At 47.2% G+C, this 72,089-nt stretch overlaps 1 protein-coding gene across 1 annotated transcript; it reads right to left on the bottom strand.

Moving 5' to 3' along the window:
* Positions 1-36,740: 36,740 nt before the first annotated feature.
* On the bottom strand, positions 36,741-50,501 carry LOC138480456 (vomeronasal type-2 receptor 26-like). Its single transcript, XM_069612240.1, has 2 exons — positions 50,426-50,501; positions 36,741-37,633 (listed from the first exon to the last, which is right to left on the bottom strand). Exons 1-2 carry the CDS (start codon positions 50,499-50,501, stop codon positions 36,741-36,743), a joined length of 969 nt encoding a protein of 322 aa, XP_069468341.1.
* Between the last annotated feature and the right edge of the window lie 21,588 nt (positions 50,502-72,089).

The raw sequence follows: 72,089 nt of genomic DNA, 5'->3' as shown, positions 1-72,089 counted from the left end.
GTTCTGCCTGGATGGATGGATGGTTCTGCCTGGATGGGACCAGCTGTCTCTGGATCTGGTTTTGAGTCTGAATCCCCTGTGTTTCCCTGTCTCCCCCTTTTATAGCCAGAATGACATAATCAGTTTACAATCTGGGGAGGAAGAACTCTGGCATTCTTCCTATCCAGCCTACTGATCCTCTCTACTCTGTGGGGCTGATTGGTTCAGGGGAAATGACATCATCTATGTGTGTGCATTTATTACCTTTCTCTCTCTCACAAAGTTAATTTTTATCCAAATGAGTTATGAAGTGCAACTTCAAATTTATACTAGACACCATCATAAGAAACATATATGCAGATTCCATATGTCACATTGAATTGGACAGTCCGACCGCTGACTCTGTGCGAGGACGCATCGCCCTTTGGCACAATTTCACCATTTTTATGAAAAGCATAATATTTAAAATTCTGCAAAAGGTTACACATATGCCCACTAACATTTTACTTTTTTTACCAGGTTTCATGTCTGTGCCATTTATAATTCACCCCAAAATGCGATTTTACTGCCATTCCAGTCCACCAAGTGCCAGAAACATGTGCTTGGTCTCTTTGAGTTTGTCCACAAATCCCATGAAATACGGCCATAATATAAAATGACTGCTTATTCAGAGTATTGGGAGAAATGTCTTAATGTAAAAAGTTCTTTAAAGTCAATGGGCTGGATTAGTCACATGTGTGGGCGTTCCCACACATCCACCCAGCCAAATTGTCTCCTCCTGGGTCAGTCTGCACAAAGGACTTTCATGACGCCCTTTGAAGCTCTGCAGTTTGTCCTGGAATGGGTGCAGGAGGAAATCGCACCTCTCGGTCATGCACCAGCCCTACTGGGTTTCTTTGTTCGTTACTGCAGGGATGCCGGCCAGTCTAGTAGGGCAGTGAATGTTCACACTCTTAGCCTTTTGATGTGCACTTGTGGGCTTGTTCCCTTATGGATGCAACTTTTTCCCTGGGAGGCGGGGCATCCTTAAAGACAGTGCCTGGGCCAAACCAGTTGTGCTTGTTTCTGAGTTTTTTTTTTCAAAGGAAACCAAGTCTTGGGGATAAATATAGTGCACATTTATATGGCAAAACCCCACCCACAGATTCAATCCCATTTCTGTGCAGGCACAGGCTGTCATTTGACAATGTCACTTTTAAACGGCATTCTCCTGATTTCCAAAAGCACAGTTTTACACGAGTGTTCATTTTCTTTCATTTCACGTTTGCAAATGTGGTTTCTGCAAGCTACAGCTTCATTTCAAGTAATCTTCTGGGACTTTGGTATATACGGTTGATTTATGGACACAAAAGAATGCAACACAGGATTTCCTTGATATTCGACACGGGAAAAATACACACCATTTAATTTCTATTATTTGCTGCAATTTGAGCGTGATGCGTCACAGTAAAAGGAAACAGAAGCCGTGTTGAAAGGAAAACAGAATTCTGTGTTCTTCAAGTACTTTATCAGCACAGCAATGCCGTTCTTTAAATGTTTTGCCTCACTTCTTGTCAATTAGAAGAAATAAAGCATGTAAGGGTGTGCTTCCATGCACACTTTGTGGTGTTTTAAAATGAAATCAAGAACAAATGGCAAAGCCGTCTTGAATGCTGGTCATTTTCACATGATTTAAACAGAGGTTAAACAATGCAGAACAATTCCTTTGGTGGTATTCTTGTGGAAAGTGCTCCCCACACATATGCGCCATGGAAAGAAAAGCACAGCCTTTTTTTGGCATTATTTCAATGCGGTTTTTGTTTGAAGGGGATTTCTGCAAGGGCCTTAAATGTACCCCACATATTCCTCCCTGCTCTCCTGTGACTTTTTGCTGAGGAAGAGTAGGGCAGAGTGGGGTTCATTTGACAGAATCCTCCTTCATCAGGGAGCGGCACTCCAGGATTCCCTCCCGTCTTTGGGTTGGAGGGTATGGAGCGGCACCCTTTTTCCTTCCTTCCCTTCCATGTCCCCGGGGCGGTCCTCACCAGGCTAGGAGGTAATAGAGTTAATTATCTGATAGAAGATAGATAAAAAACTAGTTTTAGTACATTTTATGGATGTTATTCCTGGCAAATTTACAACAATGGAACAATGATTACAGTTTTACAGTTTTCTGTGATCTCTTCCCATTTTGACAATAACATCAATCAACTTACTCAACAGACAAGGACAGCAACTTGACTTTTAAAACATCTTTTTTTTCTTTTTATGATAACATCAAGTAAAGTACTCCCTGTTTTATAGATATACCTATGCACCTAATACTTCCCTATGCTTTTTCTTTTCATTTCCATTCATTCGTCTGATGATTCCTCTGTTTGATTTTCCTTTGGCTCATCAATCAGCTATAAAGTGCGTCTGAGGTGACAACTTTTAAACTGATTGATGTGGACCCATTTCTCTTCTGACAGCTCTCCTATAGAAATGCGGAACTTGTAGGTGACAGGTGAAATTTTGTCTACAATTTCAAAGGGACCACGCCAGGAGTGGAGGAATGTCCTCTCCTTAGTCTGTTTCCTCTGAAAATTGTACAAGAAGACCCTGTCTCTTATTTGATATTCTCTTCTTTTAGTTGTTTTCAAATCGTAGTGGATTTTCATCACCTCCACTGATTTCTCCAGATTCCACTGAGCATACGTAAAAGCATGCTGAAGGTGTTTTCTCAGGTTCTCAACATATTCATGTGTTGTGGAGGCGTTAACCCTTTAAGTCCCATGGGTATTTCTCCCCAGTGCCAGGGCCTTTTTTGGTGATTTTGGTATGTGGCCATTCAATGGCTTGTAACTTTTTGTTACATGAGATATCTCGGCCAAATTTGGCTCCTTTTTTTCCCACATGTAGGCGGTCGTAACGCCACCCAGGAATCCCAGGTTGCTGTAGGGGGGTGAGAGAAAATAAGGAAAAAGTGTGAACATTTTGGGTTTTTTCAAAAAATGCCAATAAAATGATGTACAAAGAAGCCTGTGGTTTTTTCCTTGTAAGAGGTAGGAACAAATGGTTTGCTGTGCTGAGTTTCCCAATGTGTTGGCTTTCAGGAACAGGTTGAGTGGAAATTTAAAAAAAATATTTTGATGTGGTTATCAACCGTTTTGTGAGAGGTAGGCGATTTTTGCCATTTTTGCCAATTGGACATGCATGGATGGAATGGAAGAAAAGCTCAGGAAAGCCAAATTGGAGGACAGAAAGGCATATATTTCTGAAAAGTAGACAAAATTCCAAGTTTAGGAAGGGGTGATTTGCATAGGTCAGGCAACAACCAGGTAGGGGAAACTGCCATCGAATGGGGGAAAAGCGGGAAAATGACTGAAAAAAAAGGTATGTGTTGGACATGGTTGGCTTGGTACGGCAATGGCTTCTATGAATTTTGAGAAAAGCAATGCTCCGCTACATTCCCCCGACTCTTGCAGTTAGGAGAGCATACCATTTTTGTAGTGTTTTTACAAAACAAGCAATACCACAAGCCAAACACTGAGCCATGGTACACAGGAGTTTTATGCTCATGGCCTGACCAGACGCACTTAGCATGTGTAAATTGGGAAAACCAATGTGGTGAGGAACGGCAGCCATACATTTTTTGAAAGAGCACAGGCAGACCTTTTCAAGGGTAGGTGACTTGTGCAGGTTACAAAAGTGTTTGGTGGCTAAAGCAGCGACTAAATGTAGGTCACATTTGGGAAAAGAAAGGGTTGTGAGACAAAGGGCACCAGCAAATGGGTCAAAACGTTATGAAAACCACACGACACAACACATGGCCTACCATCCCGCGTTCCCAAAGGTGTCCCGATGAAAATGGTACCCCACATGTGTGGGTGCACCTACCTGGCCTCCAAGGGGAAAGCCTAAAACACAAGTAACCCCAAGTCTGTTTTCAGAGCAAAATCTCAGACATTCTGCTGACCGGCACAACGTACAGATATGGGCCTCGGTTGTCCAAGCCACCGAGGAAAACAGGGAACCCCATGCATTTCCGAAAAGAGGACACCCGTGGGAATCCTCAGAGGTACGATTTGTGCACATCGCCCCAGAATTTTTTACCCAGACAGCCCCACAAAGTCCGAAATGTCGGGAAAAAAAACACTTTTTCTGCACATTTCGCTCGACGCACCCATCAAAACACGCCCCCAACAACACATGGCCTACTTTCACGCGTTCCCACAGGTGTCCCGATGAAAACGGTACCTCACATGTGTGGGTGCACCTACCTGGCCGCCAAGGGGAAAGCCTAAAACACAAGTAACCCCAAGTCTGTTTTCACACCGGAAATGTCACACTCTCACATCATACAGATATGGGCCTTGGGTGTCCAAGCAACCAAGGAAAACAGGGTACCCCATGCATTTACGAAAAGAAGACACCCGTGGAAATCCGCAGAGGTATGATATGCCCAAATCGCCCAGAATGTATTACCCAGACACCCCCGCAAATCTGAAATGTGGGAAAAAATATGCATTTTCCGCACATTTCGCTCGGCTCACCCATCGAAACACGCCCCCAACAACACATGGCCTACCGTCCCGCATTCCAACAGGTGTCCTGATGAAAACAGTACCTCACATGTGTGGGTGCACCTACCTGGTCGCCAAGGGGAAAGCCGAAAACACAAGTAACCCCAAGTCTGTTTTCACACCGGAAATGTCACACTCTCACAATATACAGATATGGGCCTTGGGTGTCCAAGCCACCAAGGAAAACAGGGAACCCCATGCATTTCCGAAAAGAGGACACCCGTGGGAATCCGCAGAGGTATGATATGCCCAAATCGCCCCAGAATTTATTACCCAGACACGCCCGCAAAGTCCGAAATGTGGGAAAAAATATGCATTTTCCGCACATTTCGCTCCACTCACCCATCGAAACACGCCCCCACCAACACATGGCCTACTGTCCCGCGTTCCCTCAGGTGTCCCGATGAAAATGGTACCTCACATGTGTGGGTGCACCTACCTGGCCGCCAAGGGGAAAGCCTAAAACACAAGTAACCCCAAGTCTGTTTTCACACCGGAAATGTCACACTCTCACATCATACAGATATGGGCTTCAGGTGTCCAAGCCACCAAGGAAAACAGGGAACCCCATGCATTTCCGAAAAGAAGACACCCGTGGTAATCCGCAGAGGTATGATATGCCCAAATTGCCCCAGAATTTATTACCCAGACACCCCCGCAAAGTACAAAATGTGGGAAAAAATACGCATTTTCCGCACATTTCGCTCCACTCACCCATCGAAACACGCCCCCAACAACACATGGCCTACCGTCCCGCGTTCCCACAGGTGTCCCGATGAAAACGGTACCTCACATGTGTGGGTGCACCTACCTGGCCGCCTAGGGGAAAGCCGAAAACACAAGTAACCCCAAGTCTGTTTTCAGAGCGGAATCTCAGACATTCTGGCGACTGGCACAACATACAGATATGGGCCTCGGGTGTCCAAGCCACCAAGGAAAACAGGGAACCCCATGCATTTCCGAAAAGATGACACCCGTGGGAATCCGCAGAGGTATGATATGCCCAAATCGCCCCAGAATTTATTACCCAGACACCCCCGCAAAGTCCGAAATGTGGGAAAAAATACGCATTTTCCGCACATTTTGCTCGGCTCACCCATCGAAACACGCCCCCAACAACACATGGCCTACTGTCCCGCGTTCCCACAGGTGTTCCGATGAAAACGGTACCTCACATGTGTGGGTGCACCTACCTGGCCGCCAAGGGGAAAGCCGAAAACACAAGTAACCCCAAGTCTGTTTTCTGACCGGAATTTGAGACTCTCTGCCGCACAACATACAGATATGGGCCTCGGGTGTCCAAGCCACCAGGGAAAACAGGGAACCCCATGCATTTCCAAAAAGAGGACACCCGTGGGAATCCGCAGAGGTATGATATGCCCAAATCGCCCAAGAATTTATTACCCAGACACCCCTGCAAAGTCCGAAATGTGGGGAAAAAAATGCATTTTCCGCACATTTCGCTCGGCTCACCCATCGAAACACGCCCCCAACAACACATGGCCTACTGTCCCGCGTTCCCACAGGTGTCCCGATGAAAACGGTACCTCACATGTGTGGGTGCACCTACCTGGCTGGCAAGGGGCAAGCCGAATACGCAAGCAACCCCAAGTCTGTTTGCAGAGGGGAATCTCAGCCATTCTGCCTACCGGCACAACATACAGATATGGGCCTCGGGTGTCCAAGCCTCCGAGGAAAACAGGGAACCCCATGCATTTCCGAAAAGAGGACACCCGTGGGAATCCGCAGAGGTATGATTTGCGCACATCGCCCCAGAATTTATTAACCAGACACCCCCGCAAAGTCCGAAATGTGGGGAAAAAAACGCATTTTCCAGACATTTCGCTTGGCGCACCCATCGAAACACGCCCCCAACAACACATGGCCTACTGTCCCGCGTTCCCACAGGTGTCCCGATGAAAACGGTACCTCACATGCATGGGTGCACCTACCTGGCTGGCAAGGGGCAAGCCGAAAACGCAAGCAACCCCAGTCTGTTTACAGAGTGGAATCTCAGCCATTCTGCCGACCAGCACAACATACAGATATGGGCCTCGGGTGTCCAAGCCACCAGGGGAAACAGGGAACCCCATGCATTTCTGAAAAGAGGACACCCGTGGGAATCCGCAGAGGTATGATTTGCACACATCGCCCCAGAATTTATTACCCAGACAGCCCTGCAAAGTCCGAAATGTGGGGAAAAAAACGCTTTTTCCGCACATTTCGCTCAACGCACCCATCGAAACACGCTCCCAACAACACATGGCCTACCGTCACACGTTCCCACAGGTGTCCCGATGAAAACGGTACCTCACATGTGTGGGTGCATCTACCTGGCCGCCAAGGGGAAAGCCTAAAACACAAGTAACCCCAAGTCTGTTTTCAGAGGGAAATCTCAGACATTCTGCCAACCGGCACAATATACAGATATGGGCCTCGGGTGTCCAAGCCACCGAGGAAAACAGGGAACCCCATGCATTTCCGAAAAGAGGACACCCGTGGGAATCCGCAGAGATATGATTTGCGCACATCGCCCCAGAATTTATTACCCAGACACCCCCGCAAAGTCCGAAATGTGGGGAAAAAAACATCTTTTCCGCACATTTCGCTCAACGCACCCATCGAAACACGTCCCCAACAACACATGGCCTACCGTCACGCGTTCCCACAGTTGTCCCGATGAAAACGGTACCTCACATGGGTGGGTGCACCTACCTGGCTGGCAAGGGGCAAGCCGAAAACGCAAGCAACCCCCAGCCTGTTTGCAGAGGGGAATCTCAGCCATTCTGCCGACCGGCACAACGTACAGATATGGGCCTCGGGTGTCCAAGCCACCGAGGAAAACAGGGAACCCCATGCATTTCCGAAAAGAGGACACCCGTGGGAATACGCAGAGGTATGATATGCGCACATCGCCCCATAATTTATTACCCAGACACCCCTGCAAAGTGTGATATTTGGTGGGGAAAAAACACAATGTTCACTTTGTCTGGGGTTCTGGGTAATAAATTCTGGGCCGCTTCGTGCAAGTCAGACCTCTGTGCATTCCCACGGGTGTCCTCTTTTGGGAAATGCATAGGGTTCCCTGTTTTCCTTGCTGGCTTCGACACCCTAGGCCCAAATCTGTAGGTTGCCCACATGAACAAAATGGGCAGTGGCGAAAAGCTTGGGGTTACCAGCGGGTTACCCTTTTCCTTTTGCGCCCCCGGTAGGTGCACCCACACATGCCAGGTACCTTTTTCGTCGGGACACCTGTGGGAACATGAGAAGGTATGACATCTGCTGTTGGCGACATGTTTCGGTGAGTGTCCACAGGGAAATGTCTCTGAAATTGGCCGGAAATTAAGACAATTCTCAGACATTTCGCTCTGGCCACCCACCGAAACACACCGCCAACAACACATGGCCTACCTTCCCGCGTCCCCACACGTGTCCCGATGAAAACGGTACCTCACATGTGTGGGTGCACCTACCGGGAGCGCAAAAGGAAAAGGGTAACCGACTGGGAACCCCAAGCCATTCGCCACTGCCCATTTTGTTCATGTGGACAACCTACAGATTTGGGCCTAGGGTGTCGAAGCCAGCAAGGGAAACGGGGAACCCCATGCATTTCCCAAAAGAGGACACCCGTGGGAATCCACAGAGGTCTGACTTACGCAAATCGGCCCAGAATGTAATACCCAGAACCAGCAGCAAAGACCCACATGGGAGAAGGGTGCCCAAGGCCAGGGATATTACCGCCGACTTTGCTGGAGCCCTGGCTGCCCTGCCTTACAGCTTCTCCCCACCAAGGAGTCTCGGCAGTGTGTCAATACCTCCCCGAAGGGAAAAGCTGTAATGCAGCCCAGCCACAACTCCAGGACAGTTGGAGGTGATCTGCCCAGACGGGCCATTCCCACCCACACCACCAACAATCCAGGCCCAGTCTCACCCACCCCACTGACAGTGGGCCCTAACCATAGAATAATAAAAAACAGTACTCACATAACGTTGCAGCTGCTCGGGTAGAAAAAGCTGTAAACAAAACAAAGAACATGTGGAACCTACGGTCACACCAGCAAAATGTAGCCCTCCCCGTGGGCAGATAAGGAGGGGGGCTGTCCTGCACTCCTCCCTGGGCTCAGGCGTCCGTTCCTATGAGCAGATATCTGGTCCCAGGGAGGGCTGCATGACTTGGCACCCACTCCATTGCGGGTGGGGGGGAGGGGGTCAACGCCCCATCCCATTAGAAAATTCCCTGACCCTTTGGGGTGCCCCACCGCCCCCCCCCCCTAAAAAGCATTCCACCATTTTCATTTTTTTCCTTTGGTAACCCAACTCCCCTTAGTGCAGAGGGTCACATTGGTGTGGCAATCTGGCGCCGGGGTGCCCAAACCTTACTGCCCCACCCACTGGGGGGGCCTGTCCCACCATTTTTGGGGGCCCTCTCCCCCCTCACCCCAAATGGCTGGCGGGGGCACCTCATGCAGGCCTCCCCGGGCCTCCTACAGACAGCTGCGTGAGGTACACCCCACCTCCATTTGGGGAGGGGGGGAGAGGGCCACCCCAAAAGGTGGGGCAGGACCCCCAATAGATGGGGCAGTAGGGTTTGGGCACCCTGGGGGCAGATTGCCACACTAATGTGGCCATCTGCACCAAGCGAAGTTGGGTAAACAAAAAAAATAATACAAATTCATAGGCTGCTTTTTAGGGGGGGCTGAGGGGCACCCAAAATTGGCAGCGAATGATGTACTGCAACGGGGGGTGGCCCTCAGCCCCCCCACCCCAAATGGAGGGTCCCACCTCATGCAACCCTCCCTGGGGGCTGATATCTGCTCCTAGGAAGGGGCATCTGATGCCAGGGAGGTATGCAAGAGGTGGGGCCCCCCCTATCTTCCGCAAGGGAGGGTTGCATGAGGTGGGGCCCTCCATTTGGGGTGGGGGAGGGTTGAGGGCCACCCCCCGTTGCAGTACATCATTCGCTGCCAATTTAGGGTGCCCATCAGCCCCCCCTAAAAAGCAGCCTATGAATTTGTATTATTTTATTTGTTTACCCAACTTCGCTTGGTGCAGATGGCCACATTAGTGTGGCAATCTGCCCAAAGGGTGCCCAAACCCTACTGCCCCATCTATTGGGGGTCCTGCCCCACCTTTTGGGGTGCCCCCCCACCCCCAATGGCTGGGGGACACACCTCATGCAGGCCTCCCTGGGCCTCCTCCAAACGGCTGCGTGAGGTACACCCCACCTCCATTTGGGGTGAGGGGGGAGAAGGCCACCCCAAAAGGTGGGGCAGGACCCCCAATAGATGGGGCAGTAGGGTTTGGGCACCCTGGGGGCAGATAGCCACACTAAAGTGGCCATCTGCACCAAGCAAAGTAGGGTAAACAAAAAACAAAATACAAATTCATAGGCTGCTTTTTAGGGGGGGCTGAGGGCCACCCTAAATTGGCAGCGAATGATGTACCGCAACGGGGGGGTGGCCCTCAACCCCCCCACCCCAAATGGAGGGCCCCACCTCATGCATCCCACCCTGGGGGCAGATAGGGGGGGCCCCACCTCATGCATCCCTCGCTGGGGTCAGATGCCCCTTCCTAGGAGCAGATATCTGCCCCCAGGGAGGGTTGCATGAGGTGGGGCCCTCCATTTGGGGTGGGGGGGTTGAGGGCCACCCCCCGTTGCGGTACATCATTCGCTGCCAATTTTGGGTGGCCCTCAGCCCCCCCTAAAAAGTAGCCTGTGATTTTGTATATTTTTTTTTGTTTACCCAACTTCGCTTGGTGCAGATGGGCACATTAGTGTGGCTATCTGCCCCCAGGGTGCCCAAACCCTACTGCCCCATCTATTGGGGGTCCTGCCCCACCTTTTGGGTGTCCCCCCACCCCCAATGGCTGGGGGACACACCTCATGCAAGCCTCCCTGGGCCTCCTCCAAACGGCTGCGTGAGGTACACCCCACCTCCATTTGGGGTGAGGGGGGAGAGGGCCACCCCAAAAGGTGGGGCAGGACCCCCAATAGATGGGGCAGTAGGGTTTGGGCACCCTGGGGGCAGATTGCCACACTAATGTGGCCATCTGCACCAAGCGAAGTTGGGTAAACAAAAAAAATAATACAAATTCATAGGCTGCTTTTTAGGGGGGGCTGAGGGGCCCCCTAAATTGGCAGCGAATGATGTACTGCAACGGGGGGTGGACCTCAGCCCCCCCACCCCAAATGGTGGGCCCCACCTCATGCAACCCTCCCTGGGGGCTGATATCTGCTCCTTGGAAGGGGCATCTGACCCCAGGGAGGGATCCAAGAGGTGGGGCCCCCCTATCTGCCGCCAGGAAGGGTTGCATGAGGTGGGGCCCTCCATTTGGGGTTGGGGGGGGCTGAGGGCCACCCCCCGTTGCAGTACATCATTCGCTGCCAATTTAGGGTGCCCCTCAGCCCCCCCTAAAAAGCAGCCTATGATTTTGTATTATTTTTTTTGTTTACCCAACTTCGCTTGGTGTAGATGGCCACATTAGTATGGCAATCTGCCCCCACGGTGCCCAAACCCTACTGCCCCATCTATTGGGGGTCCTGCCCCACCTTTTGTAGTGGCCCTCTCCCCCCCCACCCGAAATGGGTGGCAGGGACACCTCATGCAGGCCTCCATGGGCCTCCTACAAACGGCTGCGTGAGGTACACCCCACCTCCATTTGGGGTGAGGGGGAGAGGGCCACCCCAAAAGGTGGGGCAGGACCCCCAATAGATGGGGCAGTAGGGTTTGGGCACCCTGGGGGCAGATAGCCACACTAATGTGGCCATCTGCACCAAGCAAAGTAGGGTAAACAAAAAAAAATATACAAAATCACAGGCTGCTTTTTAGGGGGGGCTGAGGGCCACCCTAAATTGGCAGCGAATGATGTACCACAACGGGGGGTGGCCCTCAACCCCCCCACCCCAAATGGAGGGCCCCACCTCATGCAACCCACCCTGGGGGCAGATAGGGGGGGCCCCACCTCATGCATCCCTCGCTGGGGTCAGATGCCCCTTCCTAGGAGCAGATATCTGCCCCCAGGGAGGGTTGCATGAGGTGGGGCCCTCCATTTGGGGTGGGGGGGTTGAGGGCCACCCCCCGTTGCGGTACATCATTCGCTGCCAATTTAGGGTGGCCCTCAGCCCCCCCTAAAAAGCAGCCTGTGATTTTGTATATTTTCTTTTGTTTACCCAACTTCGCTTGGTGCAGATGGGCACATTAGTGTGGCTATCTGCCCCCAAGGTGCCCAAACCCTACTGCCCCATCTATTGGGGGTCCTGCCCCACCTTTTGGGGTGCCCCCCCTACCCCCAATGGCTGGGGGACACACCTTATGCAGGCCTCCCTGGGCCTCCTCCAAACGGCTGCGTGAGGTACACCCCACCTCCATTTGGGGTGAGGGGGGAGAAGGCCACCCCAAAAGGAGGGGCAGGACCCCCAATAGATGGGGCAGTAGGGTTTGGGCACCCTGGGGGCAGATAGCCACACTAAAGTGGCCATCTGCACCAAGCAAAGTAGGGTAAACAAAAAACAAAATACAAATTCATAGGCTGCTTTTTAGGGGGGGCTGAGGGCCACCCTAAATTGGCAGCGAATGACGTACCGCAACGGGGGGTGGCCCTCAACCCCCCCCACCCCAAATGGAGGGCCCCACCTCATGCAACCCACCCTGGGGGCAGATAGGGGGGGCCCCACCTCATGCATCCCTCGCTGGGGTCAGATGCCCCTTCCTAGGAGCAGATATCTGCCCCCAGGGAGGGTTGCATGAGGTGGGGCCCTCCATTTGGGGTGGGGGGGGTTGAGGGCCACCCCCCGTTGCGGTACATCATTCACTGCCAATTTAGGGTGGCCCTCAGCCCCCCCTAAAAAGCAGCCTGTGATTTTGTATATTTTTTTTTGTTTACCCAAATTCGCTTGGTGCAGATGGGCACATTAGTGTGGCTATCTGCCCCCAAGGTGCCCAAACCCTACTGCCCCATCTATTGGGGGTCCTGCCCCACCTTTTGGGGTGCCCCCCCACCCCCAATGGCTGGGGGACACACCTCATGCAGGCCTCCCTGGGCCTCCTCCAAACGGCTGCGTGAGGTACACCCCACCTCCATTTGGGGTGAGGGGGGAGAGGGCCACCCCAAAAGGTTGGGCAGGACCCCCAATAGATGGGGCAGTAGGGTTTGGGCACCCTGGGGGCAGATAGCCACACTAATGTGACCATCTGCACCAAGCAAAGTAGGGTAAACAAAAAACAAAATACAAATTCATAGGCTGCTTTTTAGGGGGGCTGAGGGCCACCCTAAATTGGCAGCGAATGATGTACCGCAACGGGGGGTGGCCCTCAACCCCCCCCCACCCCAAATGGAGGGCCCCACCTCATGCAACCCACCCTGGGGGCAGATGGGGGGGCCCACCTCATGCATCCCTCCCTGGGGTCAGATGCCCCTTCCTAGGAGAAGATATCTGCCCTCAGGGAGGGTTTACAAGGGGTGTCCCTTTCTACTTCGGTTGGGGGGGCATCCCTCCCCCCCCTTTCATTCAATAAAAAATCCATGGTGGCTAGTGGCCACCCACCCCCACCCCTTCCCCCACCCCCTTTCCACATAATTTCAATTTATTTTTTTTCATTCCCCTGGGGCAGATGGTCAGCCATCTGCCCCAGGGTTCTCATGCATGTGCCCCCATGCTTTGGGGTCCGGGAGGGGGGAGAGGGCTGCTTACTTGATGCAGCCCCCTCCCCCCCTCACAAACAGATCCATGGTGGTCTAGTGGGTTGCTGGTCACGGATCGAGCGCTCTGCGCCGATCCGTGACCAGCAATGCCTCATATATGTGGTATCCTTGGAAAGGGGGGAAACACCCCCTTTCCAAGGACACAATTTTTTACAAAATCCCTGGTGGTCTAGTGGGCCCCAGGGCCCCAAACCCCCTCCCGCCTCCCCTTCCCTCTGATTTTTTTTTTTTCCCTCCCCACCCGTATTCACCCCTGGGGGCAGTGATCATCTGCCCCCAGGGGTCTCTGCCGCTGGGGCCACGGAGGAGGGGGGCGCTTACCTAGTAAGCAGCCCCCTCCTCCCCCTGCGTCACAAACGGATCTGTATTGATCCGGTGGCATTGCTGCCCGTGGATCGCGCGCCCTGCGCCCGATCCGCGGGCAGCAATGCCATACAATGGGTATTGTTGGAAAGGGGAGAATCTCCCCTTTCCAACGATACCCTCCTCGATCTCCGGCTTGAAATACAGCCGGAGATCGAGGCGGACAAAGAAGGTCTCTTACCTTCTCTCTTCCCCGCAGCAGCCGAAAATGGCTGCTGCGGGGAATTTACTTTCAGTTTCACGTCGATGTGCGTTACGCATGCCGTCGTGAAACTGAAGGTAATCCAGCCCCCTGGCAGTGAGGGGGGACCTCCGCCTCACATAGCCCGGGGGTTGGATTACAGTTTTGAGCGATCCCTGCTTTGCAGGGATCGCTCAAAACAATGTGCCGAAAAGGACGAGCTATCTCGTCCTTGGCACTGTGTGTGCACTGTCAAGGACGAGATACCTCGTCCTTGGCACTTAAAGGGTTAATCAGTGTCTGCTCTTGTATAGAGTAGATGCTGGGGTAGCACCATTTTTCATCCAGTCATTAGCTAAAATGGAGACATTTTAGTCGCAGAAGATGGTGTAGATCTGATGGCCATCAGCACAAGCAGTAATCGGATGTCCCAACTTGGCACAGAGTCCGCCACAAATTTCTTAAGAATGCTTAGAATGGTTTTATTGTAGCTAATAACTACCCCACTAGAGAATGGACAGTATGCAATATGGAGTTTTCTCTTTACCCCAAGTATCTCCCACATCTTTGTCATCACTTCGCTGGTAAAGTGACTTCCTCGGTCTGACTCAATCGTTTAGGGAAGGCCGAAACGCTAGAAGATGTGGTTGATCATCAGGGAAGCTTCTGTTTCTGCCTTGCAATTTGGGGCCAGGAGACATTCTACCCATTTGGTAAACAAGCATGTTACTGTTAACATGTACTTGTTCCCCCAGAGGCGCGAATCATGGGCCCGAGGAAATCTACTTATAAATCTGACCCAGGCAGTGTCATCCCCTTCTTCTGGACAAGAGCTTGGTGTGTGAGTGAACGTGGCTGAAATTGTGCACACACAAGACACCCTTGCAAATATTGGTCAAGGTCCTGCCCCATGTGTGGCTAGTACGCGACCACCCACAAGATTTCTAATGTAGTATAAAACCCCTGATGACCGGCTCTGGCCACGTCATGGGCGTGACTTAGTATCAGGCTTTGGAATGAGGTAGGTACCACCCACTGGTCACATCCAGAGATGGATCTCCTTACCAACTGCCCGTCTTGGATTCAGAACATTTTGTGGAAACTTCATCAACACCCGGAAATCCTCTTTCCCAATGTAATCGGTTTCAGCCAGAGGAAAGTTCACGGGGTCCTCAATGTGTTGGTAAAATTTCCCAATAATCGGATCCCCTTTTTGTGCTGTGATTAAATCAGCATCTGCGGTCTCCTTACTCAACTAGGTAGTTGAGAGTTCATTGCTGGCAAGAGTTTGGGACCTGGTGATGGCAGTGACCCGGATTTCCCCCAGCAGGTACTTGATCTGAAGGAGATCTCCCTGGATAGCTCCGGTTTTGGCCAACTGATCAACCAGGTCGTTTGCAGTTTTGTCTGGTGCCTCGATTCTGGAATGACCCTTAATCTTTTTCCAATCGATTGCCATCCAATTAGAGGTGACCAGATCATCAATATATAGTATGAGTTTGCCATACTTGAGCGGTTTATTGTTTGCACACAGCATACCTCTGGTTTTCCAATTAATCAGGTGCTCCACGAAGCTGTGCCGGACATAATCTGAGTCAGTGATTATGACCAGTTCGTGGAGTGGGTGTTGCACAGCAGTCAGGATGGCCTGGTGAACTGCCATCAACTCTGCCACCTGTCGACTGCGGCAATCCTGTACCCAGCAGAGTGCTCGGGGGCATCATCCACCCATGCATTCCCAAAACCTAGCCACCAGTTCCTTTTCCCCGTTGTTGTCAACATGGTAGGAGCACCCGTCCACATAAACTGTGAGCATCCGCTGGCACATGTCTTCTTCATAGACTTTGTGTGGTGAATTCAGGTACCCCTCCATGTTGTCTTGGGTTTTGAGAATTTCGTCCTCGAGACAGTTTTCTCGGGCACAATCATGCAAGTCAGCCAAACCTTGCGCGATGGGCTCTTCTTGTTTTGGCCATATCTGATCTACACAGGAAAGCCTTGCATGGACAGAATCCAGGAAGTAATTCTGGAATTACTTAAATTTCCTGCCTGGATTCTGTCATTTTGGAGGTATTGAAAAGGCTGGTGCAGAGTCCCCATGATGATGTGCTCCCCCTGGATGAACGGGTGGTAATTTTTCAATGCCCACACATTTTCAATTTTCCTCCACAGAGGATAAAGTCTTACTTACATAGGAGATGACTTTATTGACCTTGTCATGCTTTTGATATGATACTGCTGTTAAGCATGTATTTGAGATCCCTGTCTCAAAGAAGAACTCCTTGTTTTTGACGGGGTAAGCTAGACAAGGTGCTTGTGAGAGGCTTCTCTGGAGTTGTTTCACTGCCTCAGCTTGTTCTGGACCCCACTCCCACTTGACACCCCCTTAACAAATGGAGCATGTGTCTTGTGACCTCTGCGTAATCCTCAATTAACTTCATACTGTAATAAGTCAGTCCAAGAAGGCTCCTTAGTTCACACAGAGTGGTGGAGTTTTTAGTTTTAGTAGTGCTTCCACTTTCTTCACCTGGTCCTACACCACTGTGCCTACTGAAAGGACAGTTTTGCTCCGGCAACGTTCAACTGGGTCAGAGCATAGCAGATTCCCGCTATGTTTTGCTCCACAGTTGAGCTTTTAATTAGGACATCATCCTCATAGGCCAGGTTACCCCTTTCATACAAGTCGGGCATGGCCTTATGTAGAAAGATGTTAAATTAATTGCCGTAGTTTATGCATCCAAAGGGAGTTCAGGTCCCTGTGTACTGCTGCCGCTCAAAGGTGATGGCCAGCTTGTACTGGTATTCCCTACTTACGAGTACTGTCCAGTATCCATTGGCAGGTCAATGGCGGTGTACAATTTTGACCCCTAGATCTGGGCAAGTCCCTGGCCGATGTAGGGAAGAGGCCATCGGGACATGTGGACCCATTTGATCAGCTCCCTAAGGTCTGTGCAAAGTCTCCATTGGCCATTTGGTTTTAGAATTATTAAAGGTAAGGTGGATTGGATGAAATATCCCCTCTAGGTTTTTTATGATTTCTGCAAGGGACTACATTGAAGCGAGAGGCAATCAGTACTTATTCACGAATACAGGCGTCATTCCAGGGTCCGTGGGAATTGAGGTAGAATGTATCTCGGTGTGACCACAGTCGTACGAGTGCACAGCAAAGATATCTTGAAAATCTAAAAACACCTGCTTCAACTTTTGCTTTTGTTCCTCGGTCTCACAGGTATCAGCAAGGTTGACCGTTCTTCAACCATCTGTCTGAACCCTGGGAAGACCTCAGGTTTTGCGATCTCAGCAGTCTCCTCCAGCTGTGTGGAGAGATCTCTGGTGAGGGTGTTCACCTGGACAGAGGGTTTCACATAGGAGAGGCAGTCATTATGGACCTGGAATACCACCTCATCCTTCCTGATGTCACAGGTCACCTCTTCCCCCCATAATGGCAAGAAGAGTACACCAAGAAATACCCCCCTTGCTGGGTAAAGATCTTTTCTGGCGGTATGTCATTGTCACAATCATAGCAGTCATTGGGGATTGGTCCTATGATTTAATTCCCTAAGTCCATGGAAAAATTCTGGTCATCAACCACCATTCCAATAAAGTTGTCTGCGCCCAGAGTGATACTCCTAAAGTCGTTGTTATCCACCAATATTGGAAGGGTGTTGCGGTCTAAGTCAACTAATGGTGTTGGGTTTAACCCCAATTCTTGCTGTTGGAGATGGTGATTGAGGTGTACATAAGCGTCCGGGTTTTGGAGTGTCTGTCCTCTCTTAAGTTTTTAGGGAACGTGGGAATTGTCGGGTCCATCCTGGCATGGTGACCTCCTCTCTAATTTGAACTTCAACTGCATACGGCAGCAATTGAGCTGACCGAAATGCCTTTTCAGAATCATCAAAGCCCATAGGGTTGCCCCCAGTCGGGAGTAGGCCTTGTAATTTATAAAGTACAAATTAATTGTGAACCGATTGAGAATGTCACTGCCTAAATAGAATGCAGAGGGGACATCTCGCATGACCCAACTATTATGCTCTATGCTTTTATCACCTATGGACATTTTTAACATACACCTGCTAGGCAGGAGATGTTTGGAATTGGGAGTTTCCAGGCCCATTTCCCACTTATCACAATTTAAATGTGGGAATGGTCGGACCTTTTGGGAGTTCCGTGAACAACGCGTCGTCAATGAAGCTTTTTCCATTATTCAGGCATACTCTGGTGAGAACAGGCTCTCTCCCCTCATTTAACTGAATGGGGAGGAACAACTGTTCACACATTTTCTGAATATCAGCAAAGCTTTGAGCTGGTTTCTCATCACTTTTTATCATGGGACTTGTGTTTTCAAATTGTGGATCGGTATCAAAGTTATTTCCTTCCAGTGTGGAATGCCACTTGAAACTGGAAGGAAGGTTGATTTTCAGGAAAGGAGAGGAGTTCCCATCACCAGTTTGTTGTCCTACCGCAATTTCATTAATGTCAGGTATTTGATTGATTTGAAAATGGAACTCAATTTGGTCAGATCGTTGTTAAACCATGTGGCATGTGCCATTTAAACTGACATAGTTGATGCTTTGTTTTAATTTTATTGACCTGTTAGCCAGAGTTCAGAGGACCTTGTTCACACAGTCTATTAGGGGGGACAACCTCCAAAGGAGGTCATTCCCCAATAGACAGGGGGTCCCCTCTGAAGTCACGATTATGACTGGGTGTTTCACCTTGTGTCACCCAATTTTAATCTCCAGATCCGCAGTCCCCTCGACAGGAATTTCATTCCTGTCGAAGTTCTGGAGTTGTCAAGGAAGAGAGGTGAGAGGAATTTTGAATTAAGCTGCTCAAGGCCCTTTTGGACAGAAGAGTGGTTTGGGATCCAGTGTCCACCAGTGCCATAAATGCACATTGCCCTTGCACTCGGACGGGGGCAAAAAAGCTACCTTCTTTCTCCTCCAAGGGGCAAAGGAAATGGGCATTTTGGGCCAGCTGGGCAGTTAGTATCTTTATTTTGGACTCTGACACTGTGGGTTCTTGGACAGTTTTCTGTGTCAGAGTTTGGGAATCTGTGAATAAAATGTAGCATCCTGAGATAGGTGGGGTTTCAGAATCCCCTTTTTCTCTTAGCTCAATGCTGTACCCTTTACCTGGAGACAGTCAGTAGAACTGATTTGTGGGGAGGATCCCTCAGTGATCGTTATGTTCTCTGGAGGACCTTTCTGAGGTTCAGAGATGGGCGATTCTGAATCAGTCCCCACACCTGCCCAGTCTGGGTTATGGTTTTTTGGGACCCATTTTTCTTTGGGAGGAATTCCCCATCCTTGAAGGAGAAGACTTTCTTCTCAGGGCAAGGACTCTTCCCCTTCAAACTGGAGGACACTAACCTCCTCCACAAAATGGGTCTTCTTAATCTCTTTGTTTCTCCTACCCACCCTCTGTTCCCTGGGTTGCAGCTTTTTGGGGTTAGGCGATTTAAGTTCCGGTTCTGGGGAATCTGGGGGCTTTTCCCAGGTAAGGAAGGAAGCCTCAACTAGGGCTTTGCATTCGTCTTCCTCCTGTGCCTCCTCCTCTGGAAATGGTGGGTTAACGGGGTTCTCTCCCTGTCATTTTTACAGGGTGCCAGCCCCTTTGTTTGAGTTATTCTGAGCTGCCATGTTCATCTAAGGGTTCTGCTGAGCCCTCAACATGCGACTCAGATCTCTCTGGCTGATACAGGGTCTTGAATCAACTCTGGGTTGCTCTCCAGAAGGGTAACTATCCCTTCTCCCGGAGTAACCTGTGTACTGGGGGTTTCCCTGGTACCCCGTCACCCTTGGCCTTCCCTCTCCTGGATTTGGTGGTCTAGACTCCTGAAAGCGGGGAGAGTAAGGAGGGTTGTCCTGGAAGTTGGGGTTTTGAGGGTGCCTATGGAAGAAACTTAAACCAGAATTTGGACGATTACTGCCCTCCTGAGGGAAGTTAGGAGGGATGTTTCCTGGGGCCCTACTGACCTGATTGGATTCCCGCCACGTGCCGGGGGAGTCCACACCTACCAAAACATGGGTCTGGTGCCCTTGTACCCAGGGCTGATATAATTGGCAGAATTATGGGACACCTGACTACAAACAAAAGAAAACAAGGCAACTTTGCCTTATTATAACTGGCGCTTCTCAGTTGGCCCCTAGAGAGGGCTGCAAGTTCCCAGAGTATTTATGTCCAATGTTCTAATAAAATCAAAGCACCAGTTAAATCCGTGCAGTTTTGGCCAGGAATGTTTTATTCACATTCCTGTTTTTGTAATAAGATTTATTCTAAATGTGATCTGTTGGGCGATCATATTTTGCCATCAATATACATTTAGCCAAAGCATTTCGGTGAGAACCTTCATCAGGGCTGGATATAGGCTCTTGATTACATCATCAAGCTAAGCATAGTAATACATTTGTCAATACAAGTACGCTAAATAGTTTATATACAATACATAAACAAATTCACACGTACCATTTTGTTTGTCCCACGAGTATTTAATTGGTACGCCAGAAAAAATGAATCAAAAACAGAAGTTGTCATTTAGTATCAGCGTTACAAAACTCTATGTACACAGTTTAAGGACAGAAAAGTGTCCTACCTGATCGCTTTCAATGCGCTCTCTCTGTCAAATATAATAAGCCCCAAAGGCTTTTATTTTGCAACACTCACGGCTACAGCCACGTGTGTTGCAGATGCGTGGTGAAACGCATATGTCAAACGTGTCTCTGTTAAAGAAACAGGCTATTAGACAGCCGTTCTAACATGTCTTTTGCGATTGTATAGATCAAAGCGGCGAATGTTCTCCATCGCTTACCTTCAGTTCCTGCGTTGTTCTGCCTTCTGCAGAGAGACATGCTCGCGCGTGCCTCTTAGTTCTATTTAAACATTGCCTTGGAGACGGAGGCGAGGCGCTGTGGTCCGACAGGAATGCCGGAGCATGTACGCCTCGCGCCCCACCCCCGGGTGTTTACATTGGGGCGGGAATATCTCCATGACAACTCCTGAAACACTATGTGTAGCCAAGCTGTCAGCGCCGTTCATCATGTCAGACCCTGTCAGGGTCCTGTCATCATGGAAATTCCTTACCAACTGGGTCATGATGTACTTTGGGAGTGCATGAAAATAGGTATTTATAAATTCCCTACTATTCATGCGCACACGCCTAGTAGTTTGCGCAAATGCCCGCTTTAAATCTTGAACGAATTCTCTTGTGGCCTGATCCTCTGCACATTGAAAGTTGTAGGCCACTTGCGAGCCTCCTGGGGGATCCTGTGCATGGAGAAGTGCATCAAAATGGCAGCATTGTAGGTGGACCACTGTGAATGTTTCTGGTCTTCCAGCGCAGCAAAGAAGCTGGAATACTCTAGAGAGAATGTCCATTTTGCAAATTCTATGGAATTCTGATCATGTTTAATGTTGAAAGAGGTCATCATCTGGTCGTATAGCTCCAGATGCTCCCACACCGAATATTTGGCATTTTTATGGTACAATGTCATGAAACTCATAATAGCTTTAATCTGTTTAATGGGGTCTTTCACCAAAGTTTTCTTTTGTTTGTTAGCCTTCTTTTGCCACTGCACCTGAGTCCATTTGCCCTCAGACTCAGAGCTGCTGCTATTTGAGGTCCCCTCACTATCCTCTAGGCCAGTGGTCTTAAAACTTTTTATGCCAAGGCCTCCCTGAGCAAACAATAAATTGTTGGGTACTCCCCTGCCCCGCCCCTCTGTGTTGGTGTTATTTTCTTTATAGAGATAGCTGCAAAATGTGTGATGTCCATACACGAGCACACTGAATTGTTTTGTATATGAGACTCTGACGAGCATGCCAATCAAAGAAGTTGCATCATATCGTAAATCCACTAGACCAGTAGTCTTCAAACTTTTTAGGCCAGCCCCCCCGAGCAAAATTTGGGCAGGCCGGGCCCACAAGAAAATGCCAAATGGACAGTATGTATTGCGCACCGTCACTGCACCCTACTCCCAGTATAGTCCCTGGGCTCCCCCACCTTCTCCCATCACAGTAGCTGGGCTCCCTCATCCCACTCCTACCCAGTCCCTGGGCTCTCCCCACACCATCACACATGGGGAACTGAACTGAACTGGCAAAGGGAAACAGGATTTCCCTTTGACAGTTCAGCCAGCCCAGGAGCACTCCCTCAGCTGCAAAAAACATCTGAGGGAGTGCTCCTTGTTTCACTGGGCTGGCTCCTTAGCTCCTCCATAATGGGGGAAGGGGCCACGGGTGGGCGCCCCCTCGCCATTATGGATGAGCCGCCAAGCTCGGACTGGCCTATAGGGCAATGCCTGTACCAAAAATACAAAATGCTAGTGTGGGCCAGTCAAAATGTGCCACCTTTTTGGCTAATGTGGGCCAGTTTGATGAGTTACTGTCATGAGTTCCGCTCCCGGGGAGGCGGTTCAAGCTCTGCGTCCCCGAAAGCGGACATCCAGTCCCCAAGGAAGGACCCAGCAACCCCATATAGGGGCCCTTTGGTCAGTGTCCTGGCACCTATGGCGCCAGGCTCATAAAAGACATCAGTCCTGGCGCCATAGGCGCCAGGCTCATTATGGGAGTGCTTGGGTGCACTTACCTGATGCAGACTATGCTGGAGGATCCCGGCATCCTTGAGGCCTGAAAGGAACTACTTTACCTGTGGGACTAATTTACCATCCGGGCGTGGTCGGGGAAGGATACATACCTGATTGGAGGAAGGATACATACCTGGAACTTCTTCCAAGGCTATTTAAACCCCACCCGAACAGCCACACATGCTTGGCATTGTTCTGCATCTAGCGGCTGGCCGCTCACCGTGTCTTCTCCTGCATCCTGACTTCTGCCGCGCCTGCCAGCATCCTGGATCACCTGAAAAGGAAGAGAAGAAGAGAACAGAAGAAGGAAAAGTCCTTACCTGCTAAATCCGCATCCCGGAGACATCTCGCCGACAATCCTGAAAAGGAAGACTTTTATTTAAAAGCTCATCGCGTCGATTGCTGCAGCGCCGCATTCCACTCACCTTTATAGGGCGCCTCCATGTTCAGCAGCGATCATCCGGATTCGCAGTCACGCCCCAGCGCCTAGGGAGAAAAAGACCAGAACAAAAGGTGAGAGAGAGAAGGGAATAAGGAAAGCTAAATCTCCATGTTAAGACTTACCTGTTGATTCATTCCCTCTTCATTTCGGGTCCACACCGCATCCTGGCATTTCCGGACCCCGGCCCCTAAGGGGAAAAAGAGACATCAGCGTTAATGAGCGAATGAAAAGACATTACCAAAAAACGCTCATTAAAGACTTACCTGATTTCTACAAGGATTTCACCTCTCTTCTCGGGTCGGTGCCTGTTCCCCGGCATTCCGTACCCCAGCCCCTATGGGGAAAAAGACACTAGCATTAGTACATTAATGCATGGACACAAGGGGAACCTCTTATCAAAAAGACTTACCTGGAATCCAATCAAGTTTGGTTCTCACCAATCCGAAAATCCAGTGAAGTAACTGGATACCAACGCGCCCCTGCATCAGAAGCAGGATGGAGAGCTCGTCCTTCCAGACCCTAAGGTGAGACGCTACGAGGAATCACAGAAGGGTTTCGAGGAGGGTGAGAGGGGAAAGTGGGAGGCCGATTGCATTACCCCGCAGACAGTTAATCCCCTATTTTCGCCTACAGAAGGATACTTCTGCGAGCCAGATTTGGGGGCCCGGTCCAGTCAGTCTTCCGAACCCTGCGCATCACCTTAGAAGAGGTCACAGCAGCGCGAACCAGGCCAGCGCCTTCGTGGGAGTCAGGTGAGCGTTACAGAACGTGAAGCCTTTCTACAAATTCCCACACAGGCGCTATGGAAAGTTCTGAGACTGATCAGTTGGCCCAATTACTGGGGGAATTTCGGGCCGAAGTACATGCCGCTCGTCAAGAGACTAATGCCCTCAGAAGGGAATTAATAATATCAAAGGAAAGAACTGATGACCTGGCCAGACAGCTTTTGCAAGGTCAAGCTGGGCAAACTCCTCTACCCGGTTCCGGAGGGAACCCCGCTCCTGTGGTTTCCCGTAACCCTGTGCAGATTAATCTACCTGGAAACATGCCTTTGGCCCCACCCGAACGCGTTGCTGGGGACCCCAAACGATTCGCCGTATTCATGAATCACTGTCGTTTGCACTTCCTATGCAGACCTGGGGCCTTCCCTAATGATCAGACCAAGGTAGCCTTTGTATTGTCATATCTCAGCTGCTGCGCTGCCGATTGGTCAGTTCCACTGGTTACTCAAGATGACCCGATTCTCCGTGATTTTCAAGGGTTTCAAGCAAGCATGGAAAGGTTATTTGCTCGACACTCTCAGGGGCAGGCTCTGGATGACGAACTTCTATCCCTGCGACAGGGCAATCAGGACCTCCTATCCTATATTGCAACCTTTAATAGACTAATTGTGGAAACGGGATGGCCAGAGGATAAAAGAGTCACGTTGTTTTATCGAGGCCTACGCGGAGAACTTAAAGAAGTCTTGGCCCAAGTTGTAAATCTGCCCCAAGAATGCATAGAGTACATAGACTTAGTGGTCCAATTGGATCACAGACTTCAAAACAGAAAAGCAGATCGGTCCAGGTTTGAGACCCGGGTGTTGGTCAAGACCCATGCTAATCCCAAGGGAGTTGATGTCTCTGAGCCTATGCAAATTGGAGGGGTTAAAGGACCCTTAACTCAAAAGGAACGTGAAAGGAGTTGGCAGTTAAAATTATGTCTTTATTGTGGGAATTCTGGACACTTTCTACGAGATTGCCCGGCAAAACCACCCCGAAAGGCGGTAGGAGCCTCTGATAAAAACCATGAAGACTCTGTTTCGGGAAACGACTCCGCCCGACAAGCGTAGGGGTCCGCTTACCGAGCTTGAAAACTAACTCACAGACCTCGCATTTCATTGTGCCAATGGTTCTCGTAGATCCAGAACAGCCTAAGCGGTTGCATGCAATAAAGGCATACATCGATAGTGCGGCTATTGGAAACTATGTGGATCGTGAATTGGTCACTAGGATTAACCTCCCTCTCCGTCCTAAAACCAGCAAAGATGTCATCACCACAGTCGATGGAACTGAAATTGCCTCTGGACCGGTAACACATTCCACTACTGAGGTGACTCTTATTGGTCCCGACGGCCATCGGGAGGGTGTTGTGTTTGATGTAATCAAGGCTCCACAGTTTCAGGTTATTCTTGAAATCTCTTGGTTAGAGACACATAATCCTCGAATTGATTGGCGAGCTAAGAGAATAACCTTCCCGGATTGTACACAAACCTGCTACCCAGAAAACCTGAAGATTAATCTAGCATCTGTAACCTCTGCCTCCATGCAACTACCTCCGGAATACCAAGACTTTCAGACGTCTTCTAAAAGGAACAGGCCAACACGTTACCTCCTCACAGATCGTACGATTGCCAAATCGATCTGGTGCCCGGTGCACAACCCCCTTGTAGCAGGATTTATGCCCTTACCGAACCTGAGAACCTGCATTTGAGACAATATTTGGATCAGTACCTAGCTAATGGTTTTATTCGCCCGTCAAAGTCCCCGGCATCCTCGGCTTTGTTCTTTGTGCCCAAAAAAGAAGGCGACCTTAGAACTTGTATCGATTACCGCGCATTGAACCAGATAACGGTTAAAAACCGTTATTCTCTGCCTCTGATCCCTGAACTCCTTGACCAGGTTAAGGACGCTTGCATATACACCAAGTTAGATCTCGGGGGGGCTTATCATTTGGTACGAGTTAAATAAGGCGACAAATGGAAAACTGCCTTCCGTACTAAATATGAATTATTCGAGTACCAGGTGATGCCTTTCGGATTGTGTAATGCGCCGGCTGCCTTCCAATACTTCATGAATGATGTCCTTCGGGAACTCATCGATGTTTGTGTTGTCGTATATATCAATGACATTCTGGTGTACTCCTCTTCGGAATCTGATCACAGAAAACACGTCAGGGCAGTACTTGAAAAACTGCGCCAACACAAACTATTTGCTAAATTGGAGAAATGTGTTTTCCATACCACAGAAGTCGAGTTTCTAGGTTTCATCCTGACATCCAAAGGAGTCCAAATGGACTCAAGAAAAGTGAATACCATCCTCAAATGGCCATCACCTAGCTCTGTAAAAGGGGTTCAAAGCATGCTTGGCTTTGCCAATTTCTATCGCAGGTTTATCCCGGAATTTTCACGCGTGGTACAACCCATTACTGACTGTTGAGGAAAAATAAACGTTTTGAATGGTCTGAAGAAGCCGAGCAGGCCTTTCAGGATTTAAAAGCTAAGTTTACCTCCGCACCTATATTGAAACACCCGCGTCCAGATCTCCCTTATGTCGTCGAGACTGACGCATCCAGCCTAGCCATGGGAGCTGTCCTGTCCCAAAGAGATCCCGAAACCAACCAACTTCATCCCGTAGCATTTTGGTCCAGAAAATTCTCGGCACCCGAGGTTAATTATGCAATCACTGACAAAGAAATGTGAGCCATTAAGTCCGCTTTTAAAGCCTGGCGGCATTATTTGCTTGGCGCTCGACATACCATCACAGTGATCACTGATCACCGGAATTTACAGTATTTGAAAACCGCCAAGGCTCAGTCATCACGGCAGCTCCGATGGGCTTTGTTTTTCACTGAATTTGATTTCGTGATTACCTATCGACCTGGCTGCAAGAATGGCAAAGCAGACGCCTTATCCCGAATTGGAATGGGAGAATCTGATACAAACTCAGAACCAGTACCAATAATTCCCGAACAGAGGATTCTAGGCATGACTTCGTTACAGACGCTTGAAGACATTCAAGCCAGAGTGAAACAACTCCTGGACCCTACAACCTTACAGGATTGGATACAAAAGGGATCAGACTTTACCATAGATAATGGTTTACCTTATTTCCAAGGACGCTTATTCCTGCCACATAAGGAATTACACGAACTAGTTATTTCCGGTTATCATGATACATTAATAGAGGGACACCCCGGTATTGCCAAGATAGAGGAAAAGGTGAAACGACAATTTTGATGGCCCTCTTGGCGAAAAGATGTTAAATCTTTTGTGATGTCCTGTGGTGTTTGCGCCCAAAATAAAAGTCAAAAGAAAAGACCAGCCGGTCTCCTTCAACCTCTAGACATACCGCCAGCACCCTGGCACACCCTATCAATGGATTTTATTACGGACCTGCCTCCTTGTTCGGGGTACAATACTATTCTGGTAATTGTGGATTTGTTTTCCAAAATGGCCCACTTTATTCCTTTGAAAGGTTTACCTTCAGCTTCTGTCCTAGCCAAAGAATTCCTCGAAAATATTGTTCGGCTACATGGATTCCCATCTATACTAATCTCTGACCGGGGAAGCCAATTCATTTCCCACTTCTGGCGCAAATGTTGTCAAATGGCGCAGATCGACGTAAGACTATCGACCAGTCACCACCCTCAGACCGATGGTCAGACCGAGAGGACAAATCAGACCCTTGAGCAGTACTTAGGTGTATGTTACAGCAATCTGAAAGCAACTGGAAAGACATTCTTTGGATAGCCGAATACGCATATAATAATTCGGTACACTCTGGAACTGGCCACAGTCCTTTTTATAGTTTGTTTGGGCATCACCCTCGAACCTCAAACCTTGACTCACCTCAGAACCTCGGAATGCCTGCAGTAGAACATCTGCATTCTACAATTACCCAAGCCTTCAAAGAGGCAACTACGCATTTACAACAAGCCAAGAGAAAATACAAGGAGAATGCTGATCTACATTGGAGTGAAGCACCTCCGTATCAGATTGGGGATCAAGTGTGGTTAGCTACTAGACATTTACCACTCAAAGGGCCTTGAACTTTTAACCCAAAATATCTGGGACCTTATTCTATTACGGCAATAATTAACCCAGTGGCTGTTAAACTTGATTTACCAGCTAGTATGCAAATTCACCCTGTTTTTCATGTGTCACTTCTGAAACCAGTGGTACCCGGAACCGGACTACTCAAACCTCCAGAACCTATTCTAATAGATGGGGAGCCCGAATTCGAAGTGAAGAACATTTTAGACTCAAAAATGTTTAGGTCAAAACTGTTCTACCTAATTGATTGGAAGGGGTACGGACCTCAGGAGAGGTCGTGGGAACCCAGCGACCATGTGCATGCACCTCGATTAGTCAGGAAATTCCACCGACTCTTCCCAGACAAACCAAAAACCCAGGAGGGAACAACCTTGGGAGGGGCCTCGGTGGGGAGTGCTGTCATGATGCCCGCTCTCGGGGAGGCGGTTTAAGCCCTGCGTCCCCGAAAGCGGACATCCAGTCCCCAAGGAAGGACCCAGCAACCCCATATAGGGGCCCTTTGGACAGTGTCCTGGTGCCTATGGCGCCAGGCTCATAAAAGACATCAGTCCTGGCACCATAGGCGCCAGGCTCATTATGGGAGTGCTTGGGTGCACTTACCTGATGCAGACCATGCTGCAGGATCCCGGCCTCCTTCTACTTTACCTGTGGGACTAATTTACCATCCGGGCGTGGTCGGGGAAGGATGCATACCTGATTGGAGGAAGGATACATACCTGGAACTTCTTCCAAGGCTATTTAAACCCCACCCGAACAGCCACACGTGCTTCGCGTTGTTCTGCATCTAGCAGCTGGACGCTCACTGTGTCTGCTCCTGCATCCTGACTTCTGCCACGCCTGCCAGCATCCTGGATCACCTGCAAAGGAAGAGAAGAAGAGAACAGAAGAAGGTAAAGTCCTTACCTGCTAAATCCGCATCCCGGAGACATCTTGCCGACAATCCTGAAAAGGAAGACTTTATTTAAAAGCTCATCGCGTCGATCGCTGCAGCGCCGCATTCCACTCACCTTTACAGGCCGCCTCCCTGTTCAGCAGCGATCATCCGGATTCGCAGTCACGCCCCAGCGCCTAGGGAGAAAAAGACAAGAACAAAAGGTGAGAGAGAGAAGGGAATAAGGAAAGCTAAATCTCCATGTTAAGACTTACCTGTTGATTCATTCCCTCTTCATTTCGGGTCCACGCCGCATCCTGGCATTTCCGGACCCCGGCCCCTAAGGGGAAAAAGAGACATCAGCGTTAATGAGCGAATGAAAAGACATTACCAAAAAGACTTACCTGATTTCTACAAGGATTTTACCTCTCATCTCGGGTCGGTGCCTGTTCCCCAGCATTCCGTACCCCGGCCCCTATGGGGAAAAAGACACTAGCATTAGTACATTAATGCATGGACACAAAGGGAACCTCTTATCAAAAAACTTACCTGAAAGCCAAGCAAGTTTGGTTCTCACTAATCCGAAAATCCAGTGAAGTAACTGGATACCAACGCGCCCCTGCATCAGAAGCAGGATGGAGAGCTCGTCCTTCCAGACCCTAAGGTGAGACGCTACGAGGAATCACAGAAGGGTTTCGAGGAGGGTGAGAGGGGAAAGTGCGAGGCCGATTGCATTACCCCGCTGACAGTTAATCCCCTATTTTCGCCTACAGAAGGATACTTCTGCGAGCCAGATTTGGGGGCCCGGTCCAGTCCGTCTTCCGAACCCTGCGCATCACCTTAGAAGAGGTCACAGCAGTGCGAACCAGGCCAGCGCCTCCGTTGGAGTCAGGTGAGCGTTACAGAACGTGAAGCCTTCCTACAAATTCCCACCCAGGCGCTACAGATATGCAGTTAGTAATTTTGACCATTGTTGCTGAATAAATATTCTATAAATATCACAATGTACTTTCATTTGAACACAAAGCACCCCCTTGGGTACTATTCAAAGTCTGTGAATGAATATCCATTTACAACTGCGGGCCGCTTTTTCATGGGTGCCTGAGACAGTGTCATGCTTCAGCCCGACCATGTGAGCCGCACCTGCCCATTTCTTCAAATCTAAAAAAAAAGAAAAATGTTTACATTTCATGCTGGGCTCTCACGGCCCCCCAGGGATGCGGCTGTGCCCCCCCGTGGGACTGCGACCCACAGTTTGAATACCACTGCTCTAGGCACTCCCTAATTCTTTGAGCTCGGGAGTCTCTCCCAGAATTATGGGGCCTAGTCACATCTCCCCTGTTGTACTTTGGGCTCTCTGGGTCACTCCCCTTGGATTTCCTCTTTGGCACAGGAGAGTAGTCTTCTGACGCCACCCAGTGGCCCTCTTCCTGTCTTGGGAGGATAGCTCAGCGGCAACGCGCTTGCCTTGGAAGCAAGACGACACGGAGCAATACAGGTTTGATCCCCGGGTCCGCGTTTAGAGACCTATGGGTATTAAGCGGGTTATAAATAACCAATCATGTCATGTCATGCTTCCAGGGTTGGTGGAGAACTCCCCCCACTTCCCCGATTGGGTGGAGGGTTTCAGAATACTCTTTTGGGACCTCAACTCAGACTTATTTTTCTCTGCAATGCAAAACAAATGGTTCCTTTGTAGGTGATGTTTCTGCAAGTCTAACTCCCTGATTTTCTCCTCACAGAGGTCTTCCAGGTCAGATCAATCCGCTATTACATTTTTTAACAAGGATGCCCGTCCATCAATCTCTGATGAGCGGTGGCCTGCCGTCTCGATCATGCTGGGCCTAATTGGGTCTGGCTGCCTCATGGTTCCCGGTTCTTGTGCACTGGTGGACATGAAGTCAGCACTGCCTGGTGCATACAAGGTGGTAAATGGGTTTGAGGCCCTTGGTACAAAGGGCATCCTACTGTGATCAGGGGTTGTCCTGGCACTCTCTAACTGTTCTAACTGTTAGGGGTCCCTCAAGTTTTGATTCTACCCAGCGCACTCTTCTCCTAACCTCTGAAGTTTCTCCTTCTCAGCCCCCTATCTCCTGACGGTAGGTAAAGGACTGAGCCTTGTGCTCTGCTATCAGGGCTTAACTTGCCTCTATTACCTTCCCTTGTGCTGCTACCTGGCTCTGGAGTCGTCTGTTCTACCACAAAGGCCCTCATTTTCTTTCTGTGCTTCCTGTATTGCCTGGGGATACTCCGACCATTTCTTTTGCAGGAGATGCATCTCCTTTCTCTGCACATTTTTGGCTTGGGTGGTCTCTTCTAGAACACCTTCTACATCTTACGTGCCTCATTACATTTTAGTTCTTTCAGTTCCTGGAGGTCTGACTCTCTTTTCTGTAGGTCTGTTTTTAATTTGCACACTTCCTGGCATCTTTTTCCTGATACAGGGTGAAAATCTGTTCAGTCAGTTCATCTTTGTTGTTTTATTGCACCTAATTTCTGGCATTCCTGGACAAAATCTATTTGAGAGTGGAGTTCTTTAATGATTAACTTATTATTCTCCTCTTCCAATTGCTTGATCTAATTTTGTAAAGTGGTTATCTGCCCTGAGCAGGCGCTATTCTATGTCACTTGTTGTTTTATTTGTCGTTGACTCTCTTTCAGAGAATCCACCTTTTCCTGACACTCCTCTTTTAATGTAGCTAATTGGGACTCCTGTTCTGAACTGGTTTGTTGCTGTACTGTCAACTCTTCTTTTAACAGTTTGTTGAGATTTCCTAATTCTACCTCAGAATTTGGCTCTCTCGCATTTTTTCTTCTACCTGCTTTAATTTACTCTGGGTTTGATTTAAAAGGTCAGACTGATTTTTCCCTGAGGTTACAGTTGCTGGGTATTTTTCTTCCATAACCACCATATGTAGGCAGTGAGTCAGACCATTTTAAGCTGCTCTTCTTTGATATTCTGAGTCATGTAAAACTCAGTCAGGGCTTTATGTAAGAGGCCACTGTCCTGCCACACCTCCGTTCTTGTGGAGGTGACATGTTTCATCATGCTGGATAGCCATGCTTCCTGCTCTACCTATTCCCCTCTAACGAATAGTTTGGACAGAAGGTGCTGCCTAGCTTTGTTAATCTCCACTGTGGTCATTATGAAGAGTGTTCTTCCTTTGTTTAGTTATCTATGCAAGGACAAATCTCCACCCTGCTCTTGCGCAGTTTAGGGTTAACTTTGTTTTTTTTTTAAACCCAGGACTGATACCTAGGGTATACGTGTTGGGATGGCGTCTTTACAGTGTAACAAAGTTTTCTAGCCGCTAAAAGTATCACTACCTTCAATGGGTTAGCCTGCTGTGTTAGACTGTCATGGGTGAGAACACTTACCTCAATCACGGCACAAGCCCCCATTGTGTAACGGTTTTATAACACGGCACGCTGCAGTCAGGGACTTCTCCCACTGAGCATGAATGTGGTGCACAATAAAAATGATTTTTATCTTTAATTACTCTCGGGTCCTTTCTTTGAGAAGGCCCCCAACCCATCTCACACCTACCTTAACAAACACCCCATGTCGCAATGGACTATGAACCAGGCCGGTGTGTAACAAATAAATATTTATTAATTTAGGGTTCAAGGAAAAATCAGAGCAGAATCAAATAATAGGGCAGCAGCCACCACAGTGTGGCCACCACTGCAGCAGCCACCATAGTGTGGCAGTAAAAAATGCAAAAATCCCACAATACAGTTACTTCAAACTCCTAACATAACATACATAAACCTTTAATAGAAAACAGAAGCACAATCGTTTTTCAGAACAACAGATGGCATTCAGGTTCAGCACTCCCGCTGCAACACTTCCCCCAAATAACTGCTAACTAAATTCTTTGGGGATGGAAAGTAGTGCCAAGGAGTCAGTATGAAGAGGGAAAAATCGGATTTTAAATCCAGCCAACCACCACAAGATGGGAGGCCAGAAATGGAAATAAAAACCTGATTTAGGAGCAAAATGGCATACTCAGATTTTACTTGTTACTTGTACATCAGTTTACAATTGTGGTGGGATAGCTGGGACAGAAATTCATGTGGCTGCACTTACATGATAAGGAATATTACAGACTACTGAGCAGGGCACCAAGGCAATGTGAACACAGGTAAGGAAATCAATTTTGGGAAGAAAACAATGCAAAGGAAAACACACGTGGCAGAATGTCAATTCTTTTCTACACAGAACTTGTGATGACAGGCAGACACAGAGAAGGGCTGAGCTGTCAAAATCGGAAATCGTTTTTTAGGATCAAAAACAAAGGCACATAACAAATAGGGTTCTGATGGAAAGGGATTACTCTTAATGGGATGATAGTTTGGGTTTTTCTATGGGAAAAATGCAAATCAGAGTTTATAGAAGAGAACAATACACAGGCAAATTCGGTTTTTGTTGCACTAGACTATTCCTGTTGAGACTATATTTTAATGGCTATAATTAGTAAAAACACTCAACAGAATAGTTGAATGGCAACAATAATGAATGTGAGTTTTCAATGGGGAAATTAATTGATTTACTTCAAATGATACAAGGGACTTACACAGATAACTGAAAGATATATAATAGAAATACACTAACTGACATAGACTAACACAGATTCTTCAATGGAAAAGCAAACAGATGATACTGGCAATTTGGGATTTGACTGGGGTTCCAATGGCATTTAAATAGGATGCAAGGTTCAAAAGAGCGGAATATGCAGTTTGGGGACTGGGTGATGTCATACTTACAAGGTAAGCTTGAGTTGGGGAATCTGGACAGCCAGTAAGGTCTCTGGAGAGCGGGGCCAAGGGATCTGGTCACTCGGACAGTGGGGCTCTCCTGGTTGGGATCAGCTGAGCAAGGGATCTGGTCACTGGGCCCTCCTAGATGGGATCAGCTGCCTTTCCTTCTTTTTTCCTGGATTCTTGTGTATGCCTGAATCTGGATGGGTGGTTCTGTCTGGATGGATTGATGGTTCTGCCTGGATGGGATCAGCTGTCTGTGGATCTGGTTTTGAGTCTGAATCCCTTGTGTTTCCCTGTCTCCCTCTTATATAGCCAGAATTACATCATCAGTTTACAATCTGGGGGAGGGGGGATACTCTGGAATTATTCCAATCCTGGGATAGGCCAGCCAACTGATCCTCCCTCCACCCCCGGGGCCGATTGGTTTAGGGGAAATTACATCATTTATGTTTGTTTGTTTGTTTATTTGTTTATTTATTTATAATGCGCGCCAGACCCAAGGGTATCAGGGCGCAGGAACAAAAATATTTTCAGCTTACACAGTTACAAAATATATTGTTATAAAGTGACAGATTTCAATAATGGGCAAGATATATACAAAGCATATATTACAAGATACAGGTTACACAATACACAGTAATAAAGTGATAGTTAGATTACAACAGTGAAATAGATATGTACAATACATATATACACATGGGGATGTTGGACAAAAGTGAAATTTCGAGTCATGCAGTAGAAGGTCAAAGTTGGACATAATAGTGTCAATTCTGAAAGTTAGTGGTCATTTTCTTTGAACCAGTTGATGATGTTAAGTCTGAAGTTGGAATAGGTTTGGTCTGCCCTCAGAGAGGGGGGTAAAGAGTTCCAGAGTTGGACTGCTTTGACTGGGAAGCTGTTGCCTCCAACTTTTGTCAGTTTGAAACTTGGGACTGTCAGACAGTTAGAGTAGGCAGCTCTGGTAGGTCGGTAGGATGCTTTTCTATTAATTCTGTCTATGAGATAGCGGGGTGCTGTGTGTTTAGGCACTTGAAGGTTAATGAAGTAGTTTTTAGCAGGACTTTATCACTGGTGGAGAGACAGTTATTCTGCCTCCTTAACTCCGAGATATGTTCTTTTCTGGCTATTCCTAGTGCTGCTCTCAGGGCGTTGTTGTGAATTCTGGTGATGTATTTATTGGTGCCAAGATATAGGACATGACAGTAGTGTTGCAACTGTTGGAGAGCTGGCCAGCAGTTAGATATTTGTCACTTAAGCAACTGTCAGTTAGAAATGTTATTATGCTTGATATCCTGTAAGTGCATAGCACATGTCAAGGTCCTGGAGATTAACAGGAAGTCGTTCTGTCCAGAAGGGGTGATGTTTTCAATAATTAGAAGGACTAAGACAGGTACTACTACATTTCATTACCCATATTTTCTGAGTAACCCCAAATGGTGTGTAACAAAATGTATTAAAGAATATGAGAGCAGGACAGCGGAGTGCAGAGCAACAGGCACGACACAGCTACTAATTGCGTGCAAAAGGCCTTTTCAGGCAGTAGCGACAGCCACCATAGCAAGATGGGTGAGAGAGGTGATGCAAGTAGGAGGTATCGATCTGACTCTATATGGAGCACACTCAGTAAGAGGGGCAATGGCATCCAGAGCATTTACAGCAGGGGTATCTCTGCGGGATATTATGCGGGCAGCTGATTGGGCTAGCGATAGTCCCTTAAAGGAGTTTTATTTCAAGCCAATTGAGAACTTAGCTACGACTGTATTGGGGAAGCCTTGAACAAGCATAATGCTCACCTCCAGTCTTGACATAGAATGAAGATTACCCCTGCTAATTGCATAAGGACTTTTAATCCTATTAAAGACTAGGAGGCGAGCATTAAATGCCCACCCTGTCATGTATTGTCTAAAATGTATGTAATATTGTTATTTGTATGATCTTTAGGGGAAGATCAGAAGAATATTTGAGATTCGAAGATCAAGGAGTGCCGAGGTCTGAAGGAAGCAGACTGTTCAAGTGGGAAGCAGCTCCGTTGAGTTTGCGACAAGTTGTAGCAGTTCACCCTGTTGGCGGGAGATTGCATGAAGGTTCAAGAGGCAGTTCAGAGCCATAAAAGAGAGGAGGAGTCCATGAACAGGAAGTGTGTCATAGCTGGACTGAGCTAGACAGAACTACTGTGACATTGGGACTTGTAGTTTCAAAGGAGGAAAAGTGACATGAAGATATTTTTTAGTATTTTGGTGTGTTTTGTTGAAACTGCTGGAGAGTAAAATAAATAGAAGTTGAAGCGGAATGCTCACCTCCAGTCTTGACAGAGAATGCAGAAATGACAGTTATATCTTTAAATTCGTGAGAACACTGTCACGAAACCCTGAGTCTACAAGCCAGCACCAACTCCCTGCAAGCTTACACGTAACCTAGACCCTTCTCTCTCCCCCTCCCACCACATCCTCTTTCCGAGGAAAACCCCAGAATGCTCACCTCCTAGTCTTTAATAGAGTTAATACTCCCTGCGCAATTAGCAGGGGTAATCTTCATTAATAGGGAATCAGAAGATTATATCTCTGAACATCTTTCGAAAGCACTTTCACAATCTTCAGGCCATCAAACGACGAGATTTCAGTGAAAATGTTTTTTTGCATAGGAAGAGTTTTCTTAGCAATGTTTTTTTTGTAACTGTTTCTTCACAGGTGTCGCTGGTGAGATGGAGTCAGGTGAAGCTATACGATTATTTGTCAGCCTTTACCTAGAATTTCTTTGCATTCAGTATTCAGCAAACTAGCCTATACTGAAACTCCTCTCAGGTAAATGCTATAAAATATTCATGGAAAATAACATTTGCATTTTATCTCATTGAAAGCAAATATATGTCATTTGTATACCAACATGAGCTTATTTTAAACTATGACCACTTCCTAAAATAACATTTTGATTTGTAGCAAACCACCTGCCTGTTTCGCCATATTCAAGCTCATGCACAGTAAGCAATAACAGACTCGATGTAATAGGCAAGTTAGAGTTAAGACAAGAAATTAAAACAAGACAGACTTTTTTGTTCTAGAAACATGTCCATGTCCTCTGATTTAGTGCAGTGTAATGTGTTGTATGTGAAGCAAACAATATGCAAACAAGGTGAATTTCAACCAGACTCTAAAATGTGATGCGTATTTACTAAATAAAATGAAGCATAGCAGGTTGAGATGCTGACATGCGTTTCGTAGTTACAGCTCAGGAATTCATTTATTTGGATTTGTAAAGCGCACTACAGTCCACGGGCATCGAGGCGCTGTTTCAGGAAGAGGTCGTAGTTACAGGTGAAGGGCCTATTAGGGTGAAGCAGCACATGGACATAGGTGATTGTGAATACATACATCCAAATTAGCCTAGAAGGGTAATAGATCATGGAAAAGAATAGCATACAACGTGTTCATGATGCATAATATGACAGAATGCGCATCTACCCTACCTGTGCATCACATGTATGTATTGGATGTGATCCTATCGCTTTTGCATTAAGTGTTGCCTAGTATTTATATCCGGCCTCAAAATGATTATGTAACACTTGGGAATGAAGATACTTCCCAGTAATCCGAAGCCGGAAGATAAGATGGCAAAAATCTCCACGGCCACCATGTACTTCCCCTGCGTGCTCAGGTAAGCCGGGATGAAGGAGACCCAGACGGCCAGGAACACAAGCATACTGAAGGTCAGGAACTTGGCCTCGTTAAAGCTCTGGGGCAAATTACGAGCATGAAATGCAACCACAAAGCTGACACTGGCCAACAATCCCAGATATCCCAATAACAAGTAGAAGAAAAGAACAGAGCCCTCATCACACTGGAGGATAGTGGTGTCTCCCATCTGTATCTTCACTGGGAAGGGGGGGTCAAAAAGCAACCAGGCCATGCATATGATTATTGGAACCAATGAACATACAAGGACCACCCCATAGGTCACTCTGGGTCCCAGCCACCTTGAAGAGCGCCTGCTGGGGTCCCGGGCGTTAAATGCTATAATCACAGTTATGGTTTTTGCCAAAACAGTGGAAACGCTGATGGAAAAGATGATACCAAAGGCATTTTGCCGGAGCATGCAGGTCACCCTCAGGGGATGGCCAATGAAGGTGAAGGAGGAGAGGAAGCAGAGCATGAGGGCGATGAGGAGCAGGTAGCTCAGTCCTCGGTTGTTGGCTTTGACGATTGGTGTGTTCTGGTACCTCCTGAAGACGCAGAGAATAAAAAGGGTGATTAAGAAGAGTATGATGGCAAAGCATGACAGAGCAGCCCCTATAGGTTCTTCAAGGGAGAGGAACTGTGGTGTTGTTATGTCGCACTGGCTCCGCCCTTCATTTGGCCACTGGTCTTCGGGACAAGGCCAGCAGTCGGTTGAATCTAGAAGAATATTGAGCAAAAATGTAATCCTCCAGATAAAAGAAAGTGACTTAGAAGAGCATTGTATGAAGTCTAAATAAAGATATTATATTATGAGTCATTTTTACAAAGCAATGCTCTGTCTCAGGTGCAGGGTTCCTGCAAATGTTTTACTCGGTTATGTCTTGATCCTCGAAAAGAACACACACATATACAAGACACTATTTAAACACAGTGTGTCTGATGTACAAAAGCTGTACCACAAAGTCCACCAGAAACTGTGACACCATGCTGCTGGAAGAAACACATCCCTTTCCATTATAGCCTATGGCACCTTTTTCACCAGCTTGGGGCTATGTATTTGGCACTTTAACTTCTCTGCTGAGGCAATAGGGTTTGCCTCCCTTCTTTTGCCGAGAGATGAGCTATAAGAGAGCCCGATCCATTCCCTCCTCAGAACATCTCAAGTCCTGCTCTGGGCCTGCTCCTCCTCAGAGCCAAGCCAAGTGCAGGGTTCTCTTCTTACCAAAGGCTTGATTTATTCTGGTCGGTTATCTCAACCTTTACCCCTGCTTGGGGCAAGCATGTCCTCTCATTACTTCTTGATATTTCTAGCCACCTGCACTTTCTCAATATCTTTGCCTTAGGATCACAACCTGATCTCCTCTTGATGTCGCCAACCAACACCCTCAAGATGACTTCTTCAAACCTCGTTCTGCCTCAAACAAAACCTCCCCCAGAAGAATGTAACCAGCCTTCTCCTACTGCCTCAAATACGCCTCCTACACACATTGCCAACCAATCTCCTCCTTCTGCCACCATCCAACCTCTTCCTGATGACTCACCAATCTCCTCCTTCTGTCACCACACAACCTCTTCCAGATGACTCAACCAATCTCCTCTTTCTACCACCACCCAACCTCTTCCAAATGACTCAACCAATCTCCTCCTTCTGCCACCACCTAACCTCTTCCAGATGACTCAACCAAACTCCTCCTTCTGCCTCAAACCAACTTTCCTCAGATGACTTCTACCAACCTCCCTTTTCTGTCTCAAACCAACCTCCTCCAGATGAACAAGGTCATCCTTCTGTCTAAATCGAACTTCCTCCAGATGAGTTTTCTCCCTCCCAAATCTCCAAACTCTTTTCTTGTACACATTTCCACCAAACTCCATCCTCGCTGCCCAACTCACACCAAGATGCAGCTATTGGATCTTCCTGAAGGCACCTATTCTGCCTGATTGTGACCCTGGACATACATAGCCCTGTACCCCTCCTCAGAGGTTGGGCTTTTAGTGATAGTCTGGGCGTGTACATGTGAATTAGTGTTCAGGTGTGATTAGATGCACTTAATTCATTCACTTGTGCCGACTTTAGAACTTTGGAGTCGAACCAAGCCTTTAAGACAGATCTGCCATTTTGGATTTTCCTTTTGTGAACTGTGGGGATGCAGGGATGTTTCATACCTTCCAGAGCATGTTCCAGTCTGTCAGCCTACCTGTGTTTGTGCACCGTGGGAGAGTGAACAGATGATGAGCAAAGAGAAAGCACTTCTGATTGTGGTGCTGCTTCCCTGTGCACCATCAGTGTCAGGTGCGGGTGTGCACAGCGAGTTTAATGTGAAAATGTGGTGCACCTCTGGTATCTGAGCAGGCCCGATGAAAACGTGCTGTGAGGAAATGTGCTTTTCTGATGTCTGGGTGGGTGTTTACTGCTGGCGTTGTTCAATTCTCTTGAAGGGACACCATTTGCAATCCAGGAATGCATAAAGTAGTTCTCTTTTGGAATGGGTAGAATGTTGGAAATTGAAAAAATTCAAACTTTGCATGCCATACCACTGAATTTGGGGTGGACACATCATCATCGTCATTTCTGTCACTTTTGTAAATTGCTACAAATATTACAATAAAAAATGTAAACCTTGTAATTATACGTTTTTAGGGGATTGTGTTATAATGTCTGTGTCCAATGAACTGTGCGGGTTTTAGATTTCTCTGTACAGGGCAACCAATCATTTTTGGGGGGATGCCTTTGTAACGGTATAATGGGGAGTATATTAACTGTTGCAAACTGTATATAATATGTGTTCTTTGTGTGTTTCAGAAAGACCAGGGTTAGTTTGACTCTTAGATGTCATTTAAGTCCCCTCCCGGTCGTCTGTACAATAAACTTGTTTTATGGACAAAAGGCACACTTACTAATTCTAGAGGTGGGCTAATTTTGGTAAAGGGGTGGAGCTCAGGGTCCACGCCTACAAGAGCATTACCGTCCTGATTACATATTCTTTAAGCTGCTGCGTTTTGGTGCTATACTACTTATAGGGACACTGTCCTTAGAAGGTCTCATGTGGCGGCCAACTGCCCTAGTGCAGGGACTAGGTGTGGTTGAACGAGAGGTTCTGACTATGCAATCCTGGGCGCATCATCCACCAGGTCGGGGAGGCACGTGCCCCCCCCCCTTTATCACCCCATTGGATGTTCCCAGAATTTGGGAACAGGTGTACACCCAGCATAAGTAATGTGAAAGTGCAGAGCCATGTGAGACACTGCAGGTTATATCGTGAGAGGTGACACAATTGCAAAAATGGGAGTGCATGAATTTCACTGGATATATTCTGATGCAAAGTTCAGTAGGGGTCACCTGAGTAATGCCAGGAGATAGTGATGGTAAGGAAACCAGGGTTCAAGAGACTCACTCTCTAGGTGGCAAGCATTGCCAGCCCTCCTGGGAAGTTTCCATACTGATTTCTCTGAGAGGTGCTCCAATATGTGTGTGGATGTCGAGTTCCTAAAGATTTGTGAGGAGAATAGGAGTGGGAAAAACTGGGCCCCAAAGTGTCTTACTCTGTGTAGGCTGTGTGGGGTGGAGGTGCTTTGATGTCTGTGGGTAGAATGTGGTTCAAGTGCCTGCTTGGAGAGGGGCATTTAAGTTCCATGAGTTCTTATTGCTGGTAGGGGTCAATTTCTAAAAAAAGTATTTCCATAGTGTGTGTGGGTGGATGCACATTTATGTCTCTGGATAGAATGCAGCTGGAACGCCTGGGTGGGAAGTGGTGTCTAGGTCCCACTGGTTCTCTCGCTGCTGGTGGTATTTGCAAGCTAAGTTTGTTCACTATACTCCTACTCAAACTCTTCGTTCCCAATCCGCTCCTCTCCTAGTTGTCCCCCGGTTTAGGTGCGCTCGCACTGGCAGGCACGCCTTCTCTGTTGTGGCAGCAAAGGCTTGGAATAAACTTCCTCTTGACCTTCGAAAGACTGTTGACCACCTCCTCTTTCGATGGGCATTAAAAACACTGCTATTTAGAACTTTCTTCTGTTGTTCTCTACTATCCTAGTTCTTCAGAGCGCCATGATGCTCTCGGGCGTGCGTGCGCTTTTCAAATTCTACTAACATAACATAACATAACATAACATAACATAACATAACATAGGGTCCATTTCTGAACTATGGGTGTCTCTAAAAGCATTCTATTGAAGTGTGTGTGGAAGGGGGCACATTGATGTCTCTGGATAGAATGCAGCTGGAGTGCCTGGGTGGGATGTGGTGTCTCGGTCCCACCATTCTCTCGCTGCTGATAGTGTCAATATGTGGACTATGGGTGTCTCTAGAGGCACTCTATTGAAGTGTATGTGTGGGTGGAGGCACATTGATGTCTCTGGATAGAATGTAGCTGGAGTGCCTGGGTGGGGAGTGGTGTCTAGGTCCCACTGGTTCTCTTGCTGATGGTTGTGTCAATTTCTGGACTATGGGTGTCTCTAGGGGCACTCTATTGAAAGTGTGTGTGGGTAGTGCCTTCATGTCTCTGGGGAGAATGCTAGTGAGGTGCCTGCATCCTTCAGATTCACACTCCGGGTGGGATTCACAGAGATATGAAGTTACCCCCATACTAGGAGTCAGCGGTTCCCCCAATGCTATTTGTCCTTTGCCTGCTGGGATTTACACTCCTGCATTTAACATGGGAAAAACAAACTATAAGATTTGGAATGACTCAGGCCAGCTGGAGAACCTGGGGGTTCTCATATAAGTGTGACGATAGGCTGGAGGGTTCCTTCAATGCAGCTCTGCCTGCCTCGACCTGTCTTTACTTTACCTACAATGCCCACATTGCTCAGCACCTCTGCCAACCTCTAATAAGGGACACAGAAGATAAGCAACATGGGTGGTCATCTGGTGCACTACTGTGTATCTCTGTGTGTTCACATGTGTGTGTGTGTTTACGTCTGTGCATGTGTGTGTGTATGTGAATTTCTGCGTGCATATGTGTATGTGATTTCGAGTGTGAGTGTGTGTGCATGTGATTTTCTGTGTGTGCATGTGATTTTCTGTATGTGTGTGTGTGAATGTTTCTGTCTGTTTTTGTGTTCCTCTGCCTATAAAGGAGAAAGGTAATTGAAAACATATGTGCAGCAAAAACGACAATTTTGCTTTTGAGGTACACACCACATAAGGGACTTGGGTGTCTATTTTGCTGAATAAAAGCAGGTGACAAGAACCATGTCATAGAAAAACTCTGGTGATTTGCATGGCATTGTAGAGTAGAAGTTTGATGAATATGCTGCAATGACCAACAATTCAGCCCCCCCATGAGCACTACATGCAAGCACCCACCATGCCCACAAGTGTCATGCTGCGCCATTGTGTTTGTACATCGGAGTGATACTGCAGGGGAGATACAATGTGTGTTTTTCTGTTTGGCTGCCTAGTGTGTCAACTGCAGAATCGCCATGGCATTTCTGAGTCTCTTTATGCTCGTTGATGTCCCTCTATAGTAGAACTCTTGAACGCAGCCTATGTTTACCTGCGTCCTTTCGGCGGGTTATCCAGCAATGTATGACCTTCTATTGGGCGGCTGGTTGTAAGGTAGGAGGCAGCATACACTCACCCGTCTTATTAGAAATCTCACCCGGTGGGCAGGGGACACAGTCGAAGCAGCAGTTGGGCTCCCCTTTCCTCTGAGACTGTCTGAATCCTGGGAGGCAGCTCTCACTGCAGAAGGACTTGGGAGCCTGATGTAGAGACAGCAAACTGAGTCAGAGGGAGGAATTGTCACAGAGGAGTACATCCATAACAAAGACAGAGAAAACACACACACACACACACACACCCACACACATAATGTATCTGCCGTAGGTCTGTTTCCACCCTTTATAATGTGTTATCTATTGTTTGATAGATGTAATTAGTTAAGAATCCCTCAAATTGAGTATTTTTTTAAGGCAATGGCCTGAATGGATATGAATTTAAAATGAACAATACAAGAATCCGAAGAAAAGAAAGAGAAAGGGAAATCTTAATGCACTTACTAACTCATTGTAGAAATAATGATACAACAGAGGAAAAGTAGATAGTATATATTATGGCAAGTTCCACTGTTCCCTCTAAGCTATGCACATGTGCGCTTGTCCAGCTTCCTTCTGGGTGCCGCTCAGAAGATTTTTAGTAGCGCACACAGGCAATTCTCACCTATGCAAACACATGTAATAAGGCACAAGCCACAGCAATTACCTGACATATGCTTACCCTGGAAAAAATGAGCTAATCATGATATTCTGGTCTAGCTCATTTACATTATCCTACTATGCAAGCATGACCTTACAAACCTAAAATCCCTAAAAACAGTTGCACTTATCAGTTGTATAATCTACCTAATGATATAAGGATGGGGTAAGATGCAAACAATCTTTTACGCTCTGCAAAATAATTGTGTACATGAAGATTCATGACGTTTTCTTAAAATGGACATATAATGGCGAGGCACTACACATGTTATGCTTGCTAAGTATTAAGGGTATGCAAATATTCTAGTGAGTATGTACTGCTAAGATTCCTCACTGTTTACAGTACCCTGTGAACTAGTATTGGAGGCTAACATAGGAGCCGGGAGGGGTACAGGTAGAAGGGCACAGGAAAACACTCCTTGTGGGTGATGAACAAATCAGTAACTCTCAATAACCAAGACAGTTGTTTTGGCAGTACAGTACAGTGAAGGAAATGTGTTTGTTTGCTAAAGGATAGGAAACTCTAGTAACAGTCTAGAGAACCGCACTTTCTGTTTCTTTCTATGCTCAGCTGTTGAGGACATTTCAATATAAACATGTGTTCTGCATTTATTGGCTCTGGCATCCCCCTGCATCTTGTTTAACTGATAACAATGAATTACAGAGGGATCCCTGGTTACAGAGGAAGGCACTGAAGCTGTTGTACCTCTGAGCATTGATGCCATTAACCTAAACGACATATATATATATATATGTGATTTTCTTCAACAGGGCTCTATAAGAAACCTCAGTAATGCTTTTGTTGAAATGTTGTCTAGGCTTTGTTGAGGAAGGGTGGGTAAAACTTTAGGCTGTATTATGTGTCCTGTCATTTTACTTCCTATGTCAGTGTTAAGAGCAAGGCTTTGATAATAATCTCCCTACTTGGAGTGAAATGATTTCTCAGGGAGTAAACAAGTAATTAGCTATGCCAATGGGGATAGCTTATGCTTATTAAAAGATTCATCTTGAGATTGGGTGGAAATAATAATAAAGTTCCTTCCTCTGACACTGCCCTGCAGGTCACTGATTCAAAAAAATATCTTGCATCTTTGTGGGTAGAATCCAGGGATTAGCTCAAAGTAATGTGGATAGTCAGCAGAAGCCAGGGATTAGCTCAAAGTAATGTGGATAGTAAGCAGAAGCCAGGGATTAGCTCAAAGTAATGTGGATAGTAAGCAGAAGCCAGGAAATTCTGATCATCATATTCTGTGGTGCAGTTATTCTCATGCAAATATCATCCTCACACAAATGATGAGAGGAATGTTCTCCTGGCCCTTGAATTACTTCATTAAAGTGGCACATGACCTCCTATTCATATGTTTTTTGACACATTCCTTTTAGTTGCCTTTATTCCATCTGCAAATATTGTATCCTGTCTGATTTTTTGATAGCCACATCAGTTATTATAAGCGATATTTGTTTTTTTTATAATACACATGCGTGTTTTTCTAGTGGTATAACGCACATATATTTTTCTTTACATGAGTACTTTTTCTAGCTACTGTGGGAGATCCTGAGGTATTGAACTGGTTGTTGAGTTCTCTTTATAATCATGTATAAAATATTTGTTTCTTTAGCCTATGTGTTTGGAAAAAGTGTTGTAAGATGCACATTTTATACAGATGTGTACAGATTTGCAGTGGTTGGGAATGGGGATTTCCTTTCACTAACTGCTCATGCACACAATGTGACTTACCTCATTAGTCAGTTTCACACATGGAAAATAAAGTGTGCACAAAAGGCAACTAGGTCCACACTTAGAGAGAAATAATTAGAGCGAACATCGGCAACCTCCTCCCCGGACCCCCAAAGACTTCCAATTGACTGACATCCCTTATTTGAGGACATCAACTGTCCCATCAAGTTCTGCACATATTTGGCTGAGATCTTCGGCCCTGACCATGAGCTGCTTTGCTCTGTAGCAGTACCCCTTTCTATTCTTTTCATTGAAAATGTGTGAGGCACCGTCACAAAAGGGATCTCCTGCCACTGGTCAATAATGCTTTTGAGATTGGTGTATTTCACCTGAACTGGATGCTCCCACTGTTTATGCAATATCATCATTTCACTGTGATTACTTACTACAATGCTGTCGCTGGTGGTGTTGTTGGGAAGGGGACACGGTCTTCCCACACCCCCAAGCGCTATAAAATAAGGCAAAGGCCATCATCGTTAATGTAAGTGACCAGGTGTCAGGGGGGTGCCCTTACAGGTGTCTACACAATCATATTATTGTAGATCTTGTAGGTGTAGTATACATGCAGGAATAGCAGCCATCTTCGATAATAGCAGCCATATTGTGGAACAAAGCTTAAAAATGGCACAGCAGTCAACACCCCAGGATTAGGCCGCAAACATTAGCAAAGGAAAAGGTTGCATCCCAAACACTGATGTGAAAGCCCAGAGCACTGACAAGAAAGCCCAGAACACTGATGAGAAAGCCCAGAGCACTGATGAGAAAGCCCAGAGCTACAAAGATCCATAAAACCCTCCATTGCCCTAAGATATTCCTTGGGCCAGAAAGTCCAAGGGTTCCCTAATGGAGCGTGTTACCTCCAACAGACCGCGAAAGACACGTGGAGAAGGCCAGATCACACAAGTGAAGATTGCATTGTGTTTCAAGGACACCAGCAATCTTCCCAGGTGAATCCCATAGTTGGGGAGGCGAGGCCAAGCCTGTGGTACTAACCTTGACTCATGAAATTGGAAATAGCAAAACAAGAAAGACGCGCACACAGCCGGTGAGTTGGCAAGGGACCTGAGAGACTGGTGTGTGTTAAAGCGAATGACGTAGAAACATTGTATCACAAGTGAAGGCTGCACGTGTCTGTGGATGAGATGTGAAGAAAGGCAGACCTGTGAATGAACTTTGAAGTAAAAGGCAGCTGTGAGATCAGTGATACTAAGTAACGCAGTGGTCCGGCGAAAGGTAGTAGCCCATTTGAAAGTCTCCATGAAAGCTACATTGTTTGTAATTATAACTCGGACAAACAGCAAAAGTGAATTAAGTGACAGTAAATGTGAACTTTGAGTCAAAGTGGTCCTGCAGTGGTCTATCAAGGAAGTCACGCACATTCGAAAGTCTTTGACATCCGAAAGGGGTCCGAGCTCGATTTAGGGAGACCCGGAGTACAATAAGCTTGGGGAAGGGAGCCCCCCGGCAAGTTTGTGTTGAACTGTGGCATGAGAGGTCTGAGCCCAGCAGAGGGGGACCTATGTAAACTGTGTGCTGTGAGGTATGAGCTATGCAGAGGGGGAGCTTTGTGAACTTTGCGTTGGAATACAATTTTGGAGGTCAAGAAAGAGAGTTTAAAGTGGAAGGCCAGGTGGGCCTCAATCCACTGTTTTGGAATTGCGTGTTAGAAATCGAGCCAGAGTTTGTCATTCTGTCTCGGGAGGATAGCTCAGGGGCAACGTGCTCACCTTGGAAGCATAACGACACGGAGCACCACAGGTTCGATCCCCAGGTCTGCAGTTAGAAACCTCTGGCTATTAAGCCTGTCATAAATAACCTATCATATCATATCCTGTCTACAAGAACAGTCTTACTCCTTGAGTTTTAATGTGAGGAGGAGAACTGGTTCAACTACCTTTATTCTTTTGAACACAGATTTCCTTTGCATACATTTCTCCTTTTTACACTTTTTGGTACATGAGATAGGGCAGGCATTAGGTTTTTGTGAGCATAGTCCATTTTGATTTGACACAGGACTGTTTTGTTTATCGTTTGATGGTCGAGACTACTCCCATCTTAGTTATAGGGCAAAGTAGGAGTTTCTCCGACCCCAACATTTTCAATAAAGGTTTTACAAATTGTATCCATTGTGTCAATGTCATACTTGTGATACCATGCCTTCCCTACAATAGAGATAGATGTGTTTTTTTTTTAGTTAGTAATATAATTGTTATTTAGTTGTCCGCTGAACAATGACGACTGCAACAGCGCCCACGTGGTGGATGATGGATGGACTGGGCTGGGACCAATGGCCTGGCATCCCCTATAGAGCAGGTGACCTATCTGTAGGGTCTCACCAACCAGCAGCGCAGGTTTTTACTGCATGTGATATGATATGATATGTCATTTATAACGCGCCTGTAGAAGTATTTCTAGGCATGACAAGACAAGGAAGGGAGGCCAGAAGGAGGACAAAACAACGATATTACTAGGCCTTGTGTCATTCAGATCACACAAGTGCAGATGATGTCACTGATGATGCTGTGGACCTTCTTAATGTGCTGCTCAGGCAGATTGTGCAGAATGTTCTTGGTGCTTTTTCCTTTTCAATGGAAATAAAACTTGTTATCCTGCAAGAGGTGTATTGGCCCTATTTCCCTAGTAGTTTGTATTTTTTATGGTGTGAGTGTTTGGAGGGCTTTCCTCCTTTTGGTGACCTGAACGTGATACCAGCGACCCCTGTGACGATGGAGGCTCCCAGGGCGCTTCTCTTAAGGGGCTGCACCCACATAGAGTGACCAGTCCCACGTGCGCAAACTAGGTGTGCAGGAGCCATTTTTACAGAATTCCTGTTTGCTCTTTGTTAGGCAGAATCACCTGCAGTACACTTTCGGAACACCACAAGCAATTAGGACTACACATGTAAGCACAATTTCACCTTTGGTACAATCTTGTACTACACAGTAAAGTGGTAGCGATGGCTGAGCAGCCAGACTTATCTCAAGAGTTTAAGTGAGCAGTAGAACAAGTTACACAAAGGACCAACCAATAGTGATTCAAGTAAACACTTACTCAAGGTTTCTTGGTAAAAGAATATACATGTATTTACTCAGTCAGTTAGAAAACATTACACTAGCATAAGCATCTCAATATCACACACTAATACACCACAAAAATCCAACCGGTAAGTAACTGAACAGGTTTAGCTCCAAAATGAAGTGGGGGCAAAATGGTTCTTCAGATACTTAGAAAAGGAGGGAAAAGACAAGGTTATAAGAATAGACAGCCCAAATACATTTATAGGCAGGGCAAAGGGTATCAGTTAAATACAACCAGCAACAGGCCTGGGCCAAAGTCAATGGTTCAGAGTCTTTTGTATAGGACAGTACAGTTCTGGTATAAAACGGTTAAGTCTTTGCCACAGATTTTTAAAGGATTTGGCTAGGCGAAAAGTTTGACGAATGTTTAGGGAAGGACAAGCATTCGTAGTTGAGGATTGTTTCACGCACTTTCTCGATGGCTGAAAAGATTTTCAGAGCGTGTTTGCACAGTACCTTGTCAATGAAGAAAGCTGTAGCTGAGGCAGTTGTTCCTGGCAGTTCGAGCAGATCACGCTGTTCCTGAGCCTCAGTCGTGGGGACAAGAAGGACCACGTCGGGAGGTTCCTGCACTGCCCAGAGAGCAAGACATCGGTTTAATGTGTGAGTGCCTTAAAGTCCACGAGCTGGTTTCCTTCCCTCTGGCTGTCTGGTTTCCAACAGCAGTCTGCTGAAAATTCGACCAGAATAGGATGGTGTCCAGGTGGTTTGCAAGTTGGTTGTTCCAACCAAACTCACGGGAAGAAGTTAACCTTGAAGGGCTACTCAGTCAATTGGAGTTTCAGGCGATTTGGACCTGCAGCAGGGCTTCACCAGTCGTCCAGGAGTTTCAGCAGTCCTCTTCCTTCAGCTCGTCTTCGGTTCTTTTGTTCCAGTGGTCGACTCTGCTTTCAAAAGTCCCAGAGATCTGCTTTTAAACAGTTTTACCCCATTCATTCCAGCCTGGCTGTCACACACCCAGCAGGGTGGCTGTCCTTGCCGGACAGTCAGCCAGCCAATCAAGCCAGAGTGCATTCAGGTCTCCTAGGAGACTAGGCACAGGGAGTTTCGGGCACCTCCCTCACATCCTGTCCACCCAAGACACCCTGACGCCAGAGGAGGGCTTCAGCACTGAAGCCCGCCAAAGGCCAGCGAACAAAGGGACCAAACCTGGTTTGGCGTGCAGAGCCAAACACAAGAAGGACTTTTCCTAAAAGAAATGGCGAAAAAAGATGACCAAAGTCTGTTTTTACAGATAGGTCTTGGGTGCCATATTGAAAAACATGGGTGAACCGATTTTTAGCTACCGTAGTTAGCGGTCATGAAAAATCACGGTAGTTGATCTAAACCACTGCCACCAGCCATTTAAAATAGGAAAAGGTAACATGTTACTGTTACATGAGTGTTGTGACTTAGGGGAAGCTAGGCAACCCCTCCAGCACTCTATAGGAAGATAGTGTGTGCTGGTTCAGTAAATTTAAAAAGACTAGTAAAGCCAATTTAACTTTACATGCTCTGGGAGACGGTAGTCAGTCCCAGAGAAGGTATTTAAACCTTGGGGAGTCTGAAAGACAACCCTGTGCCACTGTACTAAAGGTGCTGTGTGACACACAGAAAGAAAGGAGTTGTTTTAAAACTACATAACCAAAGAACGCAAAAGTAAAAAAGTAAAACACACACAAAATACATGGAAGAGTGGGAAAAAAGGCTCACACTCTTCCCAGGTAATACAATTAAATCCCAGAAATCCAGCAACGTTGCTGGGGGGTCTCAAAAGGTAAGGGAAATTAGCACATACTGAGAATTCTCCCTAACACTCTTTGAAGCAGGGCGCGACTCCGGGGAGAGTGCAGGCCATTATTGGAACGCTGTGATGGAGAAGCTCGGGTGAACACGCAGATGTAAGTACACACCTTGCGATGGATAACAATGAGGGGTAGAGTGTGTGGGGGAATGTGGTATGCATGAGTAAGAGAGGAGCGTGGTAAAGCTAAATAGCGAGATTTAGTTTTTATTATTTTTATTTTTTGTAGATTAAGAGGATTTGACAGAGGAAAAACCAGGAGTGTAGGGAACCTTTCTGAGCGAGGTAAGATGATGGCGCCATTTGTTTTTGCAACAAGGAGATAAAAGGAAAAATTAGGAGCTCTGTATAATTAGTGGGCTCGGTTGAAGTAGTGGTTGTTATTTTAGCTTGATGTTTTAGTGAATTACGATTTTTATGCACGAGGCGGAGGCCAGAGGTGGGCCTAACTTGGTTTGAGAGCACGTGGTGTATTAGCGTGTGTGAGTGCGGAAAGGGGGGAAGAGGGAGGTGTTCACAGGGGGCGACAGGGAGGCGGGGACAGTGGATTGGTAGAGACGTTGTGTAATTAAAGTGTACGCAGCACATATTTGTAAAGGTTGGGTTGTTGGGACACGCAACCTGCGAAAATGTGAGGGAGGACATCATTGGAATACATGTATAGTACATCTCCATTGTATAGGAACAAGATCGAAAAATATCACTGTTACGCTCACCTGGTCTGTGCGGGGACATTGGGGCACGGTTGCAGCCCTCCCTGGAAATGGCTTCCACTTGGCAGGCTTCCTCCATTTTGGTGGACCGTGTTCCTTCACTGGTCCATGTGCGTGGCAGACCAGACCGGCTGTGGCTGAACCACTCCTGAAGGTAAGTATCCTTTTAATAATGTCTTTCCGTGATTATTGTATGTATCCTTTTAATAATGACTTTCCTTGATTATTGTCTGTATCCTTTTATTAATGTCTTTCCTTGATTTTCTCCCAATATGTGATATGCGGCCCAGCGGTAGTTGTGGTGCAAGAAGCGAGGCCAAATGGGAAGAGAATGGAGTCCACGTTGTTCCAACAGATGGTGAGTATTGGATTAGGGTCAAGCGCGAGGATTTGTCTAAGCGCGACCTTAAGCGTAATGTCTTAGCGGTTACTAACCTTGTCTTTGTCTTTTACTCTTGCAGGCACCGTCTGTCGCGACGTAGAACTGGAGCGCTGCTATCCGGAGGTCTGCAGGCGGATGAAGAATGCTTGGGTCTACGATGATGCTGGCTGTAAGCTGATTCCCGGGTAAGTGCTGTGGCTGGTAGCTGGAAGCAGGTAAGGATACTTAATGCAGGTAGTGTACCTAATGCACTCTGTATACCTGTTCTGTAATTTCTTCATGTACTACATTCCTTGTGTGTATTCCATGTATGTAACCTAAGCTCAAGTATTCTTATGACTGCTGCACCCGGCTACCCCTGGGTTTTGTGCGCATTATCAAATAAACAAACAAACAACAAACAAGGATGCACTCAGGCGGCAGTAGCTGGAAACAGGTAAGGATGTGCTCTGGCTGCGGTTACTGGAAACAGGTAAGGATGCTGAATGTGCAGCCCAACTCTCTCTCATGCCACGCCTGAACTGGATGCACGTGGAGGCCTCCGCAGGGGAGACAAGCAACTTGCACAAAAATAAAAGTGTGCAGTGCACACCTATTCATGAGCCTGGTGTCAAATGCACCAGAACTGGGTCCAACTGGACCCTCTATGTTGTGGGGTCTGTGGTTCCTGGCCAGTGGCCATGACAATCACAACAGTGGCTGGTCGAGACACAAGGGGGGATGCCTCGCTCCTGTCCAGAGAAGGACACCCATAATAGAGGTATACTGGACCACATGAGCATGTTCTTAGCTGCCAAGTATAACGGTAAACAACTCCAAAGAGAAAAGAAATTGGGACTGTAGAAGATGATAGAGGATGGGGAGGATCTGGATGGGGGTGGGACTCAGAGTGCTGAAGAGGCCACCCTATATGCAATGTCCGTGGCAACACAGGGGATTGGGACTGGGTCACTGCACACAGGGTATTACCCACTTACCACTCGCTCAGCCACATGTATACCTGGCATATGTACCCACCCCGTCGACTGAACCAGCTCCCTACATTCCAACACCTAGTGCTATGGTGCCCCAAGACAGAAAGATACAGAAGGAGCTAGAAGAAGCATTGGAGGCTGCACAGATGGAATTGGCTAAATTGAGGGTAGCACAGGACGTAGAAGGGAAGAAGGGGAATGGGTTAGAGGTCTCGGGAGGATAGCTCAGGGGCAACATGCTCGTCTTGGAAGCAAGAGGATGCAGAGCAACACAGGTTCGATCCCCGGGTCTGCGCTTAAAAACCTCTGGGTATTAAGGGCGTTCTAAATAAACAATGATAATTATTATTATAATGGCGAGCAAAGAGATATTTTGTTAATTTGTTAAGGCTAGACAGTGCTGCGTTCAGGATGTGGACGAGAAGGAGGGAGGCGGCAACGGGCCAGCAGGAAGCATGGGTGATGGTACTGTAAGGTCGGACAGTGATACGGACAGGCAGTTAAGGGAAGAGGAATGGGATACCATAGATGAGTTATAGGATGAAGAAGTGAATGAGCAGACGCTAGAGATTAGCCAGCGGGTGGAAGGTTTGTGGCAACCATGGTTAAGGAACAGGTTTGGTCGAGTGGCAGTAGCAAGGAAAAAGGGAAATGTTGGACGGAAAGAAGGAAGGAACGCAGGTACTCAGATGCTGTGCCACAAAGAGGCATAGGCAGGACTCACTGTGTGCCCTGGGCACACATGGATACGAATAATTTGATGAAGCTGCTCCTGCCCCTTACTTCCAGGGCGGGGAAGTGGATCTATGCTTTTGAAAAACAGATAGTGGGGATTCCCTTAGCTGTGGGGGATATATAAAGTGTGCTTGTCACAATAGTGGGGGACCAATCTGGAGACGTATGGGTCAAAGCAGGATATCCTGGAGTAAAACTAGATGTTGTCGCACATTATGGTGTGCCTTTTAACAAAATCGGACCACAGGGGTTGGACGCGCTATGACCGACGTACCCCAACATGCCAGTTTTGCAGTCTATCATGCAGTACACCATGGGGGATGACAAGAACCCTGCACAATACATTTATAAGGTTCAGGAGATGTGGCGTGCGGATTCAGGGAACCAGTGGTACTGATCAGTTCCTCTTTTTACTTCGTTATTAAAAGGGTTTTGCCAAAATAAGTTCAGAAGGCACTAGAAAGAATGGTGGGTATTGAAGCGAAGGGGTGGGCTGAGATACAACTATTAACATACATTCCTGTAAAAGAATAAAAGAGCGAGAAAAGGAAACAGCTCAACGGCTGCAGGTAGATGAAGCGAAACTAGTACAAAAGAAATTGGCAAAAATAGCTGTTGAGGGGGCAGTTACATTGAGTGCGAGAACAGATGTGGCAGAGCAGACCCCAGCCCCTCCAGATGTCAGAATAGCAGCATTTTGGCCAGGAGGAGGACAAGGACAGTGGGGAGGTGGACCGCAGGGCCGCTACTCAGAGTGACAACAAGGAAGTCAGCCGCGCAGGAGAGGCAACTTCAATGGGGTGAGGAGGATTTGGAGGGATGGAGCCCCGGGGAGCAGGTATGGGTCCCTCACAATGCTGGAGCTGTGGGAAGTGGGGACATTCCGCAAGGGAGTGTAGGAGCAGGCAGGGGGCAGGATACAATCCATACAGCAACTACTGTCCACCACCCCTAACCCAACCACTGATGTCAACACCCAGGCCAACCTCCATACCCTACGAGATACACCAGGGCTATACTCAACTACCACAGCAAGCCCTGGTTGCACAAGTGCAACACCCACAAATGACACAACCATTAACAGCTTAGCAGAATGCCATGTATGGGAGTAACTTTACATTATACTTCCCCATGCAACACAGCGATCAACCTGAAAAAAAGGCAACAGGGGGGAGTTGGAGGATGATTCAGGATTTGCACCCTCTTAATGACATTGTACAGGCAAAATTGCCAGTGGTACGAACCCCGCAACAATACTTTGCAACATCCCCAAAGAGGCCACGCACTTTACTGTGGTCGATCTTAAAAACACCTTCTTCTCTGTTCCTCTGCCACCCGACTCACTGTACCTCATTGCGTTTACACATGGGCACGCGCTTTGAACACATAAGATTGCCTCGACGGTACTTCGAGTCCCCCAGAATTTTCAACAGGATACTACATGCTGATTTGGGTAATATTAATGTGCTCTACCTGGGTCAATTAATTTCTGTCAATGTCAATGGCAAAATAATGATTCCCGACCGCACAACCTCAAACCCCAAATCAGTAAAGGAAATGCAAACATTCTTGCGACTCGGCAGTTACTGTAGGGCATGGATACTTGATTACGTAGCTTATACACGACTACTGTTGCACACCCTTAAGAAAGCTCAGAAGGGCAACAGCAAAATAATATGGACAGAAGAGATGTGTGCACATTTCAATGCTCTCAAGGAGGTCATTTCGACTGCACCAGTGCTAGCAACCCCAGACTGCATGCAAGAGTTCTACCTATTCTCCCATTCTAATGGACAGTTGATAATTGCCGTACTGACGCAGAAAATCTCCATGGGCCACAAGCCATTGGCCTATTACAGTGGTAACCTAGATTCAGTGATGCTGGGACAATTTGCCGGTGAACAAGCAATTGCCACAGCGGCATTCACCATTGAAAAAAGCTTGACTATAGTTATGGGATGCTCCGTAACATTGTACGACAAGCACGCAGTGTTTGCCATCTTAGAACGCTCTAAATCCACACTGAACACACCACAAGCATCTGCATACAAGATAATTATATCCAGTGCAAATATTCACATTGTACGGTGCAAAACTGTTAACCCTGCCACCTTCCTGACTGAATTGTGTTCTGACGAAGACTTGGCCAACCATGACTGTGTAACTTTGAAGGTGAAGATGATATCCCTAAAGCACATGACAGACCACTTGAGAGGGGGGGTCCTCTTTGTTGATGGGTCAACAACAATTGACCAGGACACAGGTTTATGAAACACTGGGGCGTCAGTGTTCCACCTAGTAGATGGGGAATATGAAACACTAGTGCATAAGAGATTACCAATGCATTTCTCGGTTCAGGCAGCCAAGCTTATAGTGCTTTTTTGAAGCACTACAAGCGTCCCTACGGTGTCATGTCGCCATTTACTCCCACTCAGCATACGTTACCACCACAGTACATGCAGGTCTTGCACAGTGGAAGAGAAGGAGATTCAGGAGGGTGGATAGATCTCCCGTGCAACATGCTGCATTGTTATACAAGCTCATCCATTCACCTCCCAGCCATCTGTGGTGGCAGACGTAAAATGCAACGCCCACACGAATAACACAGACTAGGTCTTACTCAGTAACCTCACTGCGGATGCAGCAGCAGAAACCGCAGCATGCCTCCTGGTGCCACAAGCGACTGAGTATCCAGTGTTGAACTCCACATTGGAACAGTTGCCTACTCCATACAATGCCTTACCAATTGCACAATTCATTGAGCTACACGGACGGGCCCACAGGCGGAGAAAGAGCTTTGGGTGAAGAAGGGTGTAAACAGTCTCCGACAGACCTCTTGCAGGGACAGGGGATATCAGGGAAAGCAGTAATGCCCTATGAGTTATTACTAGTAGCGTTCGACCATCACCCATCACACGTTTCCAAACAACACATTGCAGCAAACATTCAGGAAGACTAGTTTGTTCCCAACCTACAAGAAAATGTAACAGATATGGCCACACATTGCACTATGTGCCAAAGTTACAACACAGGCCTCACATGAGGACTATGTGAGGCAACCTGCCCCACCCTACTGGGCTGTTCTGTGAACTCGACATTGATTATGCAGTCATGGGCGAAAGGTGTATTGGATCCCGTTACCTCATTGTGGTTGTGTGTCCCGTCTCACTATGGTTGGATGCATGACCTTGTACACATCCAGATTCTCTGGTGATCTCATTTGTGATAGGAATGTTATTTGCCGGTGGAACCAGGCCCGGTATAACGGTCTGTTTCAGGTCATCTATGCCACTCTCCTCGCCGTCAATGTGAAAGAGCTACATTACTGGGTGCACCTCTCTGATGTCCAAAAAGCACCTCTGCCCTAACCTGCACCAACAGATTGAACTGCCCCTTGTCCATAATCTCAATACTCTGCTATGAATAACAGCCCGAGCACCCCTGTTTTAAAGGATAAAGAGGCACCACCAAATACCTCAGCACCATGCTGGTACGCATTACTTTTGCACACACTCTCGCAGTTCCACATACATCTCTCTCTCTCTCTCTCTCTCTCTCTCTCTCTCTCTCTCTCTCTCTCTCTCTCTCAGTCTCTCGCTCCCTCTCTCTCTTTCTCCATCTCTCTACCTCTCTCCATTGCTATATATATCTCTGTACATTTATCTCTTTATCCTGCTCAGTATCCCTCCTCCTCTTATCCATCTCGTATAATTAAATATGTCTTTTTAGATCATCAACGCAATGGATGCAGCGAGCTCCAACAGTTCCATTTATATTAGGAAAAGGAATGTGTATAGTACCATGTCAGGATTGTCCTATTCATATCTATGTGCAATGCATTACATTGATGGATTATTTGCAACATTTATGATTGGTTTAGGAATATATTTGGGGTGTATATTAATATTGGGAGGGCAGATAAAAGAGGGGGGTAAATGCAAGCAAATTCTACCATTAATGGGTCTATTCAAACTGTAAGCATGTCCGATAGGGGAATTCAGGAAGTAAATATGAACAAAAACATTTACACACATGAAACCGTGGGCACAGACGCCAATGGTGTTGAACAAATGAGAAGTAACAGTCCCATTCCTAATACTACTGGTTTTAGTGCCCCTTCTATGGCACCTTTTGATTTCACCAGGTCTCTTGAAAGTGTATATAATATAACTTTAACACGCAAGAAAAAGCAGCTTAGAAAATATAGATGTGATAAGTATAATGGGCTAGGCTTGGATACAATAGAAGATGTACATCATCCAAAATTTTCAAATAGTTGGTACGCAGACATGAGTTTGGTGGAAAAGAGAAAAGTGAATGGAAGTTGTAATGTTTGTTCGTTGACACCACATGCGTCAGGGGCACCCAAGGTATTAATATCACAAGATCTACCAATTCTAGAGGCACAATGCCTGGTTCATTTGGCACTGTATAGGCTGCGAGACACATTCCAGACGCAAAGTGTGCAATTAGAAACTATGGATCCTGATCAGCTGCGATGCAATCAAAACCCCAAAAGCAACCAGTGTATGCGCAGGCCATACATGAACTTACGAGGAGTCAAGTATGAAGAAAGCAGGTGGCAAGAAACATAAATGAGTTGCGCAGCAGGAGGGTTACTGGGATTCGGAGATGAAGAATTGGCTCAAGTCTATAGAGTATGTGCACAATTCTGAAATAAACATGTCACAAAACTAACGTGGGTCAAAGCACTGGAAAAGCGAGTAACAGTGCAGCAGCAAGAAACTCATGAACTATGCTTTTGCAGCAAAGGAACTGTTTTCGTGGTGGCTGATATTAAATGCAATAAGACACTGTTTATCCCTGTTAGGGAGTATTCTCATTTATGGCTAATTTCCCTCACCTAGTGAGTCCCCCAGCAGCTTTGCTGGACTTCTGGATTTTATTTTTTTCCACTTGGTAAGAGTGTGTGCTTTGCCCCCACTCTTACCTGTAATAATAATAATAATAAAACCTGTGTTTTGCCATGTGTATTTCTCTGTTTTTGTGATTGTGGACTCTGAAGTACACCACTTCAGTAGCCCCCTTCTTTTGTGTGTCACACAGCACCTTCAGTGCCGTGACACAGGGTTGTCTTTGAGACTTCCCCCGACTCCATTTCTGAGGCTGACTACAGTCCCCCAGAAAAGGGTAAAGTTGCCATTAACTTTACGTAATCAATCTACCACAGATCCAGTACACCCCATCTTCCATGGAGTACTTGAAAGGGTTAATTCGTACCCCTTTTTATCTGTTCCTCCTAGAGCATTGTTTTTCTCTTTTAACATTTAGACTTGGCTGGTGGCAGTGGTATCTACCCTAACATTTCTACCACGATTATATTAGATAATTGTGGTATTGTTCTTGGCTATTATATTAGCCTCGAACATAAACCTGCTTCACAAAATTGTCTTTCTTTTGGCTCCGGTTGGGTTTATTCACCATTTCTTTTTGTTAATGTCCTTCTTGTGTTTTACTTTGTGCGGCAAACCAGGTTTGCCTTCTTTGTTCACTGTCTTTTGGCGGGCTTCTGCTCAGAAGCCCTCCACCAGGCGCCTGGGTGTCTAGGTGGGCTGAATGTGAGGGAGGGGTGTAGTCACTCCCTGCACAGGGTATCCTAGGAAACCCAAGTTGCACTTTGCCATGATTGGCTGAGGTGGTTGTCCAGGCTGGACAACCCCCCTGCTGGGTGATTGACAGCCAGGCTGTGTGAATGGGGGTTTTGCGCATAAAAGGCAGGTCTCTTGGGCTAGAAGTCAGAGAGTCGCCACTGGAACTATAAGGAACCCAAGAGAAGCAGAGAGAACAACGACTGCTGCAACTTCCCCATCCCGGTGAAGCCCTGCTGCAGTCCCGAGCTATCTACACTTCAACGACTAAGAGGAGATACAGTCCAGAGTCTTCTTCCCTTGAGCCTGGTGGGGATATCCAGCTCATCTTCCACAGCCAGAGGATCCTCTTCCTTGGTCGAAATCGCTGCACACTTCTGTAGTGGTCCGGATAGCTATTTGAAGTACATCTCCTGTTTTTAAGGAGCGCACCTTTTATTCATTGTCGCTGCTGCCGGCTTCATCCCTGTGTGGTGCAGACCCCCTTCAGACGTTCTCCTTCACAACGAAGCTCCAGGAATCGTGGGTCTGCGGGAAACCAACAGGAGCAACTGCCAGGGCACCAGGTGCACCATTGGAATAAGGTACTTTGTTCTGCTTGAGGAAACTGGGTGAACCCCTTTTCTTCATCTCCAAGGCTTGCCCTTGTCTTCCCTCCTTCTTATAACTTTTGCTTCCGAACATTGACAACATCGAAGTACTCTTGGCTACGTTGAATCGTGAACTGTCTGACTGTGTGATCTTCAGCAACAGGCCCCCGGTGTCACTTGACCCTGGCTCCGGCCATTTGACTCTTGAACTCCTGTCTCTGAGTGTTTCTCGATTATGTCTGCCTAACCAAAATATTGCCTGTGATTTTTGCCTGCAACTCCCTCTGGGTATCTCAGGTGCTAAGTGTGTTTTTGCCTCTGTAGCATTTCATGTCACGGATACGCGTTTAATTAGTAGACCGAACTGTCAAAAAGTGATTGCAATTGTATTCACGGTAACATGTTTTGTTCGTAACACCGGTTCATCCAAAAACAGGGTACTTTCCTCGAGACATACTGTACAAAGTGAATTGGTTAGTTGTAGCATATTTGACGTGTGGTTTGTGTTTAAGTTTAATAGAAGTGTTGTGTTTATAAAAATGGTTTAAAAATAAATGTACTTATATTTTTCTACCTGAAACCTTGAGTCAGTGTTTGCTTGAGTCACAATAATTGTGGTCCCTTTGTGTAATCTCTGCTACTGCTCATATACTCTTGAGATAAGCCTGGCTGCTCCGCCACTGCTACCACTCTGACATAGTAGTACAGGCTTGTACCAAAGGTAAAACTTGTATTGCCACCTGTAGTCTTAATTGTGTGTAGTGGTCCCTAAGGGCACTGCAAAGGATTCTGCCTAACAATCCCAGATCTCAAAAAAGGCACTGTTGCAGTAATGAACTATTACTGGTTGTGGACAGCAGGCATTCTTGCACCTCCCACCATCATGTAGGGGCTATTGCTCACTGGCCACGCTGCACTCCGCAATACTCATGATCCCTGAAGAACACCTTGCAGTGGGGTCAAAGACTGTGCCTTCCCCAACCCCAGCCACAATGGGGCCCGCCAGAAACCCGCTACCACGGCCCATCTTCTGTGTCTTGCCTGAAAATGAAAAGAACAGCACGTTACGCAGGAAATTATTTGTCTCAAGACTCCTCTGAATTGCTCAAGGAAATACCTTATGAATATAGACTGTTTAGCAAAGAAGAAACATTTCTTTCCTCTCTACTTCTGCCTGGGGTCCAAACAGCCAATATAGACTGTTTAGCAAAGAAGAAACATTATTTTCCTCTCTACTTCTGCCTGAGGTCCAAACAGCCGCAAATGCTAAATGGATGCAAATAGTGAAGTCGGATTTTGTACAACTTGGCAAATGACATAAAACAAGGTCTCAATGCAATAAAGGTTGAGATGCGTGCCATAAGGTTAATGACCCTTCAGAAGCGGTATGTGCTTGATCTGCTCAAGGCAAAGGAAGGAGGGATTTGCTGGAAAATTGGTGATTCCTGTTGCATGTTTGTGCCTTCAAATAATGGAGAGAACGGCACCCTGATGCAGATAACAGGAGCACTACACACCCTTGGATTGCACATGCAAACAGAAGTTGGCAAACAAGAAGATGACTTTTTCAATTAACTATTTGCTTGGGAACTATCCTGGATGGGGGCAATCGTGACGATGCTGGTGCCTGTAATAGTACACATAATAGTACATATATTGGTCCTTTTGTGCACCTGCCAATTGGGACTTCAATGTTGTGCCAAAGCAGTACCTAGAAGTGCCATGATGATGGTTTCAATTGTGGTATCAAATGCAGCTTGCAGCACAAAAGACAGTGCTGGCCAAACAGATGACCCAAACAAACAAGGCATGGTGGTGTTAGAGCAGCATTTGCACCCTCACGGTACTATGATTAGATCCCCACCTGATCCTGAGCATTACACAGAGCAATGGGTCGATCTAGCAGGGAATGGGGCTTGTATAAACATGACTTGCACCCCTGAGGAGTATGCTGAGTCTTGCCAGAGTTTACATCATGTATTCAGAGCATGGATTCTGAAGGATGGGTCACCACCTTATTTAGAGGCTGAACGGTTGGAGGAGGAGCATCAGAGAGGGCCAAATAAAGGTGGGCTCATAGGAGAGTTTGTTAACGTAGAATAAACGAATGGGGGAATGTTGGGAAGGGGACATGATCTTCCCACACCCCCGAGTGCTTTAGAATACGGTAAAGGTCATTGTCGGTAATGTAAGACACCAGGGGGGAAGAGGGTGCACTTACAAGTGTCTACACGATTATATTATTGTATATCTTGTAGGTGTAGTATACATGCAGGAACAGCAGCCATCTTTGATAATAGTACCCATATTGTGGCACGAAGCTTACATGTGGTGCAGCAGTCAGAACCCCAGGCCTAGGCTGCCAACATTAGCAAAGGAATAGGTTGCATCCCAAACACTGATGAGAAAGCCCAGAGCACTGACGAGAAAGCCCAGAGCTATACAGATCCATAAAACCCTCCATTGTGCTAAGATGTTGCCAACCTTTGGGCCCTGGGAAGAATGTGCCCTGCAAGGCCACAGAAGGAGGCCTGAGTGCCTGTGAGCAACGTGATCCCATGAGAAGGAGGGCACGGGCCACCAACCCCCACCATCCCTAATCCTAAATTATAGCACACAAATGCTGTGGCTTCAGGAGCCCTGAATTCTAGTGTACCAGAAAACCCCATACCACTGATCTCAAACCTGCTGGACCCCCGATCGATCAAAAGATCAGAAAGCACGGCCTTGCTGCCTTCATTCCTAGGTTACCTGGTTTGTGCTGCGAGGTGCAGGGAGGGATGAAATTATAGTCCTGAACGAGGTTGGGAGACTGTGGGGAAATGCCTGCCTGCCCGGGAGCGAGTGAAAGGTGTGAGTTAGTATGACCTCAGTGTTTAACCTAGGACCCTGTCTGTTTGTACCGCGTGGACTGTTACATAGAAATAGATGTGTTTTTCTTAGTAATATAATTGTTATCTGGCTGTCCGCTGACCAATGATGACTGCAACACCGCCGACGTGGAGGAAGTTGGATGGACGGGGCTTGGACAATTGCCTGGCATTTATTTATTTAGTTATTTATTTGTATAGCGCACCAAACCTTCGGGTATTTGGGCGCATTATTCGAGTTACATTTGTACACGATAAAGTTACGGTTACAAGGTACTTATAAAAACAGAAGCATCAGTGTAGTATTGACAGCATTGGCAGTAGCATGAGCATGCCCAGGTTGACGTAAGACATTATGCACAAACAGGAGAGGTAGCACAGGTGGGAGGCTAGTAGCCAGTTGGTTTCATTGGTAACAAGCCATTTTTTAGCACTTGCCCTGAATAGGGGGAAGCAGGTACGGTTGTTATGTCGGTTGGTATGGAGTTCCAGAGTTTGGAAGCTATTACAGTGAAGCTAGTGCCTCGAGATTTTGGCGGTTATAGCTAGGTACTTTAAGGCGGTGTAGTTGGGCGGATCTAGTAGGTCTCGATGACTGTTTTTTTGTGATTCTGCAGACCCGGTAGTTAGGAGCAGGTGACCCATGTGTAGGGTCTCACCAACCAGCAGCGCAGATGTTTTCTGTATGTGATGATGCTGTGTACCTTCTTAATGTGCTGCTCAGGCAGATTTTGGCAGAAGGTTCAGAGGTGGCAGAGTTCTTTGTTGGCACTTTTTCCTTTTGTATGGAAATAAAACTTGTTATTCTTGCAAGAGGAGTATTGGGCCCTTTTCCCTAGTGTGTTGTATTCTTTCTGGTGTGAGCATCTGAGGAGCTTTCCTACAGTGTCCCAGGAAAAACATGGCACCAACTTCAAGCAACCTCAAAAGAATGTGCTTCAGTTTACCCCGGCCCCCCTCTCAACGTGCTATTACTCCACAGGCTCTACATAGAAACTGGGAGGACAGCATGCAGAAAAAGACTTCCTCAGTAACTCGCATAGCAGAAGACCCTGCAGTCACTGTGTGCGTGGGCCCCCATTGCCACCAGGTCTGGTGCGGTTGGGGGAAAAAGAGACCACAGAAACCTTCCTCAACTTATATTCACTTAAGTAGTTTGGCATGCAGAGAGAGAAGCAGGCAGCGCAAAGCCCACCAGCTGTCAAGCAACGTGGTATATATGGCTCCCATTTTCAAGACATTTTACTGTTAGGGTGAGTGTTGTGACAAATCAAAAACAAGCCCACTGTGCATTGTGTGCTCAAAGTAGGTGCATGCTTACATCATTTAAATATAAAAATCTTTGTCCATTTTTATGTCCCCAAAATGCCCTTTCATTTTATGCAAAGCAGCCAGGAACAACTGTGCCATTGAGTGAGAATTACTCAATTATTGAATTGTTTGTATAGTGAGTGAGAGGATATTTTATTGATAAACTGTGATTCATTTTTAAACTGACCCAGAAAAATGTATTTACAACATGCAAAATGAATGCAAACAAGTCCACCCGAGATCATGTTGAGTGACCCAAAATACATGTTGGCAGTGTCTTACCATCATTATTATTATTATTATTATTGTTATTATTAATATTGTTAGGGTATTTATAGAGTGTGGACCTGGCTGCGGGAAGCAATGGCCCGCTTCACAAGTCATCAGGGAAAGCACACAGTGAGGGAAGCAGATCCCAATGGGTCAGTACAAGGCAGTGAGGAGCTAACAATGGGATGGAGAAACAGGCCATGTGGCAGCAAGGGATCTGCAAGGAAGAGGAAACAAGAGAGAGAAGATAACCCAGTCTTAGGTGGAGAGTGGAGGGTGTGTGGACCTAGGAGAAGCCATTCCTTGGTGATGAGCTCTGTCCTGAAATGTTTAAGATAGAGGGCGTATCTAGGGGCTGACTGGCCTATAGGGAACTCTGGAGATTTCCTTGTAGGCCGGTGCACCACGGGCCTCTTTTGTGTGGTATTTCCACATTTTCTCATAGGAAAAGGGTTGGGCTAGCTGAAGATGTGTACTTTGGGGCATCTTTGAACATTATTTTCAGGGCCTCTTGATTCCCAGTCCACCCCTGGGCGTGTCTGGTGTTGACAGTGGGGAGATTCTGGAGTCTGGGAATGTAGACAGAGAAGGCCTGTCTTCTGGTTCTTTCCTTCCTGCTCCTGCAGAGTTCCAAGTATACACATGTCCTTGTTTCTTGATTAGATGTATGGTAAGAGTGATGTTTGTGTGGCATGGTGTGAGGAAGTAATGTGTCGGTGTGCGCTATGTATCCATGTATTTTGTGGCAACGGGCTGTATCATGGAAGTTATTAATGATATGATATTTTAATTAGGGCGCACCCATACACAAGTGTTTCAAGGTGCGACAAGGCAAGGGAGAGGTGCAAGGGAGGACAAAACAACCATCTTACTAGGCCCAGTGACATTGAGAATGCGCAAGTGCAGGGGAGAGGGAAGGGGAAGTGCCAGGGGCAGGGAAGGAGTGGAAAGTGCTGAACAAGTGATCAAAACAACAGGTAGTGCGACCAGCAGGAGGCAAGTGCAGAATTAAGTGCAGACAACGTGTGTCTAATAAGTGCAGGTAAGGGGACTTTAGGGATGCAGATACAGACCCAAGTGCAAGGGTTGCCAGGAGGCAGTGCGGGTATGCAGCTGGGTGGGCAGGTATCTCGGCCAGAATTCAGAAGGTAGCCAGGTGCCCAGTACAGAAACAGACCGATCAGCAGGGGAGAGGAAGAGAGGAAGCAGAAGGAAAGAGGAAGCTCTTGAGCTCCTTCCAGAACCGAAGATGGTTCTCCTCAAGTTTCAGAGATGCAGGGAGGCTGTTCCAGAGGGAGCCCCAGCCAAAGAAAGAGAAGTGACTGACCCTGAGGGAGTTGAAGGTGGAGGAACGAAGAGCTCGAGTAGGAAGGTATTTCCGAAGGGAGTGTTGAAGGTATTGCGGACCTAGGCCCCAGAAGGCCTTGTGGACAATGCAGAGGGTCTTGAACTTAATCCTTGCAGCCGCTGGGAGCCAATGAAGAGATTTCAGGGCTGGAGAGATACCATCCCTGGGCTTGAGGCCAAGGACAAGTCTTGCAGTCCTGTTCTGGATGAGTTGCAGGGACTGAGAGTAGAAGCAGGCAGATTTAGAAAGATGCTGTTGTAGTAGTCCAGCCTAGAGACAACCAGAGCTCTAGAGACAGTGATCTTCTGGGGGAAGGTAAGGAAAGGAAGAATACCTCTGAGGAGGTGCAGTTGGTAGTTTGACTTCTTAGAGACATCAGAGATGTGTGGAGAAAAGGAAAGCATGGAGTCGAAGATGACCCTGAGGTTCTTAGCCTCACAGGTGGGAGCAGGAGGAGAGCCAAGGGAGGCTGGCGAGAGAGAGTGACAGGAAAGGTAGGTGCAGGAGTGGCAATGAGGAGGATCTCTGTCTTACTGGCATTAAGGCAGAGATCGTTGGCAGGACACCACTCCTGGATTGCAGACAGAGACATGAGAGAGGCGGAAGAGGTGGCAGAGGGGAGCCTGAAAATGAGCTGCGTGTCATCCGCATAGCACTGAAAGTTGGAGCAGAGAGCAACAATGCGGTGGGCAAGAAGTGCCAGGTATTGGTTGAACAGCTCAGGTAGAGAGCGAGATAGAGTAAAGGAAGGACCCAAGTTGGACCTGGGAGGGTCGGTTGGAGAGGAAAGAGGTCAGCCAGGCCAGGGCCTGATCAATGATACCAGTTTATCATGGAGGTGGTTGAGAAGGATGGCATGGTTGACTGTGTCAAAGGCAGAAGAGAGATCGAGTAGGATGAGGACAGAGGGGAGATTAGAATCAAGGTTGGAGAGCAGGTCTTCACGGATGTTCAGGAGAGCAGTTTCCGTGCTTCTGGCTGCTCTGAATCCTGACTGATGGTCATGGAGGCAAACAACAGAATCAGTGTGGAGGTTAAGCTGGGAGATGGCCAGCTTTTCCAGGAGTTTGGTCAGGAAAGTAGTGATAGAGATAGGGTGATATTCAGCTGGGCAGGAATAGTCGGCTGAGGGTTTCTTGAGAAGAGGGTGCACAGGAGAGTGCTTCAGTGGGGAGGGGTTCCAGTGGTGAAGGAGTGGTTGCAGAAGCCGGCCAGGGCAGGGAAGAACCTTTTTTTATGAGACCTTCATATATCAGACTTGTCTAGAAATCTTGTCAGAGGAGAACAGAGGAAATGGAGAGAAAGAGGGAGGAGAGGCGGCTGTATTGGACCCGGGGTAGCCGAGAGAGAAGTGGGTTGAGGAGGCAAGGACGAGAGGGTGGACAGGATGTCCTGGGTTGCAGAGATGAAATGAGAAGCAACAGCCGTGCAGAGGGCCTGGGAGGGGACATGAGAAGTAGAGACTGCAGCAAGATTACCCTGTGGAAATGTTGGTTGATAGTGTTTGAGCAGTATTATCCAATTTGCCACATTGAGAATTTTGGAATAGGTTGGGGTTGTAGGTTAATCAACATGATATGCAATGACCATGCTGGCATAGATTGTGGCCACAGCTTCACGAAAGTGATTTACATTGACCATAATGGCATAGTTGGTGGCCATAAAATAAAAGTGCTTCACACAATGAATGCTGGCATGTATTATGGGCTCAGCCTCATGGAATGATGTACAATGGCAATGCGGATACTTATTGTGGGCACAGTTGCTAAAAATGTATTAAAATGGAATGCTGGCATATGTTGTCAACTAAGGCATCATAAAAAGGTTGTCAAATGCTCATGTTTACTCTTGGTGGCACGGCATCTACTAGACATTTTTATTCTTTACCCTAAGAAACCAATTGCAATTTGTATGGATGTTTAACCCGTTGTTCTCAAAACAACATGCTGGAAAATGCACCATTAAAAAGATTATTGAAAACATGTTCTTGAGAGAAACAAACAGATTTCCCCAACGTTACTTAGTGTTCTCTTGCTATTTATTTATTTATTTATTTTATTTATTTGGATTTATAGAGCGCACATCTGCCCGGGGGCAACGTGGCGCTAAAGAAGTCTTACTTGTTACAGGCATACATAGTGAATATACAGATAGACAGATTTGCATAGAAGCATATTTTCATACATTTGCTGTTATTTCCAAACATACAGTGGTGAGAATACAGGTGAGGCGGGGTTAGTTGAACAGCGTGGTTTTGAGTAGTCTACGGAAGGCATGGTATGATTTTTCATTCCTTAAGGCGGTGGGGAGTGCGTTCCAGTTTTTGGGTGCTAGGTGTTGAAAGCTGGACCTTCCGGCTTTGCTTCTTTTAAAGGTGGGTACATAGGTCTGGTTGGTCATGTGTGACCTGGTGGGTCTAGTGGAAGTATGGGGGGTGATCCTTTCAGAAAGATAGGGTGGGGCATTGGCAGAGAGGCATCTGTGGGTGATGGCCATGGATTTGAATAGTATGCGCTCTTTTATAGGTAACCAGTGTGCTTCTTTTCTGGCTTGGGAGATGTGCTCCCTTTTTGGAATGCTTAGGGCTGCTCTTAGGGCATTGTTTTGTGTGACTTGCATTTTTTTAATGTTTTGTGCAGACGTGCCCAGGAAGAGGGCGTTGCAGTAGTCCAGTTTGGTACCTACTGTGGCTCTGGCTACATTCAAGCAGTTTTTCGAGGATAGGAAGGGTTTAACGGCGTTGATTATCTTAGTGGTGAGTGCAGCAGAAGAGGCTACGGCATTGACTTGCCGTGTCATAGAGAGAGTGGAGTCAAGATATACTCCTAGTGTTTTTACTGCAGTGGAGACTGTGATGGTGGAGTTATCAACGTTAAAGGATTCGTATAGAGGCGGGAGTTTGTTTAGTGTTTCTTTGGTGCCAACTAGTAGGATCTCTGTTTTGTCCCCGTTAAGGCAAAGTCCATTGGCTGCCATCCAGGTTTGAATGGCTGTGTATATTTTTGTTAGTGCTGCAGCGTCTTGTTCATATACCCCAGTAAGGGGGAGCAGGACTTGTGTGTCGTCAGCATAGTTGGTGTAAGCTATGTGGCGATGGTCGAGGTCATTGAACAGTGGGAGGGTGAAAATGTTTTATAAGGTGGGTGCAGTGCAGGATCCCTGTGGGACGCCACAATGGATAGTGGTTGGGGTAGCGTTTGCCGAATCAGAAAAGACTTTCATAAGTCAACCCTCAAGGAAGGATTTGACCCAGGAGATGGCTTCAGGTGAGAAGTGAGCTTCATTTTTGAGTTGCGTGCCTAGGATGTCATGGTTGACCAGGTCGAAGGCAGCAGATAGGTCTAATAGAAGGAGGAGAGCCGGGTTGCCTTTGTCCATGATGTCGTTAAGTTGGATTTTAAGGTCTAATAGGGCCGATTCGGTCCCATACCCCGGGCGGAAGCCCGATTGCCTTTTGCCTAAGATGCGATTTTTTTCGAGGTAGTGCTGTATTTGTGAGTAGGCGACTTTGTCGAGGATCTTGAGCAGGAAGGGAACTGTTGTGATGGGTCTATAGTTGTTGGCGTTTTCTGGATCTAGAGTGGGTTTCTTTAGAAGAGGGCGCACCCATGCTTCTTTTAGGCTGGTAGGGACTGAGTTTGAGTTGAAGGAAGCATTGATGAAGGATTTGAGGAATGGTGCTAGTGTTTCAACGCAGTCTTTGACTAGTTTGGCGGGGCAGGCGTCGCCTTTGCAATTGGAGGGTTTGATTCTGTTGGCGATATCGATTACCTCTTTATCTGAGACTTCTCTAAATTTAAAGGGTGTAATGTGACTTATCTTTTTGTTCTCAATCATTGTTTGCTTTAGGGATGCAGCTACGATTTCCTGACTGAGATTTTTGTGATGGTTTAAGATTTTAGCTTGGAGGAGTTCGATTTTTTTTAGAAGGGCTGATTGTATGGTGTTACACCAGGCTTGGTCTTTGATAATCTCTTGGGACTAAGTGGCCGGTGTGGAGAGTTCCTTGAAGATAGCAAAGAGCTCTTTGGATTCTGAGGTGGCGTTGGAGATTCTTTCATTATATGATGCAGATTTAGCTGCTATAATGCTTTTTTTGTATTGGGTGGCCAGTGATTTGTAGGACGATAGTGAGGAGGCATTGGGCGCTTTTTGCCATAGGTTTAGGGCTTTGCGTTTTTTGGTTCGTAGTTCTTTTAGTTCTGCTGAGAACCAGGTATTGGAGTGTTTGGAGTTTTTGGATTTTTTCTTTTGTAGGGGGGCGATGATGTCTATGGCAGTGCTAATGGTAGTTTTGTAGATATCTGCCAGTGCAGCTGGGTCAGATGAGGCAGGGAGGTTGTTCGTGAGAGGGACTAGATAGGGTGAGATGCTTTCTTTGGTGAGGTTCTTGGCGCTCCTGGCCATAGCTGGGGGTGCGGGCGTAAGTTTTCTTTCCGAGTTGTTAGGTAGGGGGATGAAGAAGTGAATGAGAAAGTGGTCTGACCATGGCGTGGGCGTGGTGGAGCTGATGTCAATGCCGCAGTTGTGGTCAGCTACCCAGTCAAGAGTGCGCCCTTTACTGTGGGTAGGATGGAGAACTTTTTGTACAAAGCCCATTTCTTGGAGAGCTTGTGCTAGCTTGGTGGATGGTTTATCTTTCTGGTCGTGGAGCCCCAGGTTAAGGTCTCCTAGGAGAATGGTTTTGGTGGTGGTTTTAAGGTTTTCACCTAGCAGGTGTGTGAGGTTGTCCTGGAAGTTCAGTAACGGGCCTGGTGGGCGATATACTAGATTAAGAGTGATAGTGGTGTTGGGAGATAGTGCGATCTTGGCTGATAGAGAGTCAATGTTGTCCCCTAGTTTGGAGGGAGTTTGTCTTAATTCAAGGTGGTATTTGACTATGAGTGCCACTCCTCCACCTGTGGATAATGTTCTGTCCTGTCTGAGGATGGAGTATCCAGGTGGGATGGCTAGTGAGATGGCTGGGCCGGCGGCGATGTGTAGCCAGGTTTCGGTGATGGCGAGAATGTCGAGGTCAAGGTTGGTGAGAAGGTCATGGATTTCGGTGGCGTGGGCGGGGAGGGTTCTGGCATTAATTAATGCACACTGTAAGTCTGGGCAGGGTGTGGGAGTGGTATTGGGCCTTTTGGCTACTTTCTTGGGAGTGGACAGTTTCTTGTGTTCAGGTGTAGCTTTGTTTTCAAATCTGCTTGGAGGGGTTTGCTGTGAGTGTCTAGAGCGGAGGCCTAATTTTAGATTTCTAGAGTTCGTGGTTCTGGGGCGTGTTGAGAGATGGTTGGGTTTGTGTTCTGTGGGTTTGGTGAAAAATGATGGGAGGAAAGGCGCAGGGGGGATGAGTGCGGATGGTGGGGGTGTGATGTTGGCCATGATGGGTGAGCACAGGGTAGCAGTCATCCGTGGGTGCAGTCAGTTAGGGCACAGTGTGGCAATCCGGTAACAGAGGTTTGGGCACAATGCTGCGGTTCACTAGCAGTGTAGGGCACAGGCACAATGCGGCGGTTTACTAGCAGTGTAGGGCACAGGCACAATGCGGCGGTTTACTAGCAGTGTAGGGCACAGGCACAATGCGGCAGTTTACTAGCAGTGTAGGGCACAGGCACAATGCAGCAGTTTACTAGCAGTGTAGGGCACAGGCACAATGCAGCAGTTTACTAGCAGTGTAGGGCACAGGGGTGTGCCTTACACTAGTGGCAATGCAATACAGCAAATCACTAACATTTCTGGGCAGCGGCTAGGAATTACGCCAGCGCTGAGTCAATCGGGAGAACAGATACGAATGTCACGCTAAGGAGCAGCGTACATTTGAATGCGCATATGGATGCTCTGTAATGCATCGTAGAATGGCATAATGGTACTCACAGCGGTGTTTGTCCATGATGATGCAAAGTTCGTTTGTGGGCATCCTAGACAACTCGCCACGCGCCGAACGCGGCGAACAGGGGCAAACAGGGCCTTAGAATGGCCTTTGATGCTGGCCGGCTCTTCCGCCTACTATGTTTGCTATCGTGCACTAATATGCCATTGGACTAAATATATTCACCTGCCGCCACTGACCTTGCATCGTTTACAATGACCCATCCAGAGCCGTGTGCCACCCGGCACCAAAAGCTGCCTCCGCTACTGTCATGTGCAAATAATGTGAACGGCTGCACACGATCAGCTGAAACATTGAGGTGCCAGGGGCCAGGCGCCACCCGCTTGTTTCTCTGTCAGGTGCGAGATGTAAGATCTGAGTGCAGTCTGCATCACACCACTGCAGGCACCAGTGCAGCCGAATGATCGTCAATCATTAGGCATGAGTGGCGGCCCAGGTTGGCCTGAGAGTCTGCGGCACATAGTACACTATGAGTAGCTTGGACGGGGTTTCCCTCAGTAGGTCCCGCGAGGGGGGCCGGGGGAGCTCATTCTCGGTTACACCACTGACCTGAGTGTGGGAATGCAGAGACATGAGGGCGCAACATGTAATCTGTTTCTAAATAATACAGATGTCTCCTGCCATGGGATGTGGGTGGGGATGGAGATCAGAAAAGAGCCCCCTGCCTCCTGTTGTGCTGGACTGAGCAATAATGGAGTCCATGTATGTAGCCACCAAACAACATGGTGGGAGACAAAGAGAGAAACAGGGAGAGATGCCAGATGCACTCCATGGGGAAGGGGAAAGAGAAAATGCTAGGCCGCATGGTTAAATAGGGAGAGTGAGCTTAGGCTGTGGAGAGGAAAGGGGTGACGATTGAGCAGTGGAGAGGTGTAAACAGAGAAGGAACGATATGGTGAATAGTACAACACATGAATTGGTAGGTTGGCCTAGGGAGAGGCTTGGAGAAAATATGGGAGAAAAAAAGAAAGAAGAAAAAACAGAAACAAAATGAGGATGAGAAAATGAGTCCGGCAAAAGGGTGAGCAACAGATAGGATGGAACAATGAATGTGGAGAAAAGGCAAATGAGCTCCACCCCATCTCGTGGGACTGTCAGAGGGTCTGTAGCCCCACTTATTTACTTTAAGGCTGACAATCCATCTAATGGCTGTTAGGCTTTCTTTCCACGCCAGCCTCTGCTATCTTTACACAGTCATAGCACCCGCTACCCACCCATTATTCCCATGCCTAGAGCACCCTTTGCCCTTTTGCCCTATATTGTTTGCATGCATATAGTTATATTATATTTCCAACTACTGTTTCGCCATGTGCCAGGGTACATGAAAAGGTCTCATCTCGGACCCTCCTTTCATCAGAGGAGCCTCCTCCTCTTGTCCCGGATGGCCCCCTGACGGATGCTTAGGAGTTTATCCGTAGCATGATGACGCCTAGTTCAGCAAACCGAGCCCGCCCTCCGGCATGGATCCACGCAACGACCTCCTGTGACTGAGGTCTAGTCCATGGCTGTTGCATGGGGCGCTCGGCAGTCGTTTTTCTCTTGTCAGTTTTTTTTAGAAAGATCTTCATCATAAAACCTTGATTACTATCAGCCTTGTAATGTTCAGGGATAGCATTAGTGAGTACATTCATTGGGTGATATATTGACGAAAGTAGCGATCTGTAGCTGTCTCCGTTTGTATGTGGTAGCTTAGTGGATGCTTA

Source organism: Ambystoma mexicanum, chromosome 5p (assembly GCF_040938575.1).
Source record: "Ambystoma mexicanum isolate Mex_15411 chromosome 5p, UKY_AmexF1_1, whole genome shotgun sequence".
NCBI classification, from domain to species: Eukaryota; Metazoa; Chordata; class Amphibia; order Caudata; family Ambystomatidae; genus Ambystoma; species Ambystoma mexicanum.
Note: the sequence above shows the minus strand (reverse complement) of the source record. Positions and strands in the feature narration are given on the sequence as shown.

Bases quoted from the DNA above. Each gene is read 5' to 3' on its own strand.
- LOC138480456 (XM_069612240.1), bottom strand. From the start codon at position 50,501: ATGGAGGAAGCCTGCCAAGTGGAAGCCATTTCCAGGGAGGGCTGCAAC. The intron at 37,634-50,425 runs GTGAGCGTAACA...ATATTCTTCTAG, and splicing joins AATGTCCCCGCACAGACCAG to ATTCAACCGACTGCTGGCCT.